At 43.6% G+C, this 72,089-nt stretch overlaps 2 long non-coding RNA genes across 5 annotated transcripts; one reads left to right on the top strand and one right to left on the bottom strand.

Moving 5' to 3' along the window:
- Window positions 1-24,378: 24,378 nt before the first annotated feature.
- Window positions 24,379-49,684, bottom strand: LOC140700903 (uncharacterized). Its single transcript, XR_012079655.1, has 3 exons — window positions 49,603-49,684; window positions 48,995-49,125; window positions 24,379-24,453 (listed from the first exon to the last, which is right to left on the bottom strand). It is a non-coding gene; the product is annotated as an uncharacterized lncRNA (long non-coding RNA).
- Window positions 49,685-49,809: 125 nt separating this feature from the next.
- LOC140700902 (uncharacterized) lies at window positions 49,810-58,837 on the top strand. Of its 4 annotated transcripts, none has more exons than XR_012079651.1 (5): window positions 49,810-49,863; window positions 53,421-53,995; window positions 54,514-54,650; window positions 57,762-57,903; window positions 58,528-58,837. It is a non-coding gene; the product is annotated as an uncharacterized lncRNA (long non-coding RNA). The 4 variants fall into 4 exon arrangements; XR_012079652.1 differs by lacking the exon at window positions 49,810-49,863 and adding an exon at window positions 49,870-50,644; XR_012079653.1 differs by lacking the exon at window positions 49,810-49,863 and adding an exon at window positions 52,674-52,746.
- Window positions 58,838-72,089: the final 13,252 nt, after the last annotated feature.

Genomic DNA, 72,089 nt, shown 5'->3' with positions numbered 1-72,089 from the left:
GAAGCAATACCAGATGCTTGCTGAGTATGTGGCAAGAAATCCCCAGGTGGATTCAAATAGAAGATTCTGCACTGGGCAGTCTTTGGGAAACTGAAATAGAGAGAAACCCTTGAAAGGGGTTATGAAGAATGACTTCCAAAGAGTAGCTTTGTCAGCTTAGTCCCATGAGTTCAAAGCCTGAGTCACGCTTGGCTCCTCTGCCTTCCTCAGTTCCCATGCTTGGTCCTGCTCGCCTGAGCCATCTTCTAATACCCTCAACCTCGCTTCCTCCTCTCCCCTTCACTGCCTGAGTCTCAGCTCTTCTTTCAGGGCAGTTTGAAGGCCCTCCTCCCCCCAGCCCTTCCCAAATTAAAAGTGATGGCAGTCCTGGCCTCACTGTTGCAAACCTGCCCCTGGGGGACGTCCAGCCCTGCTGCGGTGGCCTTGCTCATGTCCGCCTCCTCTCCTCTCCCACCACCGCCTGTCCCACGACACAGACCTGCGAGGGTTTCTGCCCATGATGCATTGCCTTTGCCTCTATGCTCCCTTTCAAATATGTGCAGCCAGGGCTCAGAATCCCTATGCTACACCAGTGGTTCTCAATTTTAAAAATTTGCTTCAAAAACTTACCTGGCATGCTTGTTAAAATGCAGGTTCTGATACAGGAGGTCCGGAGTGGGGACTGAAATTCCGCATTCCTAGCAAGCCTCGGGATGCTGCGGACACTGCCGGTGGAGGGGGCACACTTGAATAGCGAGATCTCCTAACAAGTACAGTGGACGCTTCCTTAAATAACCTCCCCTCACTCGCCTGCCCTAAGGATTAGGTACATCTGATAGCCTTTGCAGCCAGATGATGACAATAATATTGATGAGGAATACTTACCGAGAACTCACTATAAACCAGGCACTGTTCTAAATGTGTAACAGAGGAGAACAAATCTGACTCCAAATTGGGGATCTGTTCCTTTAATTTTAACCACTGTGCCCTGTTTTCTAGGTTTAGTCTTGCTAGCTCTGCACCTTTTGTAAAACAATGTTGCCTTTAGCCTGAAATATACAGGAGAACCTATTCTCCGGGCTCTGACCTTTAAAGATGTTAACAGTTCTGCACTTACCTAGAGATGGCAAGTTGCAAAATACAGAGTAACCTTTGTTTTGTTGGAGATTTACAGGGACACCCTGGTCTGACCCACATGGACAGCTGCAAGAACAAAGAATTCCTACAGCCAGAAGTTGGCAACAACGAACCACACCCCTTAAACCACACCTGTGTTGTTGTTTTCTTTGTATGAAAGGAGCCTGTATTCTGACTGAAGTAGGATGGCTCTCCAAGACGTTAGTCGGCCATCTTCTCAGTCTGCTGGCTTTCCGAATAAAGTCGCTTTTCCTTGCCCCAGCATCTCGTCTCCCATTTTATTGGCCTATCCTGCAACGAGCAGAATGAGTTTTGACTCGGTAACAAATGCTTTTCATTTATTAACTCATTTAATCAGCACAACAACCTTATGAAGTAGGTTAGTATTGGTATTATCACTTTCATGCCTAAAATAGGAAATTGAAGCACAGAGAGGTTAAGTAACTGACCCAGAGTCACACAGCTGGTAAATAATGGAGTTTGGCTTAAACTCAGGCCAGTCGTCTCTGGAACCCACACTTTTTTACCTTTCTCCTCTGCTATTCTCCACTGACAGAGCGTCCTGCCTGGGCTTCCTCAGCTCTTCCTACTTTCCTTTCTCCCAACATGCACAGTAATATATTGCAAGAGACAGCTTTCTTGCCATTCTCTTCAGATCAGTGAGTTCCTCAAGACCAGGGTCCTTTCTGATGTAACTCAATCCCAGGCACCCCAGACAATTCCTGGCATAGATGTTGATTACATATTTCTAAACTGCTGAGCTGCATAAACAGTCATAGACCGCAGCAACTTTTCCATCCGTCTCTGACAAAGGTTACTTTATTTCACTAGTTCTCTTCAAAGTTAGCTAGCATCACAAACACCTGGAGGGCGTGTTAAAATGAGACAGGAGGGAAGGGGTCAGGGCACAACCATTAAAAGAATGACCCAGCCATTAGCACGGAGATGGCAGAAGATTCAACTACCAATAGAGCTCAAGCTTCGTTATACACTCATTGTCATATATTAGCATGGAGAATGACACACTCCCAGGCACCATGACAGCGCCAAGCTGGCCATAAAAGGTCAAAAAGTGGGCAGGGTCCCAGTTCCTGGGAATCCCAGCCCCTTCCCCAAGGTAGTTGGAATAATCCTCCCGCTTGTTAGCATATGAAGTTACTGAGCCCAGAAGAACTAACCATCCCCCTCACCTTGTGGCCTCTCTCTGGCCTTCTGAGCTAGCCCACACTCTGTCTATGGAGTATGTATCTCTGAATAAATCTACCTTCACTCTATTATGGCTCATTCTTGAATTCTCTCCTGCGCGAAGCCAAGGACCCCCACTTGACGGGATGAATCCCAGGGACTCACCCGAGACCTGGGACACGACCATCCTCTTGTGCCCCATTTTTCCTGTATTGAAAACACTAATGGCTGGGACCCACTCCTGGAGTTTGCTTCAATAGGTTTAGGGTGGCAGCTGAAATTTGCACTTCTAACTAGTTCCCAGGTGATGCTGCTGCTGCCGGTCTGAGGACCACGCTCTCAAAACCACTGTTTTATTTACTCCTCATAGATTCTCTGTTTTTTTCCACAAAAGATCCTAAAGCTCTCAAAAGGGGGCCCTATTTCAGAGATAGATATGGAAGACTCTGGGGTCAAAGGGAATTTTTACCTCTTGTATTCAGGAGCATGAAGGAAGTATAAAATAAATATCATAGCAGTTTACTAACAACTCAGCCAGGAACTGGTTTTATTTTCTATTGGGGGAAAAGAAAGAAATCAGGTGAATTAGCAAGTGACATTTAAAGCAGAAGCCAAAAGCAAATGGAAGATTTGGTTTTTAGACACTCCAGAGGCAACTGAGTCAACTTTGGTGCACTATGTAATTTTGGATTCTCTGTGCCAGGCATTCAGGATGCAGTGAGAACCAGGCAGGCCTGGTCCCTGCCCTCGGGAAGTGTAGCAGGAAAGGCAGCAAGAAATAAGCAAGCATATAAAGAAATGAAATAATGACAGATTAGGAAACGTGCTAGTAAGGAAATAAGCCTTACTAGCTAAGAGAATAAAGTGGGGGGAGGGCAGCGTTCACTTTAGGTAGGGTGGTTGTACAGTGTGAAGGAAACATATTGCCAGCCATGTCAGTAAACAAATGATGCTGTGGCATGCCACCAGCTGCTACTGCCGCCCCTGACAGTGAGGGGAGGGAACTTAGGTTAGGGACAAGGTGGCCTCTGCTGCCACCCCTAACAGGGCACCCTAAGGGAACTCAGGATGTGGAGGAATGGGATACTGGCCCTAGATAGCTAGGTGCACATCGAAGGAATGATTTCAAAATGAACCCAGATCGCTGCACCTTCCCATGCATAGAAAAGCACGAAATTCCTTGAGATACATGGTTTTCTTTACTGGATAGTCATGTTTTGATGTTCCAACTACCTGGTCTTTGTCACAAAAACCCCTATATACGCTGACTCCTCCCTTGCCTGGGCAGAACAATCTCTCAGAGCGATCTGAGGGGCTGTGTCCCAGGCTCGAGCCCTCGAAAAGTCTGCCAGATAAAACATAACTGTCAACTTTTAGGTCGTGCATTGTATTTCAGTCGACAAGAGGAAGTGATCTGTCAAATTGAGTCCATTGAGAATGAGAAAATCCAGCCTTGTGAAGAGCCAGGAAAGAATATTCCAGACAGAGGGAATCATAAAGGTAAATACCCTGGTGTCCAAAGGAGCTCAGCATGTTTCAGAAAAATGAGGCCAGGGTTCCCTGAGCCTAAGTGTGAGGGGGCCTTGAACTGCAGGGAGGAGTCAGGATGGCATTCTTCAGTGCAGTAGGAAGAAGCTGCAAGGGTTTCAGCAAGCAGAAGAGTGTCATATCTGATTTGCATTTGAAAAAGATCACTCTGGCTGCCCTGTGGAGACAGGTTTGTAAGGGGCAATAGCCAAAGGGAAAGAATCAGCCAGGAGTTAATTTTTCCAGGCAATGTGCTACATGAAACACCTAACCGCTGGCTGGGGTGGGAGCGGGGTGCGGGGGAGGTTTATCAGCTGCCCCAATGTGAAACTTTCCAGCCTGTTCAAAGAATCCACTTGCGCTGCACTGTTTAAAGACAACTTACAAAACTGGTCTGGGCTAATTGTATCAAGCTGCCGCAATGCAGACCTCCAGCTCGCTAGTCAAGTCCACGGAAGACTTGCTTTGAGAGCATCCTTACCAGAATAGCTGTGTATAATCCCCCGAAGGAAAGATTTAAAGAACAGAGTGGCCCTTTGAGAGCTGAAAAAAGCAGTCAATTAAATGCTATTTCCTTTCTTACAAAATAAGTCCTTTTCAAATTATAGTGAAATTCAAGTCTACGGATAAATGTCAGTGACAATGGCCAACATTTACATAGTGCTCGTGCACCAAGCTCTATTGTTCTAAGTAATGATGCATATTTACACGTTGAATCTACCCGGGAGGTAGCCACTATGAGTCCGTTCTCCTCATTTGACAGATTGAAAGCTGAGGTACAGAAAGGGTAAGTAATTTGCCCAAGGTCACACAGCTGGTAAGTATTCAAGTGCTGACACCAGTCAGCCTGCTTTGAGAGTTGTGACCTTAACCATCATACTGTTGCTTCCAGCGAATTTGCAAAACCCGCAGGCGTAACTGTAGTCGTTCAGAGGGAGACCCCACATTTTAAATTTTGTTATATTCCCAGCATAATGCCTGACACAGAATAATCTAGCGCTGCAGATGAGCTGAGCCTGAATACTGAGCTTCACTGCCCATGATCATAGTGTAAAAGCAACGACACAGAATCAGACAGGAGCTGAGTTCTGACATAACATCCTCACACCAATGACACAAGCAAATACGAAAATGCGTACTGATGTTTTTCAAAGACTCTGCAGAAACTCAACAAAATTATGGATAACTTTAGATCCTGTGGAAGAGTTACCAAGAACCGGTTTTCCTAAAATAAGGGAAAGAGTATTTCCCTTAAGGGAAGGCATGCATGCATCTGCACCAACTACTGAGCCCATCAGGCCTAATTCATGTGAGTATTGCCAGAGCCAAGAACAGTGCCTGGCAGGGACTACATGGGATAAAACTGGCTGAGCGGTATGGACATACCCCTTGAAGTCCCTGCTGTCCAGCTGACTAACTGTGAAACTGGCCATATCATGAGCCCTTCTGGACCTCAGTTTAAACCAAAGATGGTATTACCTACCTTGTATGTTTATCATGTATAGGAGGGAAGGGGCAGGATGGAAGTGATGATCTTAGCTACATGGTCGGTTAGTGGTAACCATTGCTAATAGTAGCAGCAGTTGTAGTGGTGCTTCTGTGATTATTATTACCTGCTTAAAGACTAGCAGTAAAGCCAAACAACTTAGAAAAAAAGCTTTAACATAAAAGCATGGTTGTAGTCAGTTTTTTGAGAACTATTTTACAGGAAATGTAGTCAGTTAACTGAAAATATTGGACCAAAATGACTTTATGGAGAAATCTAAGAGAGTATAGTGGTTAGAGAGATAGACTCTAGACCAAACCCCAGTTTCACCACTTACTTGCTGTGTGACCCTGGCCAAGTTACTAACATCTCTGGGCCTCAGTTCACTCATCTATAAGATGGAAGTGTTAATAGTAAACTGCTTCAGGAAGGGAGGGTACAGCTCAGCGGTAGGGTGCCTGCTTAGCATGCATGAGGTCCTGGGTTCAGTCCCAGTACCTTCATTACAAAGTAAATAAATCAGCCTCATTACTTCTCTCCTGCAAATTAAAAAATAAAATAAATTGTACAAAAAAAGGGGGAGTGGGGTAGGGTATAGCTCAGTGGTAGAGTGTGTGCTTAGCATGCATGAGATCCTGGGTTCAATCCTCAGTACCTCCATTAAATAAATAAATAAGCCTAATTACCCACCCCATTTCCCAGCCCCCCAAATAGTAAACTGCTTCATGGAACTATTGTGAGTATTAAATGAGGTAGTATACATAAAGCATCAAGAATGCCTAACAGTCTGTGGACGCTCAGTAAGTGTGAACTACTGTGATTATCACGTTGTTGTTTTTACTTTGTGGGTGTTGAAGGCAAAATCAGGAAGCTAGTGACAGCATGAAACACCGGGCTCATGGTTTGTGTCTGCATGTGGCATGCAATGAAACCGACTCCAAAGGAAAGAGAGGCGTCACCACTCATTACAGCCCAGCACTGGGGCGATGCAGAGATGCTGGCTGGCAATCCTAATAGCTACAGGCTGGCGATTTAATGACTTACAAAGACAACAAGAAAGAAGTAGCGTTATTTGATGCCTAAAAGTTACAGCAAATGAAAGAGAAGGTTGGGGTTTGTGAAAAAGTATTGTTTCATTCCTTAAGGCAATTAGCGTAATCAGGACACAGACAACAGAGCGCACTGGCGTATCCAGAAACTCCTTTCTCTCTTCTATCAAAGGATAATATATATTTTCACCTTCAGAAAGGTTAGGTAATTATAAATGTATTCTCCTTACTCATAATATTTTAAGCAAGTAATTGTTGCCCATGGGAAAATGTTTAATTATTTCTGATGAACAGTTGTGGCACAGAAACAAGAGAACATGACAGGCAGAGTGTAGAAACCGCAGCCCAGTTCTTAATTGTGTGGGAATCTTGTCTTTTCATCGTGGAAGAAAAAAATCCCATATTGATTTTCCTCTCAACTGATTTCACAAAATTTTCAGTTTAGCAACACTGAGTCTCTCCAATTATAGCATCTTCTCGATTCCCTAGGCTAGAGGCTGCCTCGCGCTATCGTGATGGAAACCTCCCACTGCCCAGCTAGGGCCCCTTCCCAGACAATACAGCCTCACAGCTGTCCCCGCTCCTCCCCTAGGCCCGCCGACTTACTGAAGCATAGTTGATTTACAATATTGTGTTAGTTTCAGGTGTACAGCAAAGTGATTTGGTTATACATACATATATATATTTTCAGATTTTTTCCCATAAGTTATCACAAGATAATGAATACAGTTCCTTGTGCTGTATAGTAGGTCCTTGTTGTTTACCTATTCTATATATAGTAGTACACATCTCATCCCATACTCCTAATTTATCCCCCCCACCCCCTTTTCCCCTTTGGTAACCGTAACTTAGTTTCTATATCTGTGAGTCTGTTTCTGTTCTGTAAATAAATTTACTTGTATTATTTTTTAGCTTCCACACATACGTGATATTATATGATGTTTGTCTTTCTCTGTCTGACTTACTTCACTTAGTATGATAATCTCTAGGTCTATCTATGTTGCTGCAAGTGGGCAATATTTTGTACATTTCTATGGTTGAGTAATATTCCATTGTATATATATGGAATATGTTATTCACGTATTATATATATATTGTGTGTGTGTCTGTGTGTCTGTGTGTGTGTGTCTCACATCTTCTTTATCCAGTCATCTGTCAATGGACATTTAGGTGTTTCCACGTCTTGGCTATTGTAAATAGTGCTGCTATGAACATCGGGGTGCATGGATCTTTTCCAATTAGAGTTTTCCTTTTTTCCAGACATATGCCCAGTAGAGTAATAACTCTAGTTTTTAGTTTTTAAAGGAAATTCCATACTGTTCTCTATAGTGGCTGCACCAATTTATATTCCCACCAGTAGTGCAGGAGGGTTCCCTTTTCTTCACACTCTTTCCAGCATTTATTATTTGTAGACTTTTTGACGATGGCCATCCTGATAGGTGTGAGGTGGTACCTCGCTGTAGTTTTGATTCGTATTTCTCTAATAATTAGAGATGGTGAGCATCTTTTCATATGCCCTAGACCAACATTTTTAAGGAGAGTAGGGGATGGTGAGGGAGTGTAGCTTTGGGATTGCATGTAGAGATGGAGGAGCCGTTTCTCACTCCTCCTCCTGGTGTAGGATGAGGGAACATTAGAGGAGACAGGGCTTTGTGTACCCTGTTACGGATGCTTCATGTTATGCATGGGAAACCCAAGACCCAGCTGGGGAAGTGGCTTGCCAGAAGCGACCCAGCAAAATCAGGTCTTAATATGAAGTCTTTCTACGCCAAATCCAGTTTGTTTGGGAAGAAAAAGAGAAGCAAGTTGAACAGGGAAGATTCCCATGGGGTTGACATGATAATCTGAGAATCGGCCCTGTGGAAGAATGTTTTCTGGGGAAACTGGTAGATGAAAGAGGCAGAAGGGATAACTAGGAAGGGCTGCAGACAGGCCCCATGAGGCTCTCTTCCATGCAGTTGGTACCTACTGCCCCTCCACGCAGGGTGGCATGGAGTGGCTAAGAGCTAGCAACTCTGGAATCAGACAAACCCGACTTCACATCTGCCTTTTCTCAACAATGCAACGAAGCAGGCATTGCTACCCACTTTTACAAGTTTAGGAAACTAAGGTCCAGACAAGTTAAGGAACTTCCCCAAGCCGGAGTTTGACTGGGACTTTGACCAAGTGTTCTTTTCAAGCCTCCCATTACCAATGGCTGGGATATTTACATAAAAGATTTCTTTACACTTACAAAGTGATTTTAACTCTAAAATCCCTAGTTTTATCCCTTACATTTTAATTCACTTGCACATTGGAAACTGCCTAGAGACAAGTATGGTGTTAGTCAACTTTCCTTAAATGAAATTTTTATTGAGGTAATTATTGATTCACATGAAGTTGTAAGAAATAATAGTAAAGTCTCAAGTATATGATAGTCAACTTTTTGATGAAGGTTTATATCAGATATGAAAGACTCTGGACCAAAGGGACTTAATAAAAAGAAAAACAATGTCAGGTAGCCAATAACGTGGTCTAGATTTATAAGACCCTATAGGTCTTTACAAGTCTAATATTTCTAAGTGGTCTATATTGTTTTAATTCTTAAAGCTCTGTTGCGTGGGTCCAAATCCAGCACTACCACTTCTCAACTTTATGATCCCCAGTGAGTTACCGGGTCTCTCTGTTTTCACGTTTTTGAAAAAAGGATGCTCATAGCTACCTTGCTTATAGGATCACTGTGGGATTAAATGGGTTAATGCACATAAAGTGCTTAGAACATAACCAGCTGATGGTTGGTATTCATGGCATGTGTCTACATTTTTTTTCTTTTTGCCTGTGTACTAACTAGGGAAACAAACAATCTTTTCCCACCTATTCCTTGCCCTTTGGGGGTAGGGCAAGAGGTAGGGATTGGTTTGTTTTGGAGATTGGGAATAAGGGTGCAGCTTTTTTGTTTAAACCTATATAACATCTACTTAATGATTTTATTCATCCATAGCCTCAACAAATGTTTTCTTTCATACATGGAAGATTCCATTTTTTTAATATACCAGATTTCCCTGCTTGTGAGAAGATATTCAAACACACCAGCAGTTTCTTACAAATGTGTGAATTTTATTCCTTTCTTTCATTTGTGAAGTCTTGAATAGAGAGTACATGATTTTAAAAAAAATCCTCATAAAATAGAAGCTATTTTCTAACCTCCTCTATGTGCACAGTTGACGCATTCTAAATGAACAGGGATGGGGATTTCTTCTGGATCCTGAAGGCAAGATGAAAAGTGTATGGATCTGATCCCATTGTTAGGTGCGGAAGTCCTTAGAAAATTCTCTTATTTTGTCCTGTTCAAGAAATAGCTCTCTAAAGAACACAAGCGGTGTTTATATCTATTTGATAGACTGGTAAGTAACTAGGTTCAGCAGAATAAAGGTCAAAGCGATTGAAGGTGTCTTAGTGTTACTGGGCTCAAGTCCCCACACTCCAACCCCTTCTCTAACCCCAAACCGCTCACGTGCACAGACCATCACCACCGCCATCATACCACCACCTCCATCATACCACCACCTCCATCATTGCCACCAGTACCAAAGTCCATAAAATGGGCCATTATTTGACGATTTGCACAAAGCCACCCACGGAGTGAATGACAGGCAAAAGGTTTTTGCAGAACCCTCATGATACTTTCATCCAACCTTTATTGCCCAATAATAAATCCAACCTCCAACCTCTTGGTTGGCTCCAACATCCAACCTCTCACACAACGCACAGCATCTGATCCACAGTCCTGCTCCCCGACCAGATTAGAAGTATCTTTACCTCTGAATGCTCCACGCCTGCCTCTGAGTTTCTCTCTCTGCGGCTGCTCAGGAAATACATTCCCAATGGAACTGAATGTAAACTTCCCATCTCCTGACACACTTTCTATCCTAGACTAGCCTTCCAGCTTCCAGGAGTCCTGTTTTTCAAGGGGAGTATTATAAAAAGGAGAGTTGAGCTGGAACTGGGGACAAATATTACAAGGGTCATGCGGTGCAGGCTCATGGCAGAGTTAGGGAGAACTGCAGGCACTGGGCTGGCCGGATGGGGGCAAGTCTCCCACGGAGGCTGTGCCCTGTGGGATGTTGGGGGGACCCGGCAAGACCCCACTTCCCTCCTGCTGCTTTACTTGGGAGGAGGAGGAATGACCTGGCCACTTAGGGAAAGCTTGAACTTTGTTACCAGAACTCAGCCTCACAAGAATGAGGAACACCCTGTTCTAGGATGCTAGCCGGTGCCCAGGGAGTCTGCACAGCAGACAAGGTGAGGCAAGCTTAGCAAGACGGGAGGGGTCCCTCTGAGGACACACTGGCTGGTCTTTCCTCAGTGGGGAAATATAATTGACATCCATCCATCACCGGGTTTCAGATCTTTGTCCATCTGGCCAATCTGGGTCACCATTTAAGTCCCTGACCCTGCTCCATGGGGAAGGACAGTAGTATCACTGTTTCTGATGGATCTCCTTAATGATACTCCTTCCTTCAGGAGGCCTTCCCGGACTTCCCAGGCCCATCTAATGTATGCAGCCTATTGGAACAGCCGCTGGTGTGTCTCAGTGCATTTGTAATCCCTTGGTCAGTGCCCCTTCCTTGCTAGATCACCAGTTCTATGGGGGCAGGGACACAATTTTCCAGCTCACTGCCATATTCTTTGAACCTAGCACCACGCCTGGTACATAGTAGGTGCTTAACAAACACTTTTAAAATGAATGACAAGAAAAAACGACAGTATACATCTGTGGGGAGCTCACGAAGTACTTTTTACTCGTATTAACTATGTTGTTCAGTTCTCACACAATCTAGATGAAAAAAAGTATTATTCTAATTTTTACCAAAGAGGAAAATGAAAGATTAAAGACGTTCAACTGCCCAGGAGCAAGGCTGAGAGGCAGGCAAGTTGGGACCACCCACCCTGGTTCCTTCCCCTTGCTCTAGAAATTCTCTCTAGTCGCCTGACCCCCAAAGATAAACTTAGAATCCCCAGTGCCTCCCATCCCCCATGCCTGCTGTGGGATCCCAATTAATAACTGCAAAAAACATTTGCCATTGTTCCGAGGAGCTGGGGAATCAATGTGTTCATTAGCGAGCTCCCCCTCCCTGCAATCCGCCAGGAAGACGAGGTGCTGGGGTCTGTTCTCTGTGTTTCTCCTCCACCATCTGTGACTAAAAATGTTCTTTGAAATGCACTCTTCCCCAATTCTCACAGCTATAATTTCATCTCATCTTCAACTCTTCCCCACCCTGACACCCCCAGCCCTGAAAATAAACCCCCTAGAGCCCCATCCCACCCTGATGGTCTGTTCCTCTTTCCCAGACCCTCCCTCGTCAGCAGGAAAGGGGCCAAGGTCCAGTAGGCAGCCTTCGGTCTCCATTTTTGTTTAAAAGGAAAGCTGCTTTCATCCTTAGTGGGGCTCCGTCTGCCAGGCGCTGTACGCACGGCTTGTTAGTTCAGACCCTCCAAAGAGAAGACAGATGACAGTAAGGTTCAGACAGAGGCTAAATCTGAGCCTGCAGAACCCCGGCTCCCCTGTCCCTTCTGCTCAGAGCCAACCCCATTTCCTGGGGTGCAGGCTGATGGGCCAGTGGCCAGACTGAGCTGAATCCCAAATGATGGGAGTTTGGGGAATCCACTGTCTATACTGAGCTTTATTTATGCAGTAGGATCAGCCACCAGGGATAGTAAAACCCTCTTTTAAAACAAAATTTAGAGGGTGGAGGTATAGCTTAGTGATAGAGTGCCCTGGCATGCACAAGGTCCTGGGTTCAATTCCCTGTGCCTCCATTAAGGGTAAAAAATAAATAAATAAAAAATTTAAACCTACTTAAAAGTTAAGGTTATAACACAAGGAATACCTGGATATCCTTTACCTGGATCAGTGACTCAATATTTTGCCACATTTGTTTTCTGTCTTTCCCTCATACCATTTGAGAATAAGTTGGCAATCTTATGAACCTTTACCTCTAAATTCCTTAGCACATATCTTTTCAAGAACAAGGGCATATTCCTGCATAATCGCAATACTCAGATCTCACTCAGTGTGTTATCTAATACACAGTACATACTCAGATGTCCCCAGTTGTCCCAATAATGTCCTTTGAACATTTCTCTCCTATGCAGGGTCCAATCAGGGATCACGTGCTGTATTAATTATCATTTCTTGTTCACCTGTAACATGAAACTGGTCCTCACCTTTTTTTTAAATGCCATTGACAATTTTGAACAGCATAAGCCAGTTTTTTTTTTCAGAACAATCTTCAACTTGAGTCACATGATCCCAGTTCACCCCATCATTGGAGACAATAAATTTATCATATCGTTAATACCATGCGTATCAGATTTCTTCATTGTAAGGGTACCGTTTCCCTGTTGTTAAAAACAAGAAAACAGGCCCAACATGGAGTCACTTAGGCTAAGCCCCACATTACCAAACGGAGGCTTGACTTAATTACAGTTTCAGCTCTCTCAGAAATGGAATCTTAAACCAGTCAATCAGGAATCGCCTGATCAGCACTAGCTGGGTAATCCACCTGATAGACCCCTGCCGTCCCCTAAAGGACAGTAACCTTGCAACAGTCAATCCATTTTTTTTTTGCCTCGCATAATTTCCTGGTTCCTGCTCCCTTCTGCCTATAAAAGTCTCTCATTTTGTACAGCTCCTCTGAACTACTTTCTATCTGCCAGATTGGATGCTGCCTGATTCATGAATCATTGAATAAAGCCAATAAGATCTTTAAAACTTACTCCGTTGAATTTTCTTTTTTTACTGTGTGTAATTAACCAGGACTCTGTGGGAAGCTGCTTGACAGCATAGGAGTAGACTTTTCCCTTATGACTTCTAGTGTGATGGCTCAAGCACCCTTTGATAACACTTACCTAAATCAATTAGTGTGACAGTGGTTGCAAAAAGTGATATTCTGATGCTATCATTCCTCATCCATTAGTTTTTTTTTTCTGTAAAAAGAATTTTCCCTCTCCCTCTTCAATTTCCAGTATCACTCTAGACTCCTGGATTCTTTTTTGTATTATTCAGTGTATTAGGATCCCTTGTTGTCATCTTCTCTCTGTTGTTCTAATTGAGTATCTTGAAGGAGAAAATATTAAGTTTTCTAGCTCCCTCACATCCTCTTTCTCCCCGGTCTCAGTCACATAGGGTTCCCTTTCTGACCCCTCCTATTCTCACTGAGCTTTATTCCCCACGGGGAAATCTGATTGGTCACACGAAGGATCTGGAACTGTACGGTGATGCCCACTTTCATGCTGAGCTCCTTGAGGGGTGGAGTCACATCTCCCGTGTCCCCAGCACCCAGCACGGTGTCTGGCAGGTAGCAGGTGCTCACTGATGGCTGTGAAGGCAGCCCAGGGGTGATCGCCTCAACTAAGTACAAAGCAGCAGCTCAAAATCTCAGACAATATTTATCAGAGGACAGGGAGGGAAAACTCACCTTTACAGAATACTTCGAATGTGCCAGGCCCCTGCTCAACTTAGCAAAACGCTGCCACGTTAGCTTAGACTTTTACGCGACAAGTGAACAAACTTCTCTGGTGTTTTTAAGCCACCGTCGTTCTGGGTCTGTCACATGCAGCTGAACTTAATATCCAAGATAACACATTCCCCTTTATACTTTGTACTCTAGCCATGATGGTTATTTCTGGTTCCCAGAACACACTACTCCAGTGCTTCTCAAAGGAATCACCTAGGAGTCTTGCTAAAATGCAGATTCTGATTCAGTGGGTCTGGGCTGGGGACTAAGATTCTGCATTTGGAGCAAGTTCCCCACTGAGGCCAGTGCTGCTGATCTGAGGACCATGCTGCACTTTTGTAACAGCAAGGCACTGCTCTCTGCTTCAAATCTGTACACGTTTGCAAATGCTGTTCTCTTTGCCCCAAATCTTCACCTCTCCTTATGTATCTGGAAAAATCCTGTTCAAGGGTCAGCTCTTCTATGCCACTTGGTGTGGGAGCACCTACCACGGGCCAATCACTGGGTTAAGTCCTGGGATCCACGAGTCTGTCCTTTCAGAAACCCCACGCTGTAACAGAGAGAGGGACTCTATGATAAGCAAACATGTACACTAACAAGGAAACTGACAATGGCGCTAAGAACCATGGGAAATGAAGAGGGAGCATGGTCGGGGGGGGGCTGTCCTTCAGGCACGTGGTCTAGGAGGAGAGTTCAGAGGGGAAAAATAATTGAGGTGAGATCTGGAAAAAGAGAAGAGTTGACCTGACAAACAGCTGGAGGGAGGGAAGAGCGTTCCAGGTAGTGGAAGGAACAAGAGCAGGGCCCCAGCGCTTGAAATGCTAAAGGACCTAAGGTAAAGCAAGTGTAGCTTAAAGACAGTGAGTGATGGGGACGGAGCTACGAGCAGAGATGGGAGGAGTCAAAGGCTAGGTGATGGAAGATCTCTGGCCACGGTAATATTAGAATTTCATTGCAACTAAAATGGGAAATCACTGGAGAGTTTTAAGCATAGGAATGATAGAGTTTAATTCATGTTTTTAAAAGATCATCCTGGCTGCTCCATGAAAAATGTATTGTAATAACAGCTAATGATAATAGCTAACATTTATTGATTGTGCTTATTCTGTACCAGGCATTGCTCTGAGTGCTTACATGTATTAACTCATTTAGTGCTCTCAATAACCTTGTAAGATAGGTACTGTTATTATTCTCACTGATAAAGAAATTGAGACCAGAAAAAAGTTAGTAAACTTGTCCAAGTCACACAGCTAGTACATGCTGGAGTTAAGATATGAACCCAGGTGATCTGTCCAGAGCTGTGGCACTGCACCACTTCACTCCACCATAGGAAAAAGTGGGCACCTAGGGAGATTCATTAGAAAGATCCTTAAAGGAACTGACTCAACAGGCAGAAGCCCCCTTTCCCCTCCTGCTGCCTGGAATGTGGTTCAGATGATTGGAGCCCCAGCAGCCATTGTGTATGTGGAAGAGTTTGTACAACCATGTAGAGTGCCCAACAATAATAATGACGAACACATATCTACATAGTCTCAGGTGCTGCTCTAAATGCCTTATATATTTTGAATTCTTTAATCCTTAAAACAATCCTATGGGATAAAGATTATTATCCCTGTTTCACATGAGAAAAACAAGGCACAGAGAGGTTAAGTAATTTGCCCAGAGTCCCACAGCTGGGACAGACCTAGCACACAAACCCAGGCAATGTACCATAGTTCCTATCTCTACTGCTATGCTCCTTGAGATGGAGGTCTGTGGGCATGACATATAATCAGGCTGCCCAAGTGTGTGCTCTTATCCAGTTACCTGCAGCTTCTCTGGTGAGGGCAGAGGGGCAGATAGCTAGGCTCCCCAGAACCGTGGTCTGAATAGCCCAGCAGGACAGAGGGGGAGGGCAAGCTACTGATACACTGACTATATTGATGGACAGTGAACTCTACGTGAAGACAGGAAAGGTGGGGATCCAGGAGGAGGGTGGGCCTCCTCACATTAAGATCCCAGGTTCCTCTTCTCTAAGTCGAGAGCCCTGAATAGCATGACTGCCTAAGTCCCTTCTAGCTGTAAAATTCTGCAACTCACTTGGTGCTCAATAAATATTTGGTGAATGAATAAATGAATAGATGTGGATGTAAGCAGGTAATACACATTTTCTTAGCAAACATACATATAAAAATAAGAATATAATACACGTTATCTATTTGCTAAGCAAATGAATTTTGTAGGCAAAGAAAATACCTACATCATTGGGAAATGGAAGGTGAAAACATATACAGACATATATCAGTAGCATTATTTTATAATAACGTCACATAAAGCAAAATCTGCTGCATATCACTGAATATTCTGTATCCAGATTACTGAGGCTTTGTAGAACGCTTTATCAGGACATAAGCAGGGCTCTCAGTCCTGCCACACTGGCACACATACATATGCAGGAGGCTGCACATAGCACAGATACCTGGGACCACAATTCCTCACACCCCCATGCCAAAAAGAAGGGAGAAAGGTGGTGAAGAGAGAACTGACCACGGGGTGATTAGAAACCGGTAGGTCGCCTGACCTGACCACGAAGGATCTGAATGGAATTGAACTGAAATTTACTAGCACACAAGCACCCCTGTGCCTGGTACGTTGTGTATTTTAACCTAATTCATAGTATTTAACCAGTGCTCACTTTAAGAGCAGTGATTATACGCCAAGCATTGCAGTGGGCATTGTTGTGTATTATTAGCTCATTTCGGCCTCTCAACCACTCTGTGAGCAAAATGCTCTTTGTAGCCCCACGGCAACGATGGGAAAGTCGAGGCTCAGAGAACTTTATCCTTCGCCCCAGGTGACAAATATTAGGGGCAGCAGCATAGCGGGGCCTCGAGCTGCATGAAATCTGAGCCCTCTATTCCTCCCCACCATCTGTTGGCATGCTGTTCTCAGACATAAAGCATTACATTCTTCTTCCTGTAACAGTTGCCCAGGGAAGAGCTTTCCTGGGACTTCTCTCCCAGAAATCCAGGGCCTCCAAAGTGCATCTGCATGCCCTCCGCTCTGATGACTCTCTCTCGGAGACCTCCAGCCTCCTGCCTTGGGCTGTGATGCCTGATCAGGTTACGCATCCTTATGCCCATACATTAGCTAAACCCATTAACCTGACACGACTCCACTGACATCCTTTTCAACAAGCAGCCCCACAGCCGATTTAACCGATATAGATTTATTGCTTAACGCGAGAGAGGAGGGAACCAGGAGGGAGGGCAGGCGCTAGCATGCCTCCCCCTCTTCCGGGTGCTGATGGGCAGCCAGCGGTCCTCTCCTCCAGCAATTACTGACACTAATTAGCAGCTTACTACAGATCCGATGGAAGAGACTGACACCGTGCAATCCCTGCCTACCACATCCCGAGTCTTTGGGAAGGGCCCTCGTCAAGAGCCTGTCTGGGAAGAACTTGGCAGCTCAGAAACCCAGCAGATTGGAAGGGGTGGAAGGAGAATCTAGAAAATGGCCTCATAACCATGGGCCGTTCTGTTTCCCGCTCCCAGCTTCGATCTGGCTGCTGTGACTGTCAGCTGAGACCCTGGGCTTCCATCGTGAACGGCTCTCTGGTCACAGGCACGCAGCTGGCTGCAAACCAGGGAAGCATGTGGCTCAGATTCCTGAAGCCAAGTTATTAGCCCTCTGACCCAATTATATGGATTATCACAAAGAACAAAGCCATGGGGATTCAGCCATCACATTGCTCTTCACCTTAGGGCTGGGAGCGGGGAACCAGGTCTATTTGCCATCTTCCCCCACACATGCCCATGTTACGCGATACAGAGGCATTTCCAAGTTTAGAAGACAGAATTGATGAAGGAGGCTGAGACTCCTTGTAGGTAAAGGGCAGGTATTTCTTAAAGGGAAGCAGCTGGAATAGTAGAAAACAAGCTAGACTGGTCAAGGGTTGTGCGTTTTAGTCTCGGTTCTGTGTTGTGTGACCTCGGACGAGTTGCATTTCCACTCTGAACCTCAGGGACCCGGGCTGTCCTCGCAAGATGAGGAGACCCCTTCATGATCCTTGACGTCTCTCCCAGAGTGCCTTTTCTGGTTTGATCACGACATTATGGTCGCATCACAGTGGTGAAAACTTAGTGAAATAAACTCATAAAATAATATTAATTTCTAAATAAAATACCCTATTTTATAACAGATTTCTGTGCAAGAGAAACATGAACATGTTTTCTTTGCTTTATGTTTGAATGTCAAATTGAACTAAGAAAAAGATCTGATACCCTTGAATCTAAAAAAATGAACAAAATCAACTCTATGACTTTGTATTCTTTGGTTAGAGAAGCAAAGAAAAAAAAGTAGGGGTGGGGAGTAGTATGAAATTGTGATTGCCCATTGCAGCTAGCTACTGGGTAATAAACGTTGCTGAATCTGTGTCATTTAGCAGAAAATACTGCTAAGAAAAAATATTACAGGTTTAGTATCTTCATTATGTAGATTTTACATTCAATGAACTCTTGCCAAAATAAATCGCGTATATTATCTGAAAAGCAAATGTTAATTAAAACTGTATCTTGATAGCATGCGTGGTTCACAAGACATTCTGAGCGTGTGAGATTATACAGCACACATTAGCTACAATCAACTCAGACTGAAGGTTCTGGTCATTTCAATGACTCACGTGAAGCCAGACAGCATTAGCTGGTACTGGCGACTGACAGCGGTGCCTCACATAGTTGTATAGAAGATGTGGCCTGATCCCAACTTATTTCTCCAGATGGGCACAGACACTGCTCCAGAGTCACCTAAACAGGGTAACTGACTTGAGTTGCCAGCCATTCGCTGTTTAACACAAGGCTACCCCGTGATCACTGCATCCAGGGTCCAAAAATAAAATTCCCAGCAAGAAAGTGAGACCGGGGTACAGACAGAGAATTGGAGGTCACCATATTCCTCACTTGTCTCTTTTCCTCTGCTACTCCGAGCTTGGATGTCCCCCAAGACGAGACTGTCATCTATTCATCCTGATAGGTTGGTAATTGCATTCTGGAGTCACAGCGTTTGGTCTTTTTTGAACATCTTCACTGCTGAGCAGTGTATACAAAGAACGAGATCCAAATGCTGCAGAATTGATTTCTTCTGCCCTCTCCAAGAGGCACCGCTCCAAAGCTAGTTTAATTATAGGTGTTTAGACGTACTGAGATGAATACCTAGGGAACGGCCGTTCCACAGCACTGCTCTGGCAAGCATGTACTTTCTCTTCTGTTTTTTTCCCCCCACTTTTCATTTTAACAAACAGTCAACTGTGTGCTGCACACAAGTGATCTGTAATCAACGGAAAAATAAAATGCCAAGTGTTAGGAAAAGGTCAGGGGAGGGCTTTCAGACAGGCGCCTGAAGCCACATCATGGTCTGCCATGGCAAGACTGTCATTTCCATTGGAATTCCAGGGTCGGTTACCTTGTAGGCTATTACCAATATACCTCCATGGAAAGTCAGGGGTGCTCAACAAGCCACTCTCCACTGGCCTCTAGAGATCACTGAGGAGCGGCCTTTAATGCGGGCCGACATTGCAGACGTTTCTAAAGGAGTGGCAGCTGTGGAGGGCAACAGACCTGCATCTGGAGCTCATCACTACCTAGGAGATGGGTGATGGTGAGCACGTCGGTTCACTCCTTGGAGCTACAGTCTCACTGCCAGGTAGGATTGACAATGCCCACCTATAGGGGCAGGTGTGAGGCTTGATTGAAAGAACGAATGTAGGCACACAGCGTAGCACCAGATTCTTAGCGATGTCTAGAAGCAGCTACAATTCATTCACTCGTCATCCATCCATACAGCCAGCTTTTACACAGTGTTGACTTCAATTATTCAGAATCAGATTTATTCACAAAGACATTTGGAAAAGAAAGGATTTTTTTTTTTTTTTTTGAGAATAGTGGAGCCATGGAATGGATAACCACTGAACTGGTTTAATTCCACCCCTCCCCGAGAAGCCGTGCACAAGGTCTGGAAGGAAGGGGGACCAGCAAAAGTACATCTCCTTTAACGGTGTGCTGGCCATATGCCTGTTTAGTCTCAGGTCCCATTTCTGCCCTTCTCTGCTTAGGATCCCCAAACCTGCTTTTCTCATGTTCTCTTGCCTGGGGGCTTTTGTTTCAGTTTTATCAATAGGGAGATCTGCTAGGACATTGTAAGGCAGGAGGAAGGGAGAGGCACTCACTTCCTGCTTCCAGATTCTGCCAGCATTCTTCCAGCAGCCGTGGATAGCTAGGATCTCCAACATCTTTAGGCAGTTTCCTCCATTATCATGCAAAGCCTCTTCCTGGATCCTGGGGCCAGAACCTAGCAGGTCCTCCACAATCTCAGCACCAGCCACGCAGTGTTAGCTCAACATCCTCATCACCAGCCTATGGGGTTCTTCTGCAGTTCAGCATCCAGACATCCCAACGCAAGCCCTGCTGTGCTTCTCTTTGGTTCCAGCCTCAGCAATCCCTTCCCACTGATTCCTGCACAGGCTGGTCCCCCGGCCCCTTGGCAGTGCAGCTCAGTAGGTGAGGACTGCCTGGCACTGGCAACATCACAACCTTCCTTACGTTCACTCAGCCCTAGGTGTGTAATTGCTTTCTGTACTTACTAATCTCTGACCTGCCTCACCTTTCCCTTTGGTTCTTTCAACCTGTATCATGGAGAGAAGGGAACTCTCCTACACTGTTGGTGGGAATGTAATTTGGTGCAGCCACTATGGAGAACAGTATGGAGATTCCTTTAAAAACAGAGTTACCTTACATGATCCAGCTATCCCACTCCTGGGCATAAAACCAGAGAAAACTCTAATTCAAAAAGATACATGCACCCCAATATTCATAGCAGCATTACTTACAATAGCCAAGACATGGAAACAACCTAAAATATCCATCTCCAGATGATTGGATAAAGATGTTGTGACACACACACACACACACACACACACACACACACACACACAATGGAATATTACTCAGCCATATAAAAGAATGAAATAATGCCATTTGCTGCAACACAGATGAACTTAGAGATTATCATACCAGTGAAGTAAATCAGAAAAAGACAAATATATGATATCACTTATACATGGAATCTAAAAAATGATACAAACGAGCTTATTTACAAAACAGACACAGACTCACAAAGAAACAAACTTATTGTTACCAATGGCATTAGCAGATACAAACTACTATGTATAAAATAAATAAAACAACAAGGTTGTACTGTATAGCACAGGGACTATATTCAATATCTTGTGACAACCAAGAATGAAAAAGAATATGAAAAAGAATACATATGCATGTCTAACTGAATCACTGTGCTGTACACCAAAAACTAACACAAATTGTAAATCAGCTATACTGCAATAAAAAAGTCAATACCCTTTAATCCAACAATTCTACTTTGCAAATCTTAAAACTGGCATTAGCTCACTCCTGTTCTCCCCTCGAGCTTCACTTACATGTCACCTCCTCAGAGAGGCTCTTTTGGGCCCTGAGTCTAAATTCCTTGTCTCACCATAGCTGTCTTGATTGTTCTTTCATAGTATTCATCATGATTTGCAAGAATCTAATTTTGTGGTTCCATCTGTCTTTCTCTCCATCAGGCAAAATCTCAGTAACAGTTTGGTCACTGGTCTTCCCAGCACCTGGGAAGGCTTACCTTGTTTAGGTGCTCAGAAAATGGCTGTTGAATGAATGAATAAATGAATTTCCAAAGATGTTCATTGCAGCATTGTTTATACTTAATGAAAAGCAATGAACACCCTACATAACCACTATGATGAAAATGGATAAGTGTATGAAAATCCACTCAGTGGACCAACATAATCACGATATTTAGCCTGATGTAAAGGTTTCTCAACATGTGGTCCACAAGCCACATGCCTCAAGATTGCCATGAATGATTGTTAAAATTCCAATTTCCAAGTACCCCCTCCACATTTCCTAAGCTCTTCAGGTCATTTTCATGCCCCCTGACTCCTGGGGATCCCTGGACCAACAAGAATTAATGTAAATTGCAGAGATCTTGCCCTTACTTGAAAAATGTATTTTATCATCTTGGTTGGACAAAACAGAAATAAAATTAACCAGTCAAACAAACAAACAAACAAAAAAGGACAAGCATATAATTCAATGAGATGAACATAAGCAGATAGCTAAGTAGATAGGTAGGAAAGTAAACAGATTTAAAAAAAATCATAGAAAAACAACTGTAAGAAAATACACAATGTTTTTCTTTGGGGAATGGCAAAAATCACTATTTTCTCTTTTTCTATCTCATTTTCCATATTTTCTGAATATCTGATAATAATCATGTGTTTTGCAATGGAACAACACCAAACAAAATTGTCTCTAAAAAGAAAAAATAAAGAGAGAGAAAGAGAGCAATTTTCAGCCAATCACCCAAGCAACTGAAAATGCCAGCTCAGGCTCTCTGACCTCTCCTCCCCTGGGTTCCTTAGGCTGTCCCCCCATCATTACTTGTCCCCCATAGGGCATGTGATGTGATCATTTCCTTAAATCTTACCCTGTCTGCACTAAAACCAGAGCTTGGCAGCGGGTAAGCCGTCGAAATTTCATACTTAAGACATCAAAGCTGGCAGCCTTGCTTTCAATTCCCCCCAGCTCATCTTCTTAGGAGAAAATATTTCTCAAAAGCACTTGATCCCTTGAAGTTATTGGGCACCACATTTAGCCAAAGCCCCGCTCAGACTACAGACGCAAAGTCGTGGAGAACCTGCGCACCATATATTAAAGGCTTGGGTAGGTGCGGGACTTGGAGGGGAAAAAAGAAGTCAAGCAGCCCATCATCTCAGAGCCCCTTGAGTCCAGTTCCCAACAGACAGCACAGTGACTGTCACAGGACCAAGAAAGGAGACAGCAAGTGTTGTAGGAGTTAATCTTGGGAGAGAACTCTCCTTGTAGCCGAGAGCCTGGAACCTACCATTACCCGGAAACAGCATAATGGCATGCTGTTAGGCTGTCTCCCAGGAGGCGAGTTTTAGGTGAGCCCTCTGACATCTTTCAAATAGAGTCCAGCTCAGCTGAGCTGCTCGTTAGGGACGATGTTTCCAGCCCGATGCCAGGTTTTGAGCTGGCGACCCTGTGCAGAGACCCCAGGCCTTCTTTCTCAGTGCTCCATAAAGACAGTCACTTTCCCAGGCAGGTGAAAGAAAATGATCCCGATCTCGTATAAAGTAGTGGGCAGAAGTGCTCCCTGACAGCGGAATCTGGGCCCGGAACAGCCACACCACCACCCCAGCGCAGACGCTTTGACAGGCACTGACAAAGCCCCAGCCGGCCCGCCTCGCTCCCAGACAGTGAAATTACCATAAAGACCTTGGCAGCAGCCCCTTCACTGGTCTCTCAACTCCAGTTTTCCTATTACTTTCATCCATTCTATCATAGGTAAATCTCCCCAAAACTCAGATGTCGTTGGGTTTAAAAACCAAGAGCTATAGAATTGAGAAAGAATTTTACAACTTGGCATCTGAATCCTTTAATATTCTCGCTCCAATCAATACTTTTTAAGGTATAATCAGAAACCTGTCTAGATTGCTCACTGTGTACTAGGCAATAGTCTTAGGGCTTTAAAAGAAACAGTGGTTCATTTAGTTCTCAAAATTACCCCATGAGAAAACAACAAGCCCCATTTTACAGATGAGGAAACTGAGGCACAGATAGATTAAATAAGCCAAGGAACTCATCTGAGGTTATAAAGCCAATAAGTGGGAGAACTCAAGCTGAAACCGGCAGTGCACCTCCACACACAGCCCACATGTGCACACCTGTACCCACTAAGCATCCGGTTACCATTAGAAGGAATGGTCCCTGGTCCCTGTCAGCCAGGGTGGTATGAACATTTTTCTCTAATCAGGCCTGCCTTACTCTCCTTGTTCTCACCTGTGTTCCCTTCTCCTCCTCGAGTAGGTATGATGTGTTGGTCCCAGGCCCATGGCCAGATCTGAGCGTAGGGCAGCTTGGATGGAGGGAAGTGCCCTCAAGGATGCCCAGAGAGGCCTGGGTTTGGCTGACTGTGCTTCAGGGCCATGGGCTCAGAGACTTGAAAGAGGAGGGTTCACTCAGGCCCCTCATTTATAAAATGAGAACAGTCCAGCCTCATACAGTTGGGATGAAGGTTCAGTGAGAGAAAGGTGAAAAGAGCTTTGAAGACCTGTGCGATCACATCTTCCTTTGGACTCCCACAGCATGCTTTCCTATTCTCTATTCTTCCCTTCACTATACCCAGTAGCATCCTCCTTTCCTCCCTAGGGCCCCCACCCCCAAGCTGGACTTTAATTAAAAAGGCAGGAACCTCAGTAAGTGGGTTGTTTGGGTTTATTTCCCTCAAAGAGGGGAGGCCCTGGGCGCTCCGAAGTTAGCCATCCACGTACTTCTGGGAACTCATCTGCTGTTGTCCTTAAAGTCTTCAGGGTGAAAGGGCGGGCTGGGGCTGACCGTCAGCCCCCCTGCCACTTCCTCCCCTCTACCCTCCACCCCTGTTCAGCCCTGCTCATGCGCATAGGGGACGAGGCTTCAGTCTCCAGACACTCAGAGAGACAATTTCCTACCCTCTTCCTGTCCTGTAAGGATGGGATACAATTTTTAAAAACTGGATCTACACTTCTAAAAAATTTATTTTTTATTGAAGTGTAGTTGATTCACGGTGTTAGTTCCAGGTGTCCAGCAAAGTGATTCAGTTATACATATACATACACATATTTGCATATATTTTCAGATTCTTTTCCATTATCGCTTATTACAAGAAGTTGGACATAGTTCCCTATACTATATACAGTTGGTCCCTGTTTTTTCTCTTTTATATATAGTGGTGTGTGTCTGTTAATCCCAAACTCCTAATTTATCCAATAAATTAAATTGAATTTACCCTTTCGATGAGTGAATAGTATGTTATGTGAATTACATCTCAATAAAACTGTTTTAAAATAAGAGAAAGCAGCCACAGACTATACGTAAACAAGTGGGCACGACTGTGTTCTAATAAAGTGCTCTGCAAAAACCACCTGATTTCAGACTCCTGCTTATCACAGGGCATGGTTGCCGGGGTGACGGTACAGCGGCATGAGCCTGGGTCTCAGAGTAAAACGGATCTTGTATCCTGGGTCCTTCTGTTCACTGTGTATCCCTGGACATGTTACTCTGCTCCCCAAGTCTCAATTTTATCTACTGGGAAACAGTGGTAAGGCAGCTTCCTTTTGTTGGGAAGGTTAAAGTTCAAGACGTTCATAACACGCCTGACACAGATAGGCACTCAAAACTGCCAATTCCTTCCTTCCCCAGCAGGGTGGCTTAGGAAATGAAGCGGCCAGCATCCCTGCCCTCAGGGAGCCGCGCAGTCTGCTGGGGCTTAGGGAAATGGACGCCGTGTACAGATACAGCAGCCAGGTCAGGTAAGCAGGTCTAGTGAAGCTTGTGAGGGGGCGCCAAACACAACATGGGGCGAGGGGCAGTCAGGGGTGTCTTCCCAGAGCCCAGAGGGTGTAACGCTTCAGCTAGGCCCCGGCAGGTGAAAGGACACAGACTCCACATCCGACAGCCTGGTTCTCATGCCTGCTCTGCCCCGATCTGCTGTGCGACCTTTACAGAGACACTTCACCTCTCTGAGTTTTGGTGTCTGTCCTATCTGAAAAAGGAGGTAATAATAATAATAACGCTTACCTTGCAGGACTGTTGGGAAATTGACAGGAGGTAATGAAGAAATGTGTTTTGATGGCTCAGCTTAGGGACTGAGCTGGATGTCAGATTAGGGGGAGACTTACAAATAAAAACGAGGAGATCCGTGTATCTCTAATGACATGCCAGGGAGTCGGGAGACGAAGCCCGGCGCGTGCGCATGAGCACATGCACATACTTACATTTGTATTTAAAGCCGATCCATTTTCAAGGGAACTTAATGAAGGCCCAGGGGAGGCCAGGTGGCCTGAACAGTTCTGTGTCACTGCAGACACCCTCCTCCCCAGCCGAACACTGATTTATGGAGTTCATTTTTCTTCAGTTGCTCTGAGGGCTTCAGGCGTGCCGTCTGGTTTACCTTTATGATATGTTGCTGCAGTTAGAGGCAGGTGGTATTATTTCCACCTTATCGATGCAGCTATTAAGGCTGAGAGGAGAGCTGGCTCTGTCCATGGAGCCCGTGGGGCCGAAAGGGACCCTGAAGGTCATTTAGTCAGACCCTCACGCTGGGGCTAGAATGCCTTCAACAGCATTCTTGCCAAGGCCTTATCCAGCTAGTGTCTGAACACTTCCAGGGACAGAGGTTCAGTCTGTTAAGAGAGAGGAGTCTAAGCGTGGGCTTAGGAAAACCTTTTCCTGGCAAGGCTGAATTGGAGGCAGTCTGGGCTTCGGTGTCTGAAAGACTTGAGTTCAAATCCCAGCCCAACCGTTTCCTAGCTAGGCAAATGATCAATCTCTCCAGGCCTCCATAGCCTCACGTATAAAACCAAAATACAAAACATCTACTTTCCAGTGTTGGTTTGGTGACTAAAACAAATAAGAGATATCAAGGGACTCCGGCAAATATAAAGGAGGGCACACTTGTAAGTTATTGTTAGTTTCATTATTACCATAAAGGCTTTCAACTTGACAGGTATCAGCATGCGGTGTTGCTGGACTAGAAATCGGCACAACCCTTTTGATGGACACAGTGGCCCTGTCTACTAACATTTAAATATATACATTCCTTTTGAGCCACCGAGTCTACTTCTAAGGGATTTATTCTACAGATCCGCTTCTACATGTGTTTAATGCATATGTTCAAAGTTATTATCCATCACCTCCTCACTAGTAATTTAAAAACACTGGAGCCAATCTTAATGCCCTTCAGCAGGGAATTAATTAAACACATTATAATATGGCAATACAATGGAAGATCCTGTTGTACTGTTAAGAGAAATAATTTTTTCTATCTGTATTGGTATGGACTAATCTCTGAGATATATTATTTAGTGGAAAAAGTAAGCTACAGTACAGGGTATATGGTCTTAACCACTGTATTAGAAAAGAAAAGTGAATATAATACATTCACATGCAGAGATGTGTACTCAGAGTTTGTCTGGAAAAAACACAAGAGGTTGGTAATAGGGGTTGGGTTGCCTCTTGGAAAGGAAATCAGGGATCTGACTTAACTGGATGCCTTTTATACTGCTTTAATTGTGTTTGCCAGTATATGTGTTCCTTTTATAGAAACAGAAGTAAAAGTACCATAAAGATGCTGATTCTCTAAGCAGACATCAAGTTTCAAGGAGGCAGAAGGACACCACTGTCCTTATCTCCAAAAAACAGCCACCCTATGCCAATCCTCAGAGCCATCCTGTCTCTTCTCTCTCTCGTATCTAATTATCAACAGCTTCTATCTGCTGCACTTTTCTTGTGGATCCAGAATCAGATCGCTTCCTGCCATAGGTCTCTCGGCTTCCATTCCCAAGCTCTGTGGTCTCTTCCCCACTAAACTTCTTTAGAACCTAACAGATCGGGTCAACTCTCTACTCAAAACCCCCAAACAGTGCACATGTCCCTACCAGGGCCCATGAGGACCCACGTGGCTATGGCCCCAGCCATCCCTCTGACCCCATCTCCTAACCTCATGCCCCTGTTCATTCTGCTCCAGCCCCACAAGCCTCTTCGTGTTTCTCGAAATTTCTCCCACCTTTGCACCAGCTTTTCCCTCGGCTGGGAAGGTACTCCCCACGTAGATCCTAGATCTGTATGCCTGGCTCTCACTTCCTTAAATGTTACCCTCTCCCTTCCTTCCCCACTTGCACACAACAGCACCCCTGCTAGTCTCCCTTCCCTCCTCTGCTTTGTTCTTCTCCATGACAATACTCCCCTCCCGGTACTATTGTTCACTGGTGTGCACAGTTTCGGCTCCCCCATTAGGGGGCACTTCAGCGTCATTCTCAGCACAAAGCACATGGAGTCACCATAAACGCCCATTGACTTCAGCTGGGCCATTTATTAGTGTAATAAAATGAGAACGGGACCAGAAAAAGGAGACCTGAACCCTGAACTCCTGTTCTTGCTCAATTATGCCCGATGACATCAGCTGACCTCTTCACTTCTCTAAACCTCAAATGGTAGTAATGGCTCTCAGCCCAGTGTTTCAGGGCCCCTGCTGGTTTCAGAAGGTTGTCACAGGGCACCATTTTCAGTATTTCAAAGTGTCAGGAAGATCTTCTTAAAGCGCGTGCTGGGGAACACTACTATATACTGTATACTAATATATGTTCCTCGACCAAAAATGAGCTCCAAGGTGAAAAACTTCTTTCAGTCTTTAATGTGCCGATGGCCTTTTTTTCCAAATTTATTTTTTCTCAGACACGTTGCACACATACATGTGTTTGCATCCATGTGTGGGTGCACACGTGTGATTCATCTCACAAGACTGGTGTTCAACAGAGTACATATTGGAAAGGCTGGATTAGTACGATTCGCAGCCATGACACGGTCAGGGGGTAATGCTGATTTTTTCAGGTGGACCTAAGGCAGGTAGAAGAGTTTTGATTTACGATACAGGGAGAAATGGCTTGATCACTGCTTCAAATGTGAAACCTGAGGTTCACGCCATGCTTCCCATGTCATCACCGCTCTACTGCTCCATCCACACTCCGAACGCTACACTCCAGCCAAATATTGCAGTTTTCCAGATATTCCAGGCTGTTCTATGATCCATGATTTCTCATTTTTTTGTTTCCATTGATGGAAATGAACTTCCCTCATTTTCTGTTAATACCCTCTACTCCTTTCTCAAGACTGAGCTCAAAAATTGTCTCCTTTGATCCCTTCTTACTCCTCTGCTCTATCTTCACACTACTCTACACTTTCCTCCATGACAACCCCCAAAACAATGTCCACCATGAGCTCCTTACATATCTGTCTCAAAGTCATAGGCTTGGTGTCAATCACGAGTCTCTGCAGCAGATGCTATAGACCTGCTGTTAAAGATGGGGAATGAGGGAGAGGAAGAGGAAGGGAGGGAGAGAGGAAGGAAAGATGGAAGAAAAGGAGGGAGGGTGGGAGGGAGGAAGGAAGGAAGAAAGGAGTTTGGGAATCAATGAAAAAAGAGAGAGAAAGGAATTAAAGACAGAAAACAGGCTGAGTAGAGTGCACAGCCTGAAAGCCTGACAGCTAAGGCAGCTTTGTCCTGAAGAACCACCATCCCAGGAAATGGTCCCATTTGTTCATGAAAGAATTTCCATGGACAAATAAGTTGAGAAATGCACATCATGATTAAACCCCTTGCGGGAATATAGGATGCCCGCCCACAAGCACAATAAAAGTTTTGAGAAGTTTTATAGTTAAGGGTCCTGTTATCTTTGAGTTCCTAAACTTTCTTTCGACTATAATATTTCCTCCTTTATTTTCATTCCTCCCTCCCTTCCTTCCCTTCTTCCTTCCTTTCTTTTTCTTCCTTCCTTCCTTCCTCTGTCTCTCTCTCTCTCTCTCCTTCTTTCTTATCTGAATGCAAAGAGAAAAGACAATTTAGAGAACAGAGACCGAGGGCAGAGACTCAGGCTGAAACCTGAGAGTAATCCCATGCCCAATAAGTCACCATCTCCTGAAGCTCTTAGCTTGACCTCCTGAAGACGTGGAGCAGAACAACAAGGGGAAGAGAGGTTTACAGACCCCCGCCAGTCCCGCAGACAGGAGCTGAAACAGGCACGTCCTGCTGTTATCAAACAGAAGTGGGAAACGATTTTGCCTGAAGATCAGGCTGGAGTGAGGAGGAGTCTCCCAGCCACGAGTGGGTTGGCCACGTGTGATCAAACACCCAGGAGCCAGTTCATGAGATGTGGAGGACAACCAAATGGATGGCACCAGGCTGGCAACACACATGACTCCATTTTAGTGCCCACGACCTGGGGACACCAAGAGTCACAAATATCAGGCCACATCACGTGTGGAGTCCTGGATCTACAACTGGCAATTGGCAATTCATGAGGCAAGGGAAAAACTGCTCCTTCACTGAACTCTAAGCTGCCCTCACCAAAGTCCTTCAGGGCAGAGACGAAATCTAAAGTGACATCATACTCTGGACCCCAGTATAGTCGCAGAGGTCTACTGGATGAATGAACGAAGGAATGAACAATCCGAGGGAATGAATCTGAGTCTCAGGGTCATCCTGTGTATAATGGGCTAAACCAACAACCTCACAGGGTTGTTATGAGGATTTTGTAAGTTGTTACTTGTTAAACCCTTCTGTTTTCTCAGACAGAGCACTAATAATAAGTGTCTCCCAAACAAGGAATGTCATTTCAGTAGGAATGGAGAAAGGGCAAACACAGGCCATAATTTTCACTTCCAAATTACTCACAGATGCTAATCAAATACAATCCAAGTGAGGCGAAAAGAATTTGACAGAAACATTCGTAGCAGACAAACATTTGGGCATTAAAGTTATCAGACTAACAAGCAGCTTTCTTTCTATGGATACCTTGCAAGTTCAAAATGTCTGAAACCAGGCTGAGGACAAATTTGAAACTTCAGAAAAGAAATAAATCACTTGTGATAGTACCTTGACTCTTCACAAGGCAGTTTCTTCTGATTCTCTCCGTTAATCCATGTATTTTTTCAGAAAAGAATTCATGAGCTCTGTTTATGACTCCTCCACTCTGAAGGGGACCCAGATGAACCACACACTTCCAGGAGCTGACTGATGCAAGACACCATTTGAAACTTATCTCACATGATTTTTGTAACTGCCTGTAAGAATGCTCAGACATCACAATCTCAGTTTTACAGTCTAATCACCCTGAGGGATAGGGATTTACTAACTGAGAACTCCAACACTGGAGTCACACAGACAGGAGAGTGAATCCCTGCACTTGCCACCTTCAACCTGGGGGACCTGGGTGAATGAGTGACGGATTCTCTGTGCCTCAGTTTACTCATCTGGTGGACAGTAACAAATAGTCCTCCTTCAAATGGAGTAAATGAGTTCATGTGAGGTTAGAAAATGTTAACAAAGCCTGTGACATGCTCCTGAATAAATGCCAGTTATCATATTAATAGCATCATAAGTTTCATTAATGCTATTATTAAGGGTTCTAACAAGGATGGACCTAGAGATCATCATTCTAAGTGAAGTAAGACAGAAAGAAAAAGAAAAAGACCATATGATATCACTCACATGTGGAATCTAAAAAAAGGAAAAAAGAGGACACTGATGACCTCATCTACAAAACAGAGACAGACTTGCAGACATAGTTAACAATCTTACAGTTACCGGGGGAAAAGGAGTGGGAAGGGATAAATTTGGGAGTCTGAGATTTGCATATGTTAGCCATTATATATAAAATAGATTAAAAAGAACCAGATTTCTTCTGTACAGCACAGGGAACTATATTCAATATCTTGTAATAACCTTTAATGAAAAAGAATATGAAAATAAGTATATATATATAAATGCATGACAGGGACACCAGAAACTGACACAGTGTAACTGACTATACTTCAATTAAAAAATCAATGCAATAAAATGGGCTATCTTGACAAAGAAAGCTATTACTACATTATCACTTTTAAAAAGGAATAATGAAAATAAATGAATTAAGCATTCAAGAAGGAAAAAAAAAGAGTTCTAGTATTTGATTTACCTAAGGTCAGATGATTAATACGTTTCAGAATGGGATTCAAAGCCACATCCTCTAAGACAAATATCTCTATTCTTTCCACGTGAAAAAGGTAGGTTGATAAACATAGAATCATTGGCCTGGAAGGAAACTCAGAGGCCATCAACTTCAGTTTTCCTTCTAGTGACTAATGATCAGCCCGCCTCTCATCAAGATCTTTACCCCTCATTTTAAAAATGAACCCTTAATACCTCTCACAATTAGAAAAGTATGCCTTGAGTTGAGTCCCAGTGTTGCTCTCAGTCACTCTTCAGACCTCTAGAGGATTCCAGAGGAAGTCTTGGCTTTCTGTGTCATGAGAACCTCCTGGAGCCAGCGATTATATCCTGACAGGTCTCTGGGATGATGACCAAGCAGGGTTTCCAGCAGGAGATGGGTCACACTTGAAATCCATGCAAGCAATGTGCAGAATTCATGGACACATTGCCACCCTAAGCAAAGGGGCTGCGCCATTTTTATTCACTCCCTCCACATCCATCAAGCAGCCTGACGTGTCAGGAGCTGGGCAAAACGCCGGGGCCACAGAGAACAGAACATGGTCCTTGCTCTCTGAGAAAAACGCTCACGAGTTCTCTGGGTTAAACCTTTCTTCATGGTTCTAAGGAATAAGGAATGACTCCTCTCTTCCCCAGGGAGTCAAATGAGTCCCCTAAAATGTCAAGTGATTCACCCAAGGTCACAGAGTAAGTTAACAGCAGGCGTGATGAGATGTCTTAAGCACAGGCATGATCATCAAAAATACAAATGCTCGGAGGCTGATGATGTAAAGAGGGCTAGGATTTCTCTGGGGCCTACCCCGGCTTCCTTCTGACCTCGGACATGGGGCTGATGAGTCTCCAGGCTGTCGTAGGGGACGCCCATTTCTGCTCCTTGACAAGAGCTCTTTGGGGGATTTAAAAATACATTCCACGATGTGCTAGCTGGAGCTCATTCTCCTGGGTGGTTACACGGAGTCACGGTTCCACTCCTCACTCTGCCACTGAGACAGCGTGATGGACGACCTGGGTGTCTGTGACCCTGGGCCAGATCTCTTAATGTTCTTCCCTCCTCCACAGATTGGCGAGGACGATGGGAGTTCCCAGACCCGCTGGCCCATTGTCAGGATGGATTGTTTCTCTGGTCCCATAAAACTCTGAGTCTGCTGAGAAAGGCCCGATGATTATGGTCCCTTTGAGGATTCCCCTTCCTTTGTAACCAACGTGAAATTGTCCTTTATCTCATTAGCTGCACATTAGTTATGTATTGGTCACCCAGCAAGAGCTTGCAAGATTTCACATGTAAATTAGCCTGGGTCTAGAGGCCTGGAGCCAAAGCGGGCTAAAAAGTGGGAAGGCGTGAGGCAGAGAACTAGGTCTCAGGAGTGTCACCTTGGCTCTGACCCTGGCTGGCTGTGTGGCCCTGGGCAAACTTCTGGACCTCTCTCCTGGTTTCCCTGACTCTCATCAAATGGAGATAACATCCCCATCCTTGTTTTCCACCTTGCAGTGTGGCCACGAGGCTCACACGAGAACACAGACATGAAGGTACTTGGCAAATAGCAAAGGCAGGTATGAGCATCAGATGTGACTATGACGTAAGCCGGTCTTGAGCTTATGGAAAACTTGTCCCCCAAATTTGTAAGTCATGGGCTGAAATCTTGGGACACCAACTCTCCTCAAAACAATGTCATGCATAGGGGTTAGGTTCCCTGGCAAGCTTAGAGAACCCCACCTAGCCCCAGGCTGCAAAAAGACAAACAAAGCAACACAAAAACCCAAACAGGAGTTAAGGCACAATTTCCATGATACCTAATCACCTTCAATAATATATTTTCTTGAGAAAAATGCATTCTGGATTCTAGGTCCCTCAGAAGACATCTTCCTTCTCAATAGCCTTAAGTGAAAGGGGACACAACTTTGGGAACCGGGAAGACTGAGTTCAAGTCCCACCTTTGCTACTCCCTAGTTATGTGACTACAGGCAAATGAATTAACCTCTCTGATCTCGGTCTCATCCGTGAAATTTAATTGGTGAAGAACACCTTGTGGCCATTCAAGGAGGCTCAGAGTAAGTACTACATACACCCAGGAGAGTTCTGCTCTCTGAAGAACTTGCTAACTCTTTTCATTTCCATTAAGAAGACAAATTTCTACAGCAAACTCTCCCAAAAAGTCCAAGTTTTGGGGATAGAGATTAGCTGCCCCCTGGGATGAAAGTTCCAGCCTCAGTCCCCCTCTGCGACTCTACATACGGGTAAGTGAATAGTAACCATCAGGCTTAAAGATCCCAGCCATAGCCACCAGTGTCCCCTCCTCATTCAACTGGAGCAAACTAGTGGCAAAAACTTGTCTGGCGCAGTGGACTGCTCTGTATGGTACTGTGATGCTGGCTACAGGTCACTGCACATTTGCCCGAACCCACAGAATGTACAACACCAAGAATGAACCTTAATGTAAACTATGACTTTGGGTAATAATGATGTGTCCACGTAGGTTGATGAATGTAACAAATGCACCACTCTGGCGAGTGACATTGATAACGGGGGAGGTTATGCATGGGTGGGGCAGGCTTACACGGGAGATCTCTGTATCTACCACTCAATTTTGCTGTGAACCTAAAACGACCTGAAAAAAAAAAACTCTTAAAAAAAACTCGCTAGCAGCACTAGAATGCAAGATTGTGAATTGTCAATTCAATTCATTCACTAAGTCACATTTCATTCTGATCCTAAGTGCCTTGTAAATCAGGGCTTGCCAACTTAAAACTTAACAAACCCAAAAGTACATTCCTTAAAAATGATGCAAGTGTTTTAGGCTTTCAGTATGATCATCAGAATTATCCATTTGGAAGCCTAGTAAATGTTCAAGGAATTTTTTTTTTTGCTTTTTCCCCAACATTATGCCAACTTTGAAACATACAAAATAATTTTATAATGAATATCCATATACCTACCATCTAACATTTTACTGTAATTATCACATTATCTAGTCATCTACCTATCTTTATTGCCATCCACCAATTTTATTTTTGATGCATTTTTAATTGGAGACAGCTGTATACTTTCTCCCTAAATACTCCAGTGTGAGCATCATTAACTAGAGCTTCATATTTGCTTGAGGTTAAAGTTAGATGCAATGAAGTGCCCAAATCTTATGTGAATATTATCCCTAAGTTCTGACAATGCATATATTTGTATAACCAAAACCCTTATTTTTTGTTGTAGTTGTTGGGAGGAGGCAATAGGGTTTATTTATTTATTTTTAATGGAGGTATTGGGGATTGACCCCCGGACCTTGTGCATGCCTGCATGCACTCTACCACTGAGCTATACCCTCCCCTCTGCCCTTACTTAAGTATGAAATGCTGCCAGCACCCAGAAACCCATCCTTGTTCAGAGTCCAGAGGCAACCGCTATTCCTCTTCTTTTTCATGGTAGGTTTCTCGCCTGTTCTAGAACTTCATATAAATAGGATGCACTCTGTGGTGCAAGGCTTCTTTCACTCAGCATAATGTTTTTGAGATCCCTCTGTGATATTGTATGTGTTCAGAAGTTGTTCCTTTTTATTGCTGATCAGTTTCCACTTGTATACAAGTATCATAGAACCAGCCCTCCTAGCACCTCGATCTTGTATGTCCAGCCTCCAGAACTGTGAGAAAATACATTTCTGTTGTGTAATCCACCCAGTCTGTGACATTCTGTTATGGCAGCCCTTGCAGAGGACACTGATGCAGCGATACAATGCCTTTGCTGGACGCTATGGGACAGCAGTGGTGTATAGTAAGATTATATACACGGTATCACAGTGTATAAAAATATCTCACTGCTTGCTCATCCATGCTCTCATTGATGGACACCTGTTATGTTTCTAATTTGGGACTAGAATGAACAAGTCTGCTCTGAATACTCATAAAGGTCTTTTATAGATGTGTGTTTTCCTTCTTTTTGCTAAATGGCAGGTTGCAGATCTGCTGGGTCACAGGTTAGGTCTATGCTCAGTTTTATAAGAAACTAACAAATTGTGGGACATTTATGCAATGGAATACTAGTCAGCAATAAAAAAGAATAAAATAATGCCTTTTGAAGCAACATGGATGAGATCACCATTCTAAGTGAAGTAATCCAGAAAGAGAAAGACAAAGACTATATGATATCACTCACATATGGAATCAGAAAAAAAAGAAGAGGACACTATGAACTCATCTACAAAACAGAAACAGACTTGCAGACATAGTAAACAATCTTATGGTTACAGGGTGGTGGGAAAGAGGATGGGAAGGGATAAATTTGGGAGTTTGAGATTTGCACATGTTAACCACTATATATAAAAATAGATAACAAGTTTCTACTGTATAGCACAGGGAACTATATTCAATATCTTGTAACAACCTTTCATGAAAAAGAATATATATATATATGTGTATATACACACACAATTGGGACATTATGCTGTACACCAGAAATTGACACATTGTAACTGACTGTACTTAAATAATAATTAAAAATTTGACAATAAGAAAATAACAAGCCCTTTTTCCTGTTTTTCCTCTTGAAGAGCCTATGCCACTTTCTCCTCCCGCCAATGAGCAGCATTGGCTGCACACCCTTGCCCCTGTTTGGCCTGGTCAGTTGTTTTAATTTCAGTCATTTGGGTGGGTGTGTCATGGTACGTTACGAGAAAACGGATTTTTAAAAGACTTAAAATGATCTAAAAATAAATGAGACATCTTTGAGGCACAGAATTTTTCAGGGAGTTTTATCTCTAGTGGTATTATTTTTGTATGGATGGAACTAGTGTTAAAAGGGGAAAAAATCGTGTTGTGTCAATGCCAAAAGCACTAAGAGAATAAGAAGCATAGCTGATATAATATGCTTACGTCCCAGGAACACCCTGCTAAGCTCTTTACATGCATAAACCCCCAGTAACGAGCATGTACTGAGTGATTACTATGTGCTAAGCACCTAGCACTTTACTTGATCTAACTTAATCTTCTCTACAACTTTACCGAGTCAGTGTTGAATGCCGTTTTCAACAGATCAAGAGTCCGGCTTGGGCAAGACCTGTAAACAATGCGGCCAGGATCAGAAGCCATGACCATCTAACCCTAAGACCCATGACTGGGACATGGTGCTGCGCTGTCTCCTGGGCCTTGGGATCACCCTGAGATGGAGGCCCCTGTGCCTGGTTCCTTCTCTTTGTTCAAAATTCCAAGCTCCTCTAAAGTTTCCATCTCAGCCAACTGTAAGGCAGGGGTGTGGGGGGTGGGGGTGGGGGGGGGGGGGTACGGCTTCTGCTGACTCAGCGCTCTGTCGGAGAGAGGAAACAAAATTTCTGTGACCCAAGAAGCAAGTCTCCCCTAAGGCAAGTCATTTCTGGCTATTTCAATTTCATTCACTTAGCAACTTCTGAGACTCAATCTCCTGTTTCATCTCCGGAAGTTAAACTCAGCGCCTAATTGAGACATACATCTCCTGCCACCAGCTTCAGGCCCTATGCTGACTGATGGCTCCACAGAGGACAATTAGCCAGGCAACCTGGCACTTATGACAGCACAGATAGTCTCCCAGGGGAGGCAGGAGGGCCCAATGGTTAGGAGCATCTCTTCTGGAGTCAGAGGGACCTGCCCTTGTCTCCTGACTCTGTCACATTCTTGCTGTGAACTTCTGGTAAGCTGTGATATCTTGCTGAGCCTCACTTTCTACACCTGTAAAATGGGCACAGTAATCCTAATCTATACCTCATGAAGCTCTTCTGAGGATTAATCGGGGTAATGACTCAAATATTCATCACAGTTCATGGCCTAGTGCTAAAGAAATGTTGAATTATTTTGATGCTTGTTTGATGGTGTCTGTCTTCATTTGAGATTATTTAACAAATGAAAATGAGTGTCCCTGCTGGGTAGTGGGTGGCCCACAGGTCAATGTTAGGAGAAGAAAGAACTTGCATTTATTCAATCCCAGTTAAATGCTGGATTAACTAATATTCATATTTATAATAATTCTGGGAAGGAAGATTAATATACCCATTTTACAGATGAGGAAAACAAGTCACAAAGTGTTTAAGTAACATTACCAAGGGCAATAGTGGGTAAGAGTCAGGATCACCGTCAGGAAAAAAAAAGACACATAAAAAACTGGCAGATGTAGTTTCAGGCTGTCCATGGCCTCTGGAAATGCTGAGAATTAACTCTTTGACTTAGCAGTTGGAGTGGGAATTTTAAAACCGATCTCAAATTTTGCAGTGGATGAAGTGTAATGTTAAAGAAAGTTGTAGAACACAAAGGGTGGGCTCAATCATTGAAAAGATTTGCTTTTAATTTCAGGCTTCATCTTTCCTGAAGGGTGACCTTGGAGCAGTTAATCATTCTGAACCTTGATTTTCTTATCTAGAAAGTGGGTACATTTTTTGGAGGATCCCAAAGGCAACTATATAGCAAAATATAAAGCCCTACCGGCAGGTTATTCCAAAGAAGACAGCAGTCCTTAAACAAGTAGTCAGCCTTGAGTAGGACAGGCTTGCACAGCTGTAACCCCCTCTTGCTAAATGATTGGCTGTCTGTGGTCACTGGCTGAAGCCTGGGCCTCAGTCACATTTAACTCAGACTATATTCTGAATGGGTCCATTCCTCTGCCTCTCTCAGTCCAAGCCACCACCAGTTCTTGCGCAGGTCACTGATTTAGGCCCCAACCTGTCTTCCTGTTTCTACTTTGCCTCTTCATTCCACTACAGTCCTTTACACTTTTAAACAAATAAGGTTGATCATGTCGCCCATCTGCTTGGAGAGTATTAGTGGTTTCCAGTTGCTTTTATATTTAAATCCAAACTCTCTTCAAGGGCCTAAACCACCACCATGTTCAGGGCCCTGCTGACCCCACCAACCTCATCCGACATCCTTCTTTCTGTGGCTGATTCCCTTTGCTCCAGCCACACTCTTTAAGCCTCCTTCTCTTTAAGACATAGCCAGTCTCGTTCCCACCTCAAGACCTTTACACCAGCTCTTCCCTCCATCCATGATATACTCTCTGTCAGTTTTCCCATGGCTGCCCCTTCTTGTTTTTAGTCTTGGCCCAAATAATTTCTTCTTAGAAAGGGCCTCCCTGCCTGACACTGATTAGTCCACCAGCTCACTCCTTACTCCATCACACTAATTCATTCTTCACGGTCACTCTTTGATACTGTTTGGGTTAGTCATTCTTTCCTTTTACTTTCCGATGGCTGTCTTGCCTCACTACGGTGTAAGTTTCAGGACAGCAGAGGCCTTTGCCTTGTGCATTTCAGTACTTCTGTGCTTAAAACTGGGCCCGGCACATAGTTGGTGCTTAGAAAATATTCATAGTAGGTACATATAAATATTACTAATCTTGGAACCACGTGATGGTAGGGGGCAGCTACATGGGAAAGGAGCCCAACATGACTTTCCTGGCAGATCGCTTGCTCTCCGGTTGCCCAAAGAGGGCATGGCGGCGGGCAGGGTGGGGGTGGTGAGGGGTGGGAATGGGGTGAGGGCTTGCCTGAAATCAATTTATTCAGTTATGCCTGCCAATCCAGTCCAGCCTGGAGCCTTTTAGTCAGCAGCTCTCTAGTACCAAAAGACAAATGAGAGATGGCGGAGGCTGAGCTAGAGTTGCATGTCCATAACAGGCCATCAGAGTCCACAGCAACCGTGGTGACCCCTGGGAATCCAGACAGCAAGGGAGGCAGAGAGGAGGCTGGAGGGAGGAAGCTGGGAGGTGGTCTGGAGAAATAACAGGACAAGGGCTGGCACTTAGGGGTAGAGTTTTTGTAAGTCCCCTGGCCACTGAAAGTGCTCAGAGCAAAACAGCATCCCCAACCTAAAACACCAACGGCTTCAACACCTACTGCTGATCATGCAGAAGCACCCAGGCCAGGTCAGCGGGCTGAGGGATTCAGGTCTTCCCTTCCTGCTCCTTAGCGGCCATTTCTTCCTGGCTTCCTGAGCAGCTGACGTCACGGAGCCAGCCCTGCTTCATGCTTTCCAGTCTGGTACACTTCCTGGGTGCTCTTCTCTCTTGGGAAAAGGAGGACACCAGGGCCCTCCCTACTGCTGGGATGCCTCAAGGTCAGCTGGTTCAATGGCCATGGGACCTGTGCATGACATTGCCCGCAGGCAGAGATGGGCTCCTGTTCAGATGGTCCCAAAGTGAAGGCCAGCTGACTGCCCTGTCCAGGGAACACTCTGGGCCTCGGGCTGTGAGTAAGCAGAATTAATCCGCTCCTCCCACCATGGAAACCCGTTTTATGTGATGCTGTGGACTGAGAGTTAGAGATATATGGGCTTCACCCCTTGCTGGCTGTGCAGCTCTGAGCAAGGCACAGGACGCTTCTGAACTTCCATCACTTCTTGTACAATCAGGATGGTGACACTTCGCACCCCTGTATCCCACGGTGCTCATGAGATGGGAACTGTTCTGGCATTGAGTATGTCACCAAGATGTCTGTTCTCAAATTTGTCTTCTCTGTTGGGTTATGAGCTTCTTGAGGGCAGGAGCAATTTCCCAGGACAGTGGGTGGTATCTGAGTATGCTCAGTACAAGGATTTAAATGCATAAATATAGTTACAATCAGGAGAGGTTTCCAGGCAGTAAGTGTTGATAGGATCACACTAGTTCTTACAATATTGAAATATTTCTGTACCTTTCCATAGCCACTGACCCAAGTCCCTTCTCAGCCCCGCAGTGACCACGGGGCAGCTGCTGTCCCTCCTCAGGACTTCACATCTAGGGACCAGGGGGTGAACATCTGCCTCAGGGAGGGGGAGGCCCAGGTCCTTGCCCTGGCACCTCCTGCTTCCCTTGGCTTGCTCAGTGCTGGGCTTAATAACAAACCACTTGTTATTAAATATTGTCCGTGTCTCCTAGTTACTCATTACTTTTCAGTATTCAGACAGTAGTATTCAAATACATTTCTAATAAGGGGAATGTCTCCATCTGGGTTGCTATACCAGAATGCCACAGACTGGGTGACGTAAACAACAAATTTATTTCTCATAGCCTAGAGGCTGGAAGCCTGAGATCAGTGTGCTAGCATGGTTGGGGTTTGGACGAAGGGCCTCTTCTGGGTTTACAGATGACCGTCTTCTCTTGTATCCCCACATGGCAGAGAGAGCCCTGGTCTCTTTATCCCGTTATGAGGGCACTGATGCCATGCATGAGGGCTCCACCCTCAGGACTGAATTACTTCCCATCGGCCACACCTCCTGGACTAGTACGTTGGGGATTTAGGCTTCAACATATGAATTTGTCGGGCCACAAACATGCAACCCACAGCCTTCAGTGCCCCATAAGAACCATCTACCAAGGCAGGTGTGTGTTTAGGTACTTGGCTCTACTCAACTCACCGCATTTCTAGTCATCTTCAAACTTTGAGATGCTGATTATCCTTCTAAGAAAAAGCCGCCCTTCTACCCCACCTGCTCTCCAGTCTTGCCTTCATCTCATCAACTCTTCCTTGTCCTTGGGGCCTCAGCCTAGAGGTCATTTCTTCTAGGAAACCTTGAAACCACAGGGCAGGGGAAGCTGAATCCATAGTCTTGTTCCCCACCTGGACTTGTCTCCTCAAAGGTGTTGAGTGAATCTATGATGTTTTCCATAAAGCGTTATCATCCTCTTTTACAGATGTGGCAGCCAGCAAGGCCACACGAGGTCAGGGACCATGCCCGGTGTATGTCTGCGAAATATTGATGCCAGGTTTCCCAGCGGTTTGGGACCAGGTTTGTGCCTTCCCACTGCACTGTCCCATCCACCTGGCACTGTGTCTAGAGAGCACATTAGGGCTCCAATAAATGTTGGATGAACAAGTAGCCTCACAACCTATTTTAAGAAACTTCATTCACCTTATGCAAATCTAACATGGCACCATGGGCGTTTGGACAATCCCTATTATTTATATAGAAGGCCAGTCCCGCAGTAGGATGAGGACAAATATTGAAAGAACACAGAAGGAATCAAACCTCCAGGAAAGGCAAAATGTTTAGACTCACTGCACCCATCCCCATACCTGGGCGCCCCCTGCACAAACTTTGGAGATTCTGGGCTTCACTTCAGTGAGGGATGCAGGTCCTTCTAAGTCCAGGGCAGCAAATTTCAGGGGACTGAGGGTCATGCTGCATGCTGCACGCCAATACTCAGTAAATAATTGATTGGATGAGTAACTGTTCCAAAAAGAAAAGGTCTTCGAGATTTCAAGGAAGATGGAGCATTTGCTGATATTTATTACATTGGATTTGTGAGGAGATCTCCTCCTTGAAGTCAAACTCAGAACCTCTAAGGTCTGCACCTTACCTTCTCACTTTACAGGAAAAGTGGCTACAGAGGTCCAGAGAGGGTAAATGTCTCACCCAAGGTTGCACAGCCAGTGGGAGGCAGAATAGAGGATGAGAACTTCGATCTCCTAGCCCAGGGCTTCTCAAACTTACTCTGCAAAGGAATCACCTGGTAACCTTGTTAATAGGCAGATTTTAATCCTGTGGGTCTAGGGTAGAGCCTACCATTTTGCCTTTCTAACCTTTAGCTCCCAGGGGACACCAATGCCACTGTCCCCGGGACCACATTTGAGTAGCAATTATTCACAATTATGTTCTTCCTCACCCTGCTTCTTCTAGTGTAAAAACCAAAGGCAAATGAAGAATAGAAGGATGGAGTCCCTGCAATGCTCAATTCAAGAAGAAGCCCTTATGGGAGTGTGAAACTGTCCACAGTTGTCTGCCCCCCTTCCTGTGAGGAGATGATAGCTTGTCATCTCCTCTGTGCTAGTTTTCAGTTCTAGAATCACCATGTGATGGGAAGAGAAAACCCTAGCAGAGATACCCCAAGCTTACTTCCAAACCCTCCACTTACTGGCAGTAAAGTTCCAAGGATGCAGTGAGCACTTGATGATTGTGAGTGGAGGGAAAACGCAGCTCCTGTGGTTTAGCATAACAATGAGTATTCATGGACCTGGAGCAATTCCCTCCTTGGGACTCTGACGCGGGATACAGGGCAGCTCCCTTCCCCAACAATACTTCAGGATTACCTCAAGGGGCTATCATTAAAATATACTGCAGGGTTTCCAAGTAGTGGGCTCAAGTGCAGATTTGGGTCTCCTGGCAATATCACATCAATAACAGTTCCTCACTCTGGAGATGCTCCACAGTCTACAAGGCACTTGGATATTTATCATTTTATCTGCAGAAGAGGCTGGCCAAGACTAGGACACAATTAATTCGGGGTTCTAGCATCTCACTATTGGCAAAGAATATTTTATCACCTCTCTGGCTCTCTGTTTTCTTACCTGTTAAAGAGAGATATTACTAAAAACACTATCTCAACAGCTGGCTATAAAGATTAAATGACATCATGGCTTTTAAAAAATTGTTGGAAACTATAGAGAGCAAAGCCCTTGCTATTAGTAACATCATTTTTTATCTCATATAAGAGATCTCGGGGTGGGGGTGAGAAGCGTACCGATGACTTTGAAGAACTGAATAGTGATTTTAGTGATGCAATAATTCTTTAGGTAACTTTGGGCAAGTCACTTAACAATTTACAATCTCAGTTTTCTCATCTGTAAAATGGAATAGGGCAAGCGTTTTCATTTTTTTTTTTTTCATTTCTGGGAAGAGGCAATAGAGTAGACAGATGTTACCCTGATGCTCAATATATAACCAGGAGCTAGTTGGCAGCTGGGGTCCTCTGGGCTGGGGTATGCTAAGTCCAGGGTGGACCCATGGTGCAGTCAATGCACACCCCGCATCAGTCCTGACAAACCATGCTGTAGGCCAACTTACCATCCATCTCAGGGCATACTGTAATCCATCAGTTAGTCAGTCAGTCAACACTGAGCAGCTGCAAGGGGTCAGACCCCATGTTAAGCTCAGCAGGACACCCAAAGAGGATAAGTAAGATCCAAACCCTAAAGAAGCTTTTAATCTGGAGAGGAGATAAGACAGATATATTTGAAACTACAACTAACTATATAAGATAGAACTCTGTCTTCAAATAGAGTTAAGACTTCCAAATGGAAGTGTTGATAGGTATATGGGACAGAGGGTATTAATCACCTCCATACCCCCTTTTCTCTTGTATTTTCTAATACGATCTCCCAAGTTTCAGCTGGGCATAAAACTACCCAACAGAAGACTCCATGCTCAGCCATGTTGCAGCTCAGTATGGTCATGAGACTAAGTTCCAGTAAAGAAGTGGAAATGATGTATGCATCTTCCAGATCTCATTCTTTTAAAAAAAGAAAAAAGCTCTTGGCCTTCCACTTTTTCTTTCTTCTTTGCTGTGTGCTGGAACCTAGATCTGGTAGTGATGAGACAACTTGACTATTCCGAAGAGAACATTACCATGGGGAATGGCCGAGCAACAAGATGGAAGGAATAATGGTCCCAGATGACACAGAACAAAGTGATCTACCATCTTGAACTGCCTGTTTACTCTGGTTAGATGAGAGAGAAAGTTCTGCCTTGCTTGAGTCAGTGTTCTTTGGGCTTAGCTGTGCCCTAACATAATTTGTTATATATTAAGCTATAGATGGCTTGCGATCAGGCCCATCCATTCATTCACTCCTTCATTAAACATTTACTGAGCATCTATAAAGTATCATGTGCTGTGCAAGACTCTCACATGCTTTGATGCAGTTAATTGTTAGAACAATACAAAGCCAAAGGTGACTGCCATCCTCATTATGCAGATGAGGAGATGGTTGACTAAGAGGCATTCAGTAACCTGCTGGAGGTCACACTGATCAGGGACCAGAAGAAGAACCTGCTGACTGTCTGAAAAAAAGTTACTCTCCTTCCACTATATCTACACAGCACCAAACAAGAGCTAGAGATATTGAATTATAAGACATGAAGACACTGTCCCCATCTTGAGAAATAATGCTGTGATTAAAACCAAGGAACAAAGACAATATAATGCAAGTGGAAACCCCATTGCACAGTTAATTATGTGGTAAAAATCAACACAAGCATTTATGATTTGAGCCGTTACAGCTGAACCATCTTGAAGTAGGTTGGCATGTGTTGGAAGGCAACAAGCCCCTGAGCCCCCCCGGCAACCCCCAAGAGGCCCCTATTCCACTGGAAGAAGCAGCACAAATCCTGTCCCTGCCCCTCATTGGCGCTGCCCTCTAAATAAAGAGTCATGATAAATTGGCCCTCATCATTCAACATTTATTATACATATGAGTACAGCCTATAGACATGGAAATAACAGTCATTAACCATCAGGAACATTCACCAGCAGGAAAGCAGAGAATTTACAGGCAGCAGCCGTGAGAATGCTCCCACTCATCCAGAATGGCCATAAATTGCATAAGGAGATACACAGATATCAATTCTTCAGACTTGAGAAAGGCAAGAGCCATTTTATGTTATGCAATTACCCAAACTCGCCATCCACCACACTCACACCCGAGATTTATGGTAACAAGGGAGCCATGCGTGGGCCCCGGTGCATTTTCTCCTGATTTATAAGGAGACATACACAACGGGAGAAAGGGCGAGGGAGAGTTCTACTGTGCAAACACCCTCCGTGCTACTCCGCTACCCGCTGGCCAGCAGGTGCTTCTTTACCTGTGTGTGGGGCGGGCACCTTAAGGGCAGAGGCTCAGTGTAATGCGGAAAGCACAGGCTTTGGAGTGATTCCACCTTGAATGCAAATCTAAAGTCCCACATCCAACAGCTTCCAAACCTTGGACAAGTTGCTTAACCTGTTTCCTGTAAATGTAACATTATTATGACCTCCATCTTGCAAGGTTAATATCCTGATTAAAACAGATAATGATTATTAAGTGCTTTTCATTCAATAAATGTTAGCTCGATCCTGCCTCCTCTTCACACCTGTATCTCTAAATGCTTGGTACAGTTTTCTGCCACATGATATGTGCTCAATACCTATCCAATGAGTGAATAAATCAATATCCATCTGTAATTCAGAATTCCTGATGTAAAGATGTTTTAAAGATATTACTTATCATTGGCTCCGGGCCTTGGAACTAGGGGACCTCCAGGAAGAGAAGCTTCCATGGAACCCAGCCTTGGAATCTTGGTCAGAGTCAAGGTTATCCAGTGGCTTGGAAGTATCTAATAACATCTGGTTGTGTTAGTGTAAACAACTTGTCTGTGTGGACACACCCATGAGCTCAACAAGATGCTCTAAACAGTGCCATCTCATCTATCTCCCTGTCCCTTGTCAACCACCCACCTCCCCAGCTTGTTACAGTACCTCACTTAACACGCAATCAGGCTACTTCACACATGAGGCAGAATAAGCACAGAATACAAACATTTCATCTCTCTCCACCATGGTCGCCATCATCTTTATGTGCTATCCTGGTGAGATACTGAACCCTAAGAGTTGGAAGAGACCTTGCAGGTCACTTACTTCAATATACAATGCCCTGCAAGTTATCTTTCAGCATCTCCTTAACTGTGTCAGGCCCTCCCAATCAACTTCCTGACATCTCTGATGATTGGAAAGTTATTTATTATATGAAGCTGATATCTCCTTCCTACAGCTTTTAGCCTCAAGCCCAAATTCTTCCAGCTAGGGCTGCCAAGAGGTGACTATGGAGTCATCCTCTAATGGTATTTTCTCAACACTGAATACTGTCTGGGCTTTTTGTTTATTTGTTTTATTGCTCTCCCGTCAAATCCGAGGTTTTATAACTTTGCACTCTCAGGAACTCTCCTCTTAAAGTTCTCCCTCAGTGATTCTTAACTTGGGGAACCTAATGAAATCTTTCTAGAAAAATGCATGTACATACATAATGTATATAAAAATGTCTGCATTCAATTTCAAGACTCTGCAAAGCCAACCTATCAATCCCAGGATAGAGACTCTTATTCCGGACGGTGATTTCCTTAAAAGTTTGGGGCCTTACTTTGGTCACCATGATCCTGCTCCAAGCCCCAGCACAAGGTTGGCAGCCAGGAACTGCTCATTGGATAAATGTTAAATTTGAGCATCACAAGGTATCCGGGACTGGACTACACTCTTTCAAGCCCTCCTAATCCACAAAACAGGCTTGTCAACTAGAGACTGCTACCCCATTTTACAGGTGAAAAAACTGAGTCCCAGAGATCACAAAGCCAGCAAGTGATAGAGCAAGAAGTGGGACACGAGTCACCAGGGTTCCACCAAGTCATGCTGTTTCCCAAAGCATTACTCAGAGAAGGCACAGAAGCCTTTATCAGAACAGAGCTGTGTTTCCCCCTGCGTCTGCAGAGCAAGATGCACTCAGAATGGGGCAGACGGTCATGGGTGGTGCTGTCTCATTTCTGTGAAGTGCTTAAGAACTAACACGTTGTCATCACGCCCAAACCCCAGACTGCTGCTGCTCCACAGACCCTAAGACTGTGCTGTAACTGATATTTTCTTTGCCTCTTCAGATCCACTCTCCCCACCTTCTCACCAGGATCCGGCATCCTCAGAAACTGACATAACAGCTGCATCAACAGGCTTTCTGCCCTCTGTCTTCCTGTTAGAGTCATACAATGAGAGGCACCAGCAAGAGATGGAGAAGGAGGAAGGAGAGGAAGCCTGATGTTTATTCCCTGACTCTCTCACCTGCTTGCTAAGCTTGCCGAAAGCCTACATTTACTTAGAGACTGAGCTCAGGCATATCTCTGGAAACCCTTGTGTGGGCAGGAGGCTCTGTTCCATGCTCTTATAATAATTTATATATATATTATATATATATATATAACATGCATGTTACATATATGTATGTATGTACTTTCCCCCCATGACTACTCACTCAGTATATTATGAATTTTAGCTTGAGGACAAGGCCTGTGATAATCTTCAGCACTCTAAGAATTTTCATTTCTCTCTATAAAGAAATGTAATAGGAATTTCAAATTGCCAGCATCCTCCAAGGGGGAGGAAGGAAAAAGAGACTAGTATTTGAGAACTGTTTTCTAAGCTTCAGACCCTGTGCTGGTCACTGATGTACACTGTCCCTTAAGTCCTCAGAAAACTTCTAGAAAGTGTGTATGATTATCTCCATGTCACAGATGAGGACATAGTTTATCATGCTTTTGAGGTTACTGAGCTACTCAAGTTCAGGGATGTTCTGTTCATCCTCTTCCTAATCCACTGCCAGACAGCTCTAATGACCTTCAAAGAGAAACTTAGAAAGTCTAATATTTCAATAAGAAAATCAAATGAAAGCATTCCTTTCAGTGCTTAAGAGACAAGGCTGTGAGTTTGGACCAGGTTCATATCCTGGTTCTGTCGTTTCTTAGCTGAGTTCAATATCTAGGTTTCCTCACCCGTAAAATAGGGGCAATAATAGTATCTATCTCCTTGCAGCGTTGAAAGGATGAAAGAAGTTACTACACCAAAGAACACAGAACAGTGCCTGGCACGTAGTAAATCCTCAATATGTCAGCTGTTGCCCTGTATCCAGTCTCCAGCTTTCCTTCCCACACATCACACACTTATATTTCATCATCTCTCATCTATGATCTTTGCAACTGCTTTCTCCCAGGTCTCGCCGATGTTTCCAAGCCCTTCTGACATTGCCGGGGGGGGGTATTTCTAAAACATAGATGTGGTCATTTCACTCTCCTACTTCAAACTTCCTGCTTCACCCCAGTGTTCACAGCAGCACTGTTTACAATAGCCAAGACATGGAAACAATTTAATGTCCGTCAACAGATGACTGGATAAAGAAGCTGTGGTATATTTATACAAAAGAATACTATTCAGCCATAAAAAGAATAAAATAATGCCATTTGTAGCAACATGGATGGACCTGGAGATGGTCATTCTAAGTGAAGTAAGCCAGAGAGAGAAAGAAAAATACCATATGATATCACTTATATGTGGAATCTTAAAAAAAAAAGAGAAATGAACTTATTTACAAAACAGAAACAGACTCACAGACATGGAAAACAAACTTATGGTTACCAGCAGGGAAAGGGAGTGGGAAGGGATTCGTTGGGAGTTTGAGATTTACAGATACTAACTACTATATATAAAATAAACAAGTTTCTACTGTATAGGACAAGCAGCTACATTCAATATCTTGTAGTAACTTATAATGAAAAAGAATATGAAAATGAATATATGTATGCATATGTATAACTGAACTATTATGCTGTACACCAGAAATTGACACAACATTGCAAATTGACTATACTCCAATTAAAGAAAAAACACCTCCCTGCTTCAATCAAATAAGATTCTTAAATTGATATGATCAATTTATACTGCAAAATTCTTTATCTGCTCTGGTTCCCCAGCCCCATGATGTGTTTCATGCCTCCTTGTCTTTGCATATTTTGTTCCCCTTGCCTGGAGTCATGTTCTCTCCTGCATCTGATGACATCCTATGTTTCAAAATTCAGCTCAGACATTACCTCCCCTCCTCATTTCTACTCAGAGGCCAACCTCTCTCTTTTAAACCAGCAGCACCTTGGGTAAATCTCTCGGCACTATGGTTATTTTTTTTCTCTTATGCTGCTCTCTCTCTGTGGACTCTTACCTCCATGAGGACAAGGCTTGTGTTCTCTCCACGTCTGTTCTGCAATTCTTAGTGTCTAACCAGGCACCTTGTGGTATCAAGAATGTTGAATTGAAGGCAGATGAAGTCCTCAGCTGTTCTGGGTTAAGGAACTAACAAATACAGAGGCTGGAATTATGCTCCCCTGATCAGAATGATTTCAATTCCCCTGCAGACTAGGGAGCTGGCATACTAGCACATCATTTATTAGACCTTGGCACAAGTTCATTTTTACAGGGAGAGCATCTATTTTAATGGTTACACATATAACCACAGTTTTCAATCTGCTCCTTTTCCCCAAGAGAAAATCATGGAAGAAATTAAGAAAAGATGGAAAAAGAGGAGGGGAAGTAAGCCCTCTGTATCAGAGGGAAGGAGGAGCCTGAGTCACAACATACATACTTGCCTGGAAAGTTACATGATCACAATGGACAGATTGGCTAGAATGTTTTGCCTTGTGCATCATGTTCAAATGACCTGTCTGACCAATGTATTAGCTCTGAGTTCGCCAGCTGTTCAAGTTCTGGGAAGCTTCCCTAGTGCAAAACTCTTTACAGAAAAGTTGCAATGGGATGAAAGGAGCAGCAAACCTTGGAGTCAGAAGGTTTGATGTTTGAATTCTGAATCTGGCACTTCTTGAGCTGGAGACTTTTGGGAAAACAACTTCACAGAGTGTTAGTTTCCTCATCTGGCAGTTGACAAGAGTACCTAGTTCATAGGGCAATTGTGATGACTGAGTGAGGTCATGCTCATAACGCAGCCATCGGATCACCTGATACTTGGTAGGTGCCAAGAAATGTTAGCTTGCAATATCATTCCTCATCTTTACTGAACCGGAGACAATGACAAAGGTGCTGATGGTGGTGGTGGTGGGGTTGGCACTTGAACCAACTCTTCATGTATTCCTTGGGTACAGGCATGACATTCAGCCTGGGTCCCTACAAGCGGCTTGAAGACAGTCTTGAAGAATGGTTTTCTTGGGGAAGCTTTAAGAAGGGGCAGGTTTAAACTGGTATTTGAAAGATGATGAACTTCGGTTTCATAGAGAGCAAAAGGAGGACATTCTGGTTAGCAAATATATCCTGAATGTGCTACCAGTCTCCCGACCTCCATTTATTCCAACTTCCTTTTACTAATACACTTTTTAAAAATGTAACTGGGAAAGTGATTGTCCTAGAAACTCTGCTTCCAGCCTTCCCTCTGACTAGGCATGACCACGTGAGTGAGTTCTGAATGACAGGACATGACAAGAAGTTGCTGTGGACCACTTCCTAAGATGAATTTGCTTGTACTGCTGGTCTTCCTCCTCCTTTGTGAGAACTGGCACGGGGCGTGGGAGGAGAGTCCTCTTTGATCATGCAGACAATGAAGGATGGTAAAGCAATAGGACAGAAGGAAGTGGGTTCCTGGTGGTCTTGTGGAACACAGCCACCCTACCCATTTGGACAGCCCAACGGCTCCAATTTTACATGCAAGAACAGTGGCATCTTTCTTCTTCTTAAGTCACCGCCATTGATCTCTGTTATTACAACCAGACCAACATGCTAACTCACCACACCCTGGGATATATGTGGAGGTAGAAATGAGCCTGAAAGTGTGGGGACAGAGGAGGCTAGCCTCGCGGAGAAGAGGGTGAGTATTGGAGAGGAATGGGTCAGTGTGTGGAGAGGATACTTCTAGATTCTTGATGGGAGGAAGGGTAGGGATTTTGAATTGAGGGTGAAATAAAGCCTCCCTACACAAATTTTACCAGGAAAGAATGAAATAAAATTAAAGATAATCCAGGAAAAAGAGCCAAGCAGATACATTCATCTCATTCCAATTCAACTCAGCATCAGCTCAATTCATAGAGTAGGAGGGGGACTCAGAGGACAGAGTCCAACACGTCCTCACCAAGGGGCAGTTCACTTGCTGTTAATGGACCATCTGCACAGATGGGAAACCAGGACAAAGAGAGGCCACCCAGTCCATTCTGAAGGGCCCTCTGCAAGCTCTGACTTGCACTGACCATAGTCACTCCATTGTTCTAGCTCCACCTCCTGGGCCACAAGAAGCCAGCAGAATCCTTGTATGCTTCCATGTGTGAAGGTGGCTCCCATCTAACGGACACCGACAATTCTTTCATCCACTCCTCCTATTTATATATTCCTATTTTTGTCTGTGCACACAGACAGAATTCCCACCAAGGCTGTGCAGCCATGAGCAGACAGGCTTTCCTTTTTAGGCCCAGTTTCTCTTTCTGAAAAATGAAGAAATTTGACTTTTCTGATCATAGCTCCTTGAATCAAATACTTTAGGAAGCATTTGGGGCAGACAGTAGGACAATGGGGAACGATGATGACGGTGGCAAATTGGAAAGCGCATCCTTAACTTTAGGATGCTTGTGTTAAGATTTCAGCTTTTTTGCTTATTGTTTTCTTGGTTTTGGCTTCGGTTTTGAAGCTGTGTCAGACAGGCAAAGCACATCTGAAGGCTATAGACATAGATGAGTTTGTGACTTCTGGTTTGAATGAACCTAAGGGCCCTTCTAGCCCTAAAATCCCACGATTCTTTTAAGCGTCCCATTTTACAGAGTGGACTTTAACTAGGCCTTTCTTTGGGGCCAAAGGGCACAGATGTATCCTTGCGCTGTGTACCCTCCGTATGCCCCTCCAGATCCCCTTTCCGTCCCTTTCCACCTTGCCCTGGGAATCTGTTAAGGACTGGGTCAAGCTGAGCACCTTGACTTCTAGCTGGGACTGGCCAATGAGGGGTGAGCACAGTATGGAATCAGCAGGTGGAAGGAGAGAAAGGCTGTTGTATTCCCTGCTTCTTCCCAATTGGTCTTCCAGTTGCAGTGGCTGGTCCCTGTGTGGAAGACCACAGCTCCTGTCTCTGGGCCCTTCCCTACAGCTTCCTGTCTCAGGGGGTTCAGATACCCCTCCTCCCACCCTTTGCCTTTCAGGCCAAAGAATAAAAATGGCACCCCACTGGTGGTAGCCTTTGGATACTTCACCATCCCTTTTCGGTTTTTCTTAGCCCTTCTCACACCTCTGTAAATGGTCCCTTCTCTAAAGCTTCCTCAGATCCTCCTTCTGACTGTACCATGTGTTCTGTGAGGACTGTGGCTAATTCACTGTCAGTTCTCTTTCTGGGAAGAGAATTCTTTGGGAGAGGGGTCCATCCTAAAACCTCCAGATGTTTAAGTCTTCAAAACTTAGTCTATAGGATGTAATGTTAATTAGATGCTTGTAGTGGTTGTCGATTTTTCCGTCCTTTTAGCACCTTCCCTTCCAAGGATAGTTGAACAATAGCTTCTGCTTTGACCCAACATATGTAGAAGTACCAATCATGGTCCTCTTGCCCCTGGTCATAGAATGCACATATGACCCAAGGCAGCAAAAATTCTCTCAGGATTTTTCAAAATGGAAATGAGGGAAGAAGGTCCATTCCTTTTGGATGGTGATGCTGAGAAGTGACAGGTTTGGGAGTGGCAGTGACCAGGATTCAGCCTCAAGGAGAAACCTGGGCTGTGACAGGACCATAGGAAGAAGTACTGAGTCCACAAGGACCAAGGTTAATTTGTGTTTGAAGACCAGGCGCCTCTCTTCCGGAAAGCCCTGCACACAGCAACCTTCCTGCAGTTGACTTTGGTTGATTTTTTTTTTTTATTTGAGTGTAGTTTCTCTTCTCTCCGGATTAACGCATTCCTCATGGAGATGGAGTTCAGGATTGGTCTAACTCCAGCCAATCAGGTACAGGACCTCTTAGAGAAGACCTTGGCTCTGCACGGCGAAATGTCTGCAGGACACTTCCCTGTGTGTAGTGCTTTGTGGCTTATAAATGTTTTTTATCACCTATTATCACATTTTATCATTGCAACAGTCCTGGGTGACAAACAGCGCAGGGAGTGTTTTTCCCTATTAACTGACATGAGTTCTAGGGCTCAGAAAGGCAAATGTCCCAAAGATAAAGCCACTTCCAGTTTTGGTCTTTGACCTGGGGGAACCATGCCAAGCTCCCCCTTAGAGTGGCACACTGACTGCGTTCAGACTTCCTGGACAGACCTTGCTTATATCCACACTTTATTTTACCTCTGCCCTTCTCATGTTTGAATCTATTTTTCATGCTCTTGACCTTAGGACACACTATCTGGTCTATAAAAGCATCCAGCTTGAACTCTGGCACCCAGTAGTGCAGCTTTTAGCCTCTCTGATGTGCTATTTATCTTGAGGCTCATGGCTGGCTTTCTCCCTCCTGATTTAACCTCTCCTGCTCCACCCCAGCCATCTCTCTCTAAACCACCCCTATGATCTGGCCTAATGGGCACCACTTGCTATAAATAAGGCTCCAGACCCGGAAGGTCAAGTAGCTGGTGGTGAATCAGGAATCCAAGTTAACCTGACTTGGTCCTGTGTTCCTTTTACAGTGTCTCCACTGAGTGCAAGTCAAGTCTTTGCCCAAGAACAGAGAAAGACCCTTCTATTCAGAAACTGATGCACTTAGATTTTCCCTAATAACCGTGCCTTTTTGTACACATGCCCTGCAATCAACGAGTCTGAGGGTGGAATGGATTTTCTAGTCTCACTTTCAGTCATGATGTAGAATCTCATAAAGAAGCATGTAGAAGTTGGAACAATACAGTATGCTCTTTACAAATGAGACAAAGGACTGAAATAGAGGATACAGCTCAAATTAGCACCAGAGCAACTCCCACTGATGAGGAAATTATCTGACTGCAAATTATACACTGTGCTGTTCCACAAACTCCACTGAAGTTTAAGGTATTACATTAATCAAAATGAAGCAGGAAAAATAAAAACTGGAAAAACAAACGCACCAAGGTGAAGAGGAAGGAATATGAATTAATATTTGCAAAGTGCCTACTATGCACCAGTCTATCTCACTCATCTAAATCCCGATTCTAAAATGTTCAAGATCTGATGGGAAGTGAAATGCCGAGAAGTTAAGGCACCTGGCTATTGTCTAAGCCAAGATTACAAGGTGGGTCAGTTTGGCCTTATAACCCCACCCCCTCAAAGGCGAGATGGACTTTTCTCTTGTTCGGTTGAGTAGTATGAATCAGAAAAAGAATCTGTTGTGTCAAAGGGAGGGAATATATCAGGTCTGATTACTGCAGATAAAAATGTATTAATTCAGGGAAACATTTACAGATCATCAGGTGTATCTGTCAGGTCCCAGCAAGAAACGGGGGGCACACTCAAATGAGAGTAGCTCAGTGAGGGACTAATTATAAGGGTGCAGGCAAGGGAAGAGAACCCTAAGGAGTGGGGAGGTAACCCAAAGCTGATAACAGTGGAGGAGGTTGACACCCCCAGGCTGGAAGGGAAGAGGTGGGAGAGAGCTATTATCAGAACTTAATGAGAGAGTGTTCTGGAGAGCAGCCCCCTTGAAAGGATTAGCGACATCTGGGACAAAGCCGACCCAAGGTGGCCTCACACAGAGGAAACCAGAAAAAAAAACACCCTGACCTCACTCTCCTCTCTCCACACTTCATCCAGAAGCCTTACTGGAGCCCACTGATGTGCCTCATGGAGGTCAGTCTCCTGGGGCAGGGGACAGAATAGGGGAGGATCAAGAGACAACTTAGTTAAAAGAAGACATCCAGTACACCAAGAAGTTTGGAAAAACAGACAAGGTAAGGAGGAGACAGCAACTTATTTACCTTCTTGCAACCACAAGAAGGAGGTAAGCCTCATTCGCATGAAGTTTGACCCAAATAGATAAGAGGCTATAAGGGCATTTGTGCTGCTCCAGGTTGGCTACTCCTCCTGTTAGCGTTATGAGGAGTCTAAACATCCCATGCAGATGGAGTGGGTACTTTAATGAGATGTGGAGCAACCTGTGATCTAGTCAACCCTATCTTGGGGGAGAGCCTTGGAAGATGCTGGGAAGCACTGGCACAGTGGATGTGGGGAAGAGCTTGTTTATCCACAGGATTAAACTGAGATTACTCCCTCAGAAAAATCACAGGTCCACCAGATGCTCATTTCTTTGCGAACTTGATCATAGTCGATGCAAATAAGATGGAACGTGATCCAGCGAACGAGAAAATAAAGTCCAAGAGGTAGTAGGGAGAGAAATCACTTAGCGTTGTTGGAAGATTTTGGATAGAGGAGTAAGTGGCTTGACTTGGATTTAAATGGGATTGCCCAGAAGAATGTGTGGAGAAAAGATTATTTGGGGATGTGAATGGATGCCAGAAGACCAGTTAAGAAGCTATGCAATCATCCAGGCAAAGAAGATGGTGGTACTGGTGGAAGTGACAATAAGTGGCTGTGGCCAAACTCCTAATACTTTTTCTAAATAATACCAGTGAGATTCGCTGAATGATGGGATATCTGGTGTGAGAGAAGAGGAGGAGTCCAGGAAGACTCGAGGTTTGCAGCCTGACCAATAGGAAGGATAAAGCTGCCATTTGTTAAGATGGGAAACCCACGTCGTAGGTGAAGTAGTATTTTATTTGAAGTGTGGGGTGAAGTCAGGAGTAGTTTGGTTTTGAACATACTGACTTTTGGACACGTATTAGACACCCAAGTGGGAATGTTAAGTAGGTCTCTGGGTATACCAGCGTGGAGTTCAGTGTAGAAACCTAGGCAGGTGGTATACCTTTGGGGAATGTCCGCACATACATAGAATTTAAAGCCACAAGACAGGATGGGGCCATCAAAAGAGTGAGTGTAGACAGGAGCAAATTCCTGGGGCACTCTAGAGTTTAGAATCTGGAAAAACAAGGAGAATCAGTAAAGGAAAACAACGGAGGAGCTGATGAGGTAGAAGGAAAAACATCTGATGGCATTGCTACATGGGCAAAACCAGAGAAGAAGGAAGGTAGGAGAGACCATGGTTTCCAAACACAAATAACAATTAGGACCTTAGAGTTTTGTACCTGACAGTTTATAAAAAACCAGACTTCCAAGGAATTTGTTTGAAAACGTGTTCATAATTGTATCTGACTGTTGGAAGAATATCTGAATACAAAGTATGGAATGCTTTGTTATGACAATTACCATGAGTTGTTGGAACTCTTGTTCCAATGCAATGTGCTTTTTTTTGTTGCTTTAAATCATCTTAGACTAGTTGCAATGGTCTGGGTAAGCTGGTAGAAAGAATGTTCACTCATTCATTCACTAAATATCAGCTTGTGACATGCCAGGCACTCATATAAATGCTGGGGACACAGCAGTGAACAAAGCCAAGAGAAATCCCAGGCTCCCCCAGGAGCTTGCTTTCTGGCAATCCATATGCTGGAGTGGAAGGGGGAAAGGCGTGCAAATCTCAGCAATCGTGCCGCCTTGAGCAAGTCACCTTGGGCTCTCCCTTTTGCTGTGCCTTATCCAGAAAAGGGGGTTGAGAATCCGTATTAGTTTGCTAGCAGTCCCGTAACAGAGGGTCACCACCTGGGTGACTTAAACAACAGCAATGTATCATCTTAAAATTCTGGATATTTATCGTCTTAAAATTCTGGATACTAGAAGTTCAAAATCAAAGTGTTAGCAGGGTCAGTTCCTTCTGAGGGCTGTGAGGGGAGGATTTGTCCCAGACCTTTCCACCTGACTTGTAGATGGCCATCTTCTCCCTGTATCTCTTTCCTCTCTGCGTATCTGTCTTTGTGTCCAAATGTCCCCCTGTAAGGCTACAAGTCACATTGGATAAGGGCCACCTTAATGACCTCATTTTAATTTGATTACCTCTGTAAAGACCTGGTTTCCAAATAAGGGCATACTCGGAGGTACTGGGCAGGGGTTAGCGCTTCAACACATCTTTTTTGTGGCGGGGGACATAATTCAACCCATCCTAGAATCTCTGTCCTTGCGCCAGCTCTTTGGATGGCTATGGGGCTCCCAACACACAGCAGAGCGGTTAACGCTTACACCCGGGACCGACCTGTCCGCTCTGGAACAGTTTTTGAGTGCTGATGCTGCTTCTTACGACCTGGGTTTTATTACTAAACCATTCTGGGCTCTCACTTCAGTTGAAAAATGGAGGATGGGGAAGGGATCTATCTTACAGGATCATTGCAAGGCTAAATACAGCAAAATAGGGAACTGGCTTATTCTAAGTACTTGATAAGCGACAGCCATTAGTCCATAAGTATTATACATGCTCGCAAAACAAATTTATGTGCAAAAAGAGATAAGTGAAGGGCTATTTAAAAAATCAAAACGTGCTCTACAAAACCCAATATTCTTATTTCTAAATGGTTTTAAGGTTTACAGGATATTTTTCACATCCTCACAATAACCCACTTTGATGAATAGTATTATTTCCATTTTACAGATGAGAACACTGAGGCTTAGAGAGGGATGTAGAATGATAGGCAAGGGATTAGAGTGGCTGCAGGTCTCAGCTCGCCCAAGCATGGTGATCTCTTTTTATTTTTATTTATTTCATTTATTATTATTATTTCTTTTTATTGCTCTCCTTTGTCAACCTATAGCCCTTAAGCCGACACACCGAACGTGTCACAATATGAACAATCTGGACAAGAAGCCGTCCAAAGGAATTCAGAGTATCTTATTCTCCTTGCTGAATAATCAGAATCTTCAACACACTCAGGCTGGGATTGATTTCGTAAACGCTTTCACACTTTGGAAACTGGAGAGCTTGACTCCTCAGGGACTTTTCTGTTTCTTTCCAAACCCAAAGCAATGGACTTGAAAATCTAAATCCAAAAAGCTAGCAGAGACCTTATTAATTGTGGCTGCTTTATAAACAATTTTTTTCCCTCTTTTTCCCCTCTCTCTAGGCAACCCTTGTATAAAAATATCCATTCACCAACTGTTCACCAACTGTTCCTCCTCTCGCTGGCATACCTTGTGCCACATTCTAAGATGCCAGAGCGCATTTTTGCTGCAGCCTTCCACACTGCCCGGGCTCGCTGCCATCAGGTCCTGCTACAGAGGAGGCATGTGGGAGAGGAGGGAGGGCGTGTCTCTGGCAGAGGAAGCCTGGGCCATGTGGCACTGCGGGCTAAGGTGGGCACATCAGAGCCCATGTCATGGGCTTGGGAGCCAGAAAGACCTGGGTTTGATTCCCAGCTCTGCCATGTCCTTGCTGGGTGGTATCATTCAAATTAGGTGACTCTCTGAGCCCAAACTGGCTCTCCTGCAAAGGGCAGGTAATAACTGTTTCAAAGAAGTGTCATGAAGATCAAATAAGCTCATATATGTGACTGCCTTGAGATAGTGCCGGCATGTTGCACAAGCGCCACAAATGTGACTTTCCTTTAGCTCCCTTTAACTAGTGAGACGCTCTTGATCCACTAAGAGAAACAAGCAAACTCACCAAAAGGGAAACCCACACAAGTTAAATACGGCAATGCAAAGGATGACACTGGACAGCATCTGGTGACTTACTCAGAAAGGGCAAATGGTGCTGGGTTTCAGAGGAGAGGGAGATCTGGGGAAACTGAACAGAGATCCTCACGCTCTGCTTAGGGAGTCCAGCTCTAGTCCAGGTCTGCCGCTTAACATCCGCTTATGCCTTCATTCGCTCCATAAACTTATTCACAGGTGCGGACACTGGTGACAGCTGAGGCGTGGAGGCAAAAATGAGGAGATGCCAGACGTGACCTTCAGGAACTCACAGAGGAGCCGGCTCACAGAAAAACCTGTTGGCGGAGCTACGTGTAAACAGGCAGTGACAGGTGACAGTTTCAGAATCACATGGCTGTTAATGGAACAGGCCTGGAGGAACTGGGCAGACTGGGGACTATACGCTGGCTCACCTGGTAACTAACACTGTGGCTTTGGCAAGTGCCTAAGTTCTCTGAGGCTTGTTGTCCCCATGAGAAAAACTATAATAAAAACAATTACTTCCTCAGGTGGCTGTGAAGGTGAAATGACGTAATGCTTAAGGACACAAAGCACAGCATTGGTACGAAAGGGTCAATAAAGGTTAGCTGGTATAATTCAAGGTAAACATGTATGTGCATATATTCATATATTTTAATTATGATAATATATGCATGTATATAATGTGTATTTGTATATGTCTATATTTATTATCTATATGTGTGCATATGCAATATATATTTTGAGTATATATGTATATTTGTGTGTATAATGTATACACACATGTAATTCTTACAAAGTACTGCGGAAAGCCCTTAACTCCTCAAGTTCTCTATTTCCTTTTTTAAAAAATTATCAATTGGGCAGCCCCCTCCCCGTGATACATCGGCTTCCCATGATCGGACTCACCCGCTTCCAGTACCACCTCTGACCAGCTGAATCCCCCACCCCACTCTCCGGCTGAACCACCATAGACCTGAATGTTTACAAGAATTGCTTCCTGAAACTCTTCCAAGTCTCCAAACCACAAGGGTGGGTATGACAGCAAACACATCAAAGTCCATAAAGAACTGGCACTAAGACCCAAACTGTTTTCCTGCAAGGTCCATAGATGGGCAGGATGTAGTCTTTGTTCAATGCTGAGTTCCTAGGCTTAGATTTAAGTCCAGACAGTGAAGGACTCAGTCTGTTGTGGCTGTCTTAAAGTCTGGTTCAGCAACTTGGTAGTTAGAGTGGATTCAGAAGTCAGATGACCTCAAATCAAATCCCGGCTCTGCCTCTGCGTGGCTGGATGACCTTGAACAAGCCGCTTAACCTCACCAGATTGCCTACTTACCTCATCTTTGAGTGGGCTCTTCCTACCTTACGGTTTTGTCACGAATATTGAATGTGAAAGCACATGGAAACCGATTACCACTGTACCTTTCTGGTATATAATAATTTCTCCAAAAACACTAGCTGTTACTACTATTCCTCTTATTTCTCCATGGGTATGAATGTATGTTTAATGGGATGTTCGTTTGAAACACTGTTGTCTAGCTATTTCCTCCAATAAGCTTCATCAACTGGGCAATGGATATGTCCCTTCCTACTGTCACCTCACCACTTAGAGAAGAATTTTTTAAACATTCTTTAGCCAAACTCTTCTTCTCACGTGGTTTTTTCAAGAGACACACTATGCTTTTCCTGCCTAGCTCACCACCAAAATGTTAGTCTTGTCTCCCATCTGCCTCCCAAATTACATGTCCATCAAGTCCAGAGTTTCTTGTGTGTTTCCTCCTAGACATTGTCGGTGATATTTGGCCTCCAAAGATGTAAGTGTTTGCCTTACTAAAGAGAATGTGAATAATACAGTTAAGAATCTCAAGAGTCCACTCTTCTTGGCCTTCCTCCTAATGGTGTCCTGCCCTTGTTGACTTCCATCCTTTTAGATACTTTTATAAATGCTTCATGCCCCTGCTTTTGGCCCACCTTTGCCCTCGCCCTATTTGCCTAGCTTGTGTCTCCCATGCCTTTCAAGATTAAGCTCACCTATGACAGTATCTACTCATTCAACCACAAACATTACTGGAGCACCTACTATGTGCCAGATATGGTGCGAGGTGCTGGAGACACAAGGTAAGCAAAATAAATGAGGTCCCTGCCTTCATGGGGCTTAGCATCTAGAAGCCAGACAGGCACTGATGAAATGATCACACACACAACTAACTTTAGATCAGGACAAACGCCGTGAAGGAAATACCCAGGATGCCATGAGAGCACATAACACAGTGACCTGGTCACACAGGGGTCCAGGGAGGCATCTCAGAATAAGTGACATGAGGCTGGTTGAGACGTCCTCCTCTGCAGTTTACTACACTTAGCTTACAGCTATGATTGCATTTATCATGGGCTGTTGTTATTCTCTCTCTTTGTTTGTTTCTCTGTCCTACCAACCTGTGAACTTTTTGAAAGCTGGTGAAGCATCTTATTCCCAGAGGCTGTTACGAGCCTGGCATTTAGTAGGGGCTCAAGAATTGATTACTAACTGATTTTGGTGTTACTGCTGCTAAAAGAAGAGCTATCTTTAAGGACCTTTTGAGTGCCAATATTTTTCTCTCAACCTAGCCCAGAATCAGTCCAGAAAATTCTAGACACCCTGCTACACGCCCATGCTGCTGCCCACTTCCCCTTTCCCCCTTAATCATCCCACGGGAAGAGGTGCTGTAACTCCAAATTAGCCCCAGGGCAGCTCTCATCTGCTCTGCTGCCAAACTCATGTGGCATTACGTTTAATACATGTGTATAATGAACGCCGCACACATTTGGCAGTGCTTCTGTGCACCATGTCATTATAAGCTGTATTGATAGCAAACAAGTCACATAGTCTCCCTGTGAACACTACAGGAAAAAAGAACATATAATTTTGTTGTTGTTTGTACCATTTTTTCCAAGTCACATTGGACACCATTTGCCTTTCATTAGAAACACCATGCTGACAGTAAAATCACATATCCCCAACACACAAAGAGGAGAAAAACAAGCTGTTTGGGCCCCCTGTGAAGGGGAGGAGCAGCGGCATGACCTTTGGGAGGGGGTGAGGGTAGCAGAAGAGGGTGTTTTCCTGGGTTTTAGTGGCTCCGAGCCCCTAGGAAGGGAAATGATGCTCTCTTGCCCTACAGGGTCTGTCTTTGTCATCACGTCCTGAAGTTTTACTCAAGCCTTGCCTCATCCATTCATTCATCCATCCATCTATCTTTCCGTCCATCCATCCACCCTTCCGTCCATCCATCCACTCAGCAATGTATTTTGAATTGTTACACATATTCTTTCTGAATTTAAGTTAGGGAGGAGTTTAGAATGTTAAGATATATTGAGCTCTTACTATAGGCACTTGCTACATATTTAATTTTCACAGAAACCCCAGCAGGTCAGTATTATAGACTGTTTCACATACTTGATATCTGAGCCGAAAGACAGTTTCTTCAGCAAGTGGTGTTGGGAAAACTGGATAGCCGCATGTAAATCAGTGAAGTTAGAACACTCCCTCACTGCATACAAAAAACTAAACTCAAAATGGCTTCAAGATTTAAACATAAGACAAGACACTATAAACATCTTATAAGAAAACATAGGCAAAATATTTTCTGTCATAAATCTTTGCAATGATCTCCTAGGGCAGTCTACCCAGGCAATAGAAATAAAAGCAAAAATAAACAAATGGGACCTAATTAAACTTATAAGCTTTTGCACAGCAAAGGAAACCATAAGCAAAACAAAACAACCTACAGAATAGGAGAAAATACATGCAAAAGATGAGACTGACAAGGGCTTAATTTCCAGAATATATAAACAGCTCACACAACTTAATAACAAAACTAAACAAAAAACCCGATCCAAAAATGAGCAGAAGACCTCAGCAAGCAATTCTCCATGGAAGACATACACATGGTCAATAGGCACATGAAAAATGCTTAATATCACTAACTATCAGAGAAATGCAAATCAAAACTACAATGAGGTATCACCTCACGTCAGTCAGAATGACCATCATTCAAAAGTCCATGAACGATAAAAGCTGGAGAGGGTGTGGAGAAAAGGAAACACTCCTACACCGTTGGTGGGAATGCAGTTTGGTGCAGCCATTATTGAAAACAGTCTGGAGATTCCTAAAAACACTAAAAATGGCTGTATGCCAGAAATTGACACACTGTAATTGACTGTACTTCAATTAAAAATAGAAAACTAAAAACAGACTTACCATAGGACACAGTAATCCCACTCCTGGGCATATATCCAGAGGGAACTTTAATTCAAAAAGATACATGCATCCCAATGTTCATACCATCACTATTTACAATAGCCAAGACATGGAAGCAACCTAAATGTCCATCGACAGATGACTGGATAAAGAAGCTGTGGTATATTTATACAATGGAATACTACTCAGCCATAAAAAGGATAAAATAATTCCATTTGCAGCAACATGGATGGACTTGGAGATTGTCATTCTAAGTGAAGTAAGCCAGAAAGAGAAAGAAAAATACCGTATGATATTCACATGTGGAATCCAAAAAAAAAAAAAAGACACAAATGAACTTATTTACAAAACAGAAATAGACTTACAGACATAGAAAACAAACTTGTGGTTACCAGGAGAAAAGGGAGTGGGAAGGGATAAATTGGGAGTTTGAGATTTGCAGATTCTAACTACTATCTAAAAAATAGATAAACAACAAACTTCTTCTGTTTAGCACAGAGAACTATATTTAATATCTTGCAGTAACCTATAATGAAAAAGAATATGAAAATGGATATATGCATATATATATATGACTGAAACATGATGCTGTACACCAGAAGTTGACACAATATAGTAAACTTGCTATACTACAATTAAAATAAAGAAAGTTAAAGTGACTTGCTCAGAGTTACCAAGAGAGTAAAAATAGGATTTGAACATGGGCCTATCTCATTACAAAGAGTAAATAAATGAATAAATGTTTGCCAAGTGTCTGGATTGTGAGGCACAGCCATATTTCTAGCAGAGACTTAATACTGTAATTGTTTACACCCCTGACTTCATCCCTAGGCAAGCTCCTTCCTTCCTTTTTCTTTCTTTTGTACTCAATGGTTTCTCTGTAAGTTTCCTGAGAGTAGGATTGACATCTTAGTCATTTCTATCATCCTAGGCTATGGCATAGTGCCTGGGATGGAGCAGAATATAGAATCTATTGGAAAATACAGAGGAAGGGAGGAAAGATGGAGGCAGGAAGGAGTAACTTGTCTAGTGGAAGACAGGCATGTAAACATGAACTGGGATGAAGCTGGGCTAAATAAATGTATGCATTATTTGTTAGGAGAAACATTTACAAGTAGGTGGCTAATGGCAACTAGAGAAATAAAAAGAATATTTTACCAAAGAAGAGTCACTTTAGCTACCCATAAAGACTAAGAATTTCAGTGTATGAATAATGGAGGGAACATTGTCAGCAAAGGCAAAGAGATATGGTTGTAGAGACCAGGTCAAAGGAAGAGTGAGTAATAGGGTACAAACACAGAATATACAGATAGGCAGAGTAGGAAATAAGGCTGGAAGGGCAGTTTCGGGCCAGATCATAGAGAGTCTTGAGTTCCCTTCTATTTTATTCAGTAGGGGATGGAGAGGTTTATCTCATATAAATTTCCTTTCACATAAACTTGTAAACGTCTCTTCTAGGAAATAATGGAGAAAGGCAACCGGATTGGGTGAACTGAATAATCCAGTCACCAAGAATATGGCCTTAGGAGTCAGACTGCCCTGAATTCAAGTTCTAATAGCTGTACCACTTTGGGCAATCAAAAGCTATTCTCTAACCCCTTGGCTCCTCATATGTAAAATCAAGAAGATAGTACCTACCTCAGAGGTGGTGAGAATATATGAAATAAATATGTCACAATTCTTAATAGTTTCTGGCATGTAATACATTTTTGATAAATGTTTTTGATTATTATTTCCATCATATTATTCTCAGCCACATGGGCTCAGTTAATGTAAACAGGAGACACTCATAGAGGAAAGAACAAAGCATCCACAATTTGGAAGTCCATTCACCTCTCCATCCAACATTTACTGAGAACCTACAAACCACCCCAACAGCATCCTATGAACTGGTAATGCACAAAGGAGAAATAAATACACAGTCTCATCCTCAGGAAACTCACAATCTTTAGGGGAGGTAGACAGGTAAATAGAAAACTGAAATCCAGCAGGCTAAGTGCAAATGATAAATAGAATACTAAAATGGAAGACTGCCCTGGGCTGGCTGTGTATTGGGCAAATTTCTTCATCTTTCTGAGATTCAGTGTCTTCACCTTTAAATGGGGTGGAGGGGAATGTTAAAATCTGATAGATTCTTTTAATAACTTGATGAGCTAATGTAAAATGTTAAAAAAGCCTGGCACCTCGCCTGGCTCACAAATGATCTTCAGTAATTGCTTATACAATGCGCAAATGGATTAGTATTATAATAGAGGTACATACAAAACACAGCAGTGCTATACGGAGAATGTGTTAAGGTGGGACTGTATTGAAGGATCAAGGGACAACTTTGCTACTTCTCATTGTGGTCTATCTTGAGCGGTTAAGAGGCTGTGATGAATTAAAGATGGCTGCAAATTCTTTGCACCTCATTTCATGAAGAGGTGGAGTCAATTTTCTGACGTCCTGAACCTCCGATGGACTTGCCACTAGAATGGACTTTGACTATCAATTAGAATGTGGGAGCTGAATTTTTGTGAGTTCTGGAGACTAGGTCTTAGGAAGAGGAGTGATACTTTATCACCACCATGTAAGGAAGCTGGTGTGGCTTACTGTAGGACAAGAAACCACATGGAGGAGAAATGAGGCGGCCCAACCAACTTCCAGCAACAACTAGACATGTGACTGCAGCCATTCTGAACCTTCAGCTCTGTGACCCTCCAGCTGAATGCAGCTGTGTGAACGAGCCCGGGGATACCAGGAACTCACAAAAAGTCAGTTCTCCCACATTCTAATTGTCAAGGTCCATTCCAGTGGCAAAGTCATCACAGATTCAGGTCAGAAAATTGACTCCACTTCTTAATGAAGTAAGGTGCAAAGAACTGCTCAGCCAACCCACAAAATAATGAGGAATAATACACTGTTGTTATTTTAGATCACTATATACACAAAGAAGGTGAATAACCACTGTTTGAAGTCTAGGGCAAGAATGGCAAGAACTTGAAAAGTTCCAGCTTTAGGGCAGGTCCAGTCGCACAGCAGAGAGCTGCCAACTGTGGTTCAGCATTGTTTGGGAGCCAGTGTCCTCTGGAGCTGTCCCAGGTGCTGATTGTGTTGCCCATTTCTGGTTAATTAGTACTGTCTTAGGCATGCACCACCTATAGGTGCTTACTTGGTCACACTGCTAAATCACATTAAACTATGTCTTGCTTTGCTAAACAACAAGGGACCCAGATGACCTAGTGCTCACTTGTTTGGTCCTGAACAGTACCTACTACTGTCCACTATATTGCCCAGTGTTAAGGCTGTGATGAATACTGTTGTAATAGCTGGGGAGATGTTAATGTAGGTATATCTGAATTGGATCATATTCTCAAGAAGATGTACTCCCTGTTCCCATGAGGCTTCTGAAAGACCTCTCAGTCCTGAAAGCCCTAGAGACACAAGGTGTAGAGTTGGAACATACCTGGTTTGGATTCAGAGAGAGCAGTGTGAGTAAGAGTGAAGCTTCTGGAATTAAACTAGCCTGGTTATCAGCTGCACCACCTTGGGAAAATTGGGGGATAATAATATCTACTTCACAAGATTTTTGTGAGGAGTAAACTGTTAAATACATATACAGTATGTTTAAATAAATTAATATATTCAAAGTATTTAGAAGAGAGTTCAATCCATAATATAGGTGCCCAATAAATGTTAGGCATTTTAATGAAGATGGTGAATGATAATTATAATGCCTGATTATAATGATGATGATAAAGTTATGGTTTTGAATTCCAGCTCTGACACTTATCAGCTACGTGATCTTAACTTCACAAATTTTGGTATTTTCTTACATAAAATGGGGACACATGCTTGTTGTGGTGATTAAATGAGGAAGTAAAAGAGAAAACATAGTGCAAGACAAACAATAAATTTATAATAGAAATGTTATTTTATTCTCTCCCTGCATTCCCTGTTTTCCTAAGACTCAGCAGATCCTGGAATATTATCTGAAAGTGTGTGTGTGTGTGTGTGTGTGTGTGTGTGTGTGTGATGTATTGTGAGTGTATCTGTGGTGTGTGTGTCTGTGTGAATCTGTAACAACAAAAGTTATAGAAGTCACTTAATGAGATAATAGTGGGTTCATGGAAATCACTTTAGGGTCTCCTGTGCCCTCTCTGTCAGAGAGAACTCTCTTGGTTGCCTTGCTGTTAAGAAGCTTTTCAGATAGATTAAAACAATAGCATCAGCAGAGGTATAATTTTCTTCCATCCCTCTTTAATTAGCTATGAACCTCAGGGCTTTCCAAGTAGTAAGAGAATAAGAGAAGGCAGGAGGAGCAGAAACCCACCATTTGAGTTCATGGGATAAAGTAGCACTTACTGGAAATCATTCTAAGAATCTGGATAAAAGATACTGCAAGTTTTTCCCTCATCTCTTTTAAAAACAAACCTCTGTCAGCCCATTGCAATTAAAGCCCGGAAAATTGGCATCAGAGTATAAATTTTAGGATTGTGGTAGAACACAGATGCATGAGTCAAGAAGTCTGTGATCTGAGCTATCACAAACTAGGTTTTTTGTGTCCTTTAAGTCTCAATCTTTGCGACCCTTAATTTTCTTATCTATAAAATGGAGTTTGGATTAGAATATAGCTACTATTTGTCAAATGCCTATGATATGTAGAGCCTTATAATGTCTTGACGTAGGTATTTTATACCCAAATTTCAAATCAGTAAACTGAGACTTAGAAAGCTCAATTTCCTCAAAGATGCACAGTTTGGAAACAATGGAACCCAACCAGATTTGGATCTAAGTCTTTCTGAATTCTTCTACTCTATTCTTCTACTGAATTCATCTTTAAAGCTCCTTTCAGTGCCATAAATGTTGTGTCATTGTCATTCTGTTGAATTGTAGGCTGCTCAGAGGCAAAGAAATGCCACATATAATTAACCTTGTCTCCATCATTCTTGTTTATCTGGGATAACTGAGGAATAAACTGAATAACCTGCTTATGTAATATTGTACATGTTTTATATAGATGTTCACTTTTCAGAGTTAGCAAAACTAATTTAAGAATTCAGTATTTCTCAACCAGTTGGCAACAGAGCCCAGAAGTCATGACATTTGTACAGGGAGTTCAAGAATCTGAATATCCATCAAATATTTTTGTAAGTTAAAAAAATAACATCTTGGCAACATATAAATCAGTATTTTTCAAATGTGTGTGCAAAGCTCCATGAGTATTAATGTGTGCATGTTTCTGTATCTAATACTTGTATCTACTTAACATCTGAGTTCATTTAAAAATGGCACCATACTATTCATTGTAGCTTTTAGTCATCATGTCCTTTCTCATCTAATCGATACCAAGTAGTTACCATGCATCACAAAACTTCTTGATGTTAAAAGCAGTCCTCAGTCTAAGATGGGTTAGAAGCTGCTTGTTTACATACAAGGTCACAGGTACATAAAAATACGTTGTCTTATTTAATTCTTGCAATCCAATCAATAGCCATGAAGCACCTCTGAGAGTAACATTCTTCCTGGTTCCCTCCCTGTTTGGTTGGACTCTGGAAAAAATGGGAATTTACTACCTTTCTATTTTAGATCAGTTTTGTGCTTTGGGATCTTAGACAATCCTGAGAGTGCTAAGAAAAATAGAGCTTTGCTTCAGAAGTAGTCAAAAAAAGCACTGGCAGAGAATGTCACAGCCGCTCACGTGCCTGTCTTTCAGAGGTTTAGCTTAGTCAGTCAGATTACCCACAAACCTGTGCAACACACAGAAAATTCTACCGTGGTTCTCACTGATTTTCCCAAGGCTTCTTGCTGAGATGTCCTGAAGCCACAATCAAATCTAGAAACCAGAGCGTGAAAAAAAGAATATCCATGGCACTTGAGGAAAACTGTCATTTCTGGATACCTGTCACCTTTGGAGAGCTTTTCAGCTAAAATCAATAGACTACCCAGAGGATACCGGAGCTACTCAAGGCAAGAAAGAATTACAGTCCTTTCAAACCCGAAGTGCATAGTCGCCGCTATAGACTGAACGTTTGTGTCTCTGTATGTTGAAGCCTCATTCCCATCTTGATGATATTCAGAGGTGGGGCCTTTGGGTGGCAAGTCATGAAGGCAGAGCTCTCATGGATAGCAGGTGTACCATATAAAAGAGGTCACAGAGAGACTCTTCAGACTTGTGAGGACACAGTGAGATAAACCATCTGTGAACCAGGAAGTTGCCTTCAGCAGAACTGAATCTGCCAGCACCTTGACCTTAAACTGCCCAGCCTCCAGAACTATGAGAAATGAGGTTTTGTTGTTCAAGCCCCCCAGCCTCTGGTCATTTGTTATAGCAGCTTGAATGGACTAAGACAGTTGTTCAATTTCAAATCCAGCCTCCCAGAATCTAACTGCTGAAAGTAAATATTTACAATCTTTTATCCATCAAGAACTTGGATATATGAGATGTCTGGCCCAATGGTCTTTAGGGAAATTCACTATGCAATTTTCAAATTATTCGTATCCTTGAGGTCTGTCAGATAGATCCAGGGCTTTCCAAGAAATCTACGATTTTCTATGAGAGACAAGAAAAACTTCAGTAACTACATAGAAAGTAAATTCCCCATGGAGGAAAAAAAAGTTACCTGAAAGCCTCCTGGGCTTCAGACCATGGAGTTACTATTCACTGCACTACTTTCAGAACATCTTCGCCTCCATGACTCTGTTTGATCCTCATGATGGCAACCCAAGGAAGTAGGTATTATAAGATCATCTCTATTTAAAGATGAAAACTTAAACAGAACAGATGCTCTGAGAGGTGATTTTGTCTAGGCACAAGCAAGCAAAGGCTTAGATCCTCTGGCTTCTTTAATTGTGTCTTTTTTCTACTACTCTTTGCTCTCTACCTTCAGCAGTCTCTGATTTTCTCTTGGCTTGGATAGAATTCTTCTATTGTTTATAAACGTCCTTATCTGTTTCCTGGTACATTACCTATCCCCCACTTAAGAGTGTCTTGAATGGAAATCGAGCAAATTTCTTCCCTTGGTTTCTTGAAGGTCAGCTGTTTACTTCTATTTCCCCAGATTTGATTGTGATGGCTAGCCACTGGCAGTCACAGCTGGTGTCGAGTTCAGGCAAACTACAGGGAGGACAGGGTAGTGTGAGGAAAAGAGGACACCTTTCTAGGAGTCACGAGACCTAGATTCCAGCCCCAGCAATTCTGCTTACCTGGATGACACTGGACAAGGTGTTAAAACACTACTGAGTCTCAATTAACTCATCTTAAGACAGGAATGATATTATCTCATCTCTATCACAAGGTGGTTGGGGGGGCATGCATTATAAAGCTGAAATGAGGTCAGAGATGTCGAATTGTACCAATTCTCGATAGCTGCATTCTGTCAAAGGCGCAAATCATTTCATATCAGGAATTGCAAGTCAAATGCCTTCAAGGGCCACACAGGTTATAAAGGAGTGGAGCAGGCAGGTTTAGTAAAATTGTGAGTGGTGGGACCAGGAGGCTGCAGGTCCCACCAAAGACATTATGCTTTAATTACTCAGTAATAATAATCTGCTAGCCAGCCCAAACACATCTGCTGGGCAAATTGGGTATGTGGGACATCAGTTTGTGTATCCCATTTCCTCTATAATATCTCCCAATTGTGGGCTACAGATCTCCCAAGAGTTTTTAGAGTTATTTCAGTGAAACTTGAATATATATATATACACACACCAAACAGTACCTATCACCTGTAAATACTATGCACAACCAAATAGCATTTTAAAATGTAGGTAGATGCCATTAATTACTAAAGTATACCTTTACTCAAAAGCATAAGCAAATTCTTACTAACTTTCTGTTAGTGAACGGTTCTCAGTCGACACTGAGCACATAGGACTATTCTTAGGGCAGTAAGGCGCAGGCGTGTCACTTTTTATTTTAAAGGCGGGGGGGCGGGCTTTGTAAGCTTAGATTTTAAGAAACAACTCTAAAACACTTTCAAAATTAAATTAGACATCTAAAGATGATGAGTAGCATAACCAGTTATATAGTCAAAAGAGAAGGCTTCCTCTTGGGACGGCCTCAGGAGCTAATGCTAACCTGGATCTGCAGGGAAAGCAAGAAAGACCTATGTCACTTATAAACACTTTCTCAGCAGCAACCAAGTGACTGGCAGAGTCTCTTGGATGTGGGGACATAGGAGAGGAAAGATGCATACAACACAAAGAGGCCCACATGTTCACATGCAGTCCTAGACAGGCACGTGTACATGGGACCTGTGTGTGCATGCACACACACACACACACACACACACACACACACACACAGAGACACCACTGAGCTATAAACTGCACTCTTCTCTGTATGGCATGAACCCCAACGCACACAGGCCTAAAATCCTGGAATCTGTGAATGTTTCCTTTATTTTGGAAAAGGGTCTTTGCAGATGTGATTGAGTGAAAGATTCTGAGAAGGGGAGATTATTCTGCATTATCCACGTGGGCCGTAAATGCAATCACATAAATTCTAATAAGAGGAAGTCAGAGGGAGATTACAAACACACACACACACACACGCACACACACGAGAAGGTAATGTGAAGACAGAGCAGAGAGAGATTTGAAGATGCTGGTCTTGAAAACTGGAATTATGCAGCCACAAGCCAAGGAGTGCCAGCAGCCATGAGAAGCTGGAAGAGGCCAGGAACACATTCTCCCCTGGAGCCTCCCGAGGGACTGCAGCCCTGCCAGCACCCTGATTCCCACCCATTGAAACTGATTTCAGACTTTTGGCCTTGAAATCCGTTGAGAGAATACATTTCCGTGGTTTTAAAGCCACCAAGTTTGTAGCAACTTGTTACAGCAGCTGCAGGAAACTAGCACAATATATCTCTCCTCATGTATAATCTACACGTGTACATTACGCAGGTGTGTCAAACATACATCAACTTTCAACGCACAAAGCCCTCATATGCGGTAAACACATTTCCCTGAAAACCTCCCTTATAAATGCCCTAGAACATGGCATCACCATTCACCTAGTTTTTCAAAAAAACAGGTGTTAAACTCAATTTCTCGTTTTCCCTCAAACCTGCTTACTCGTCAACAAGTCCTGCCAGGTCTACCTCTAAAATTTCCCTGTCCTTCACTTCTGTCTGCTTCCCCTACAGCCGTCCTCCTCAAGTCATTACTATATCATCCCCAGACTACCAGATTAGCCTCCAGTCTCTCTGCTGCCTCTCTCGCCTCCCTATGACTCCTGCAGACAAGACCCAGAGTCGTCCTTTAAAACACTTAACAGGATGGTTTCCCCATCTTCCTTTAGCCACCCCCCCAACAAGGTTTCTCAATTATTCCCAATAAATCTCCTTTCCATTTCCTACAACACCTTGTATGATCTAAAGTGCATATCAAAAGGACAGAAGTTATCTAGGTGGGGAGGAGGGAATGAAAGGGGGACGAGTACTTGAGGATAAGGAAACCAAATGTACACGAGTGCAGAGTTACAGTGTTTGCACAGGGACCTGCATCTTACTCAGTTTATCGGTTTATTTAACAGAAAAAAGGAAACAATGGGGCTGAA

The sequence above is a fragment of the Vicugna pacos genome, chromosome 13 (assembly GCF_048564905.1).
Source record: "Vicugna pacos chromosome 13, VicPac4, whole genome shotgun sequence".
In the NCBI taxonomy this organism is placed as follows: Eukaryota; Metazoa; Chordata; class Mammalia; order Artiodactyla; family Camelidae; genus Vicugna; species Vicugna pacos.
The sequence above is the reverse complement of the archived record's forward strand: the minus strand, read 5'-3'. Positions and strand labels throughout refer to the sequence as shown.